The 72,089-nt window shown below is 34.7% G+C and overlaps 1 pseudogene; it reads right to left on the minus strand.

The window, feature by feature from the left end:
* Window positions 1–29,776: 29,776 nt before the first annotated feature.
* On the minus strand, window positions 29,777–41,658 carry LOC120138344 (annotated as a pseudogene).
* Window positions 41,659–72,089: the final 30,431 nt, after the last annotated feature.

A 72,089-nucleotide genomic window follows, 5' to 3' on the forward strand; every position in this document is an offset into this window, starting at 1 on the left:
GTATCCTAGAGACTCTAGCTTTAGCTTGCATGCCTTTTCTGATGCGGATTATGGAGGATGCAAATTAGATAGGAAAAGCACCTCCGGTACATGCCAATTCCTTGGAAATATGCTAATTTCTTGGTTTTCAAAGAAACAAAATTGTGTTGCATTATCTACCACTGAAGCCGAATATATTTCAGCTGGTAGTTGTTGTGCACAAGTTTTATGGATGAAACAACAAGGTTTTTATTATGGAATTGAAGTAGGTACCATTCCTATCAAGTGTGACAACACTAGTGCTATTTGTCTCACTAAAAATCCCATCCAACACTTTAGAACTAAGCACATTGAAATAAGACATCACTTCATTAGAGACCATGTCACTAAGGAATATATAGTTCTAGAATTTGTTGATACTTTGCAACAATTAGCGGACATCTTTACAAAACCTTTAGACAAGGAAAGATTTTGGACACTTAAGAGAGAATTAGGTTTGACCAACCTATCATCACTTAGTGTTTAAAATAATTTTAGCACTTTTAAGACTAAATGAAAAATGCTTAGAATAGTTTTTTTTTTTTTGCATTCATTGCTATTAGTTAGGGGGAGTTTATGTTACTTGATGAAAATTAATTTTATGTTCAAAATTTGTTTAAGGATTAATTTGATTGATTGAACATGATTAATTTTCAATATATGAGTTATCAATACAACTAGAGCCAATTAATTTAGCATTTTGAGTATTTTAAAATGGATTTTTGTCATTTTTGTGCTTAGTGCATCGATACACTTAACAGTGCATCGATGCATCCCTTTGAATGTGCATCGATTCATCATGTTGATGCACGCCTTGAATGTGCATCGATGCACATGGTCATGCATCGATGCATCCGTCGGGTTTTGGGTTTTTAAAAGTTTAATTTTCTCATTTATCTCAAACCCTAAAAACTATCGTCTCTAGCCATTCATCCCTCTCACTCTAAAAATCTCCATTCTTGCTCAAAATCAATGATTTTTCGTCGGAATCTTCAAGTTTTTCAACTTTCAAACCTGCTTATATCATTAAATCATGCAAAACAACTCCTCATCCCTCTCAATCCAAATTTTCAAGGTAATATTTCAAAAAAAACTCTATTTTATTGATTTTTGATTTTAGAACTAGTTTTGATTAGTTCTAGGATGAAAATTATATCGGGCATTGATTGTTAGTTGGTTCTAAACTAGATTTTACTACCAATTTCGTCAAAAACAAACAAAATTTCAAGATTTTTCCTTGAATTTCGAAATTAAAAAAATATTTGATTTCGAAAATTAGTAATATTTTTAATTTAATTGTGTTGTTTTCATGAAAACTATATTATGATATTATTAAAACGTTTTCAAAACATGCCCATTAGGATATGGTTTAGAGAACCTTGAATTATTGAGGACTCATTTAAGTTTTGGGATTGATTATGCATACATGTGTTTCAAATTGTAGGTGATATTCCTTATTTCGATTTCCTTTAATCATGTCAAATCCTAAACGACCTAGGTCATCTTCGAGTCGGTCAAAACAAAACCGTCCTCCCGTTCCTCAACCTCCTAATCTCATTCCTCCTCCACCTTCATCTCTATTAGGATTTTGTTTTAACATGCCTGAGCGTCGTAGAGACGAATTGTAATCTAGGTACAGAAACTCTTTCCAAACTTATAGAATCCGTGAAGAGCGTATTCCTTCGCTTCAAGCTATGGTTGACATTGATTTTGAATACCTTCCGATTCTTAAAGCTTGGAAGTTTGATAAATTGTTTAAGCTTATACCTATCGTCTATCAACAATTGGTCTGTATTTTCTATTCCAATGCGGTGTATATTCAAAATGAAACTCAATGTGGAACTATAGCCATTAGATCCTATCTTTTAGGCCAATATATTAATATTGACCCCAAGACTATAGCTTTTCGATTTGGGTTAGATGATAATGGTGTATATAATGAAAGTGAAAATGTGGAATATCCCTATGTTCCAAACTCAAGTGTTAGTACTCTACGATCTCATCACGATCGTTTTCTCCATTTGATGATCTCTTGGTGGTTTAAGCCATCCGGAGGTAGGTACTCCACACTTCGTGCTAGGGATTTATGGTGGATGTATTATCTTAAAAATAAAATCAAAATAAATCTGCCCCACATTATATTCAGTCAACTAGTGGACGTCATAAACATTGTTCCTTCAAAACATGTTGAAACATTGATTTATGGATGTCTTCTTAGTAACCTCTTTATCAAACTTGGTCTAGACGTTTCTCTTGACAATCCTATCCCACTTCAAAATCAAATCAATCTCACATCCTTAAAGAAAGTGGATTGGAAACAAGACGAGGTTATCGGTCAATGGGATTTTAGACCTGGAAAGCAAACTCCAGGAGCTAGTTCCTCACGAGCTGCTCCTAGCTCCTCTCGTGCTCCTCCTCCTCCAGCTCCGACTGATGACGATGATCCTGAATTTCAAAAACTTATGCAAGACATCGATGATCACATACCTGATGACGAGCCTGCACCGGAACCAGCTCCACAAGAAGAACAAATGCCTTCATATTTTCGTTCGTTTTTGGAGACATTTGATTTATGGTATGCGTCCATGGATTCACGCTTCACATTCATTGAGTCCCAGCTCTCTACCTTGGGAGCTCGACAACAAGATATGAATGATCGTTTGGATGCACTCTCGCTTGAGATGAGAGCTCGTTACCCTCCTCCTCCTCCCGATCCTTCAATGGATGAATAGACTTATCTTTCATTGTTTTTGGGTTGAACTTGAATTGTTAAAACTTTTTGGATTATCTTTCTTTGATCGTTGGATGACTGTTTGATATTTTATATATTTTGGTTTATTACAACATATGCATCATTTATTAGTTGCAATATGACCAATTTACCATTTCACATTTTTATTATGAATATTGACTATGAAACTAATGGCTAACTCTCTTTTGATTGTGATCTTAGCAGCTTAAGCTATATATATATATATAGATATTTAATCAATTGGTTATCTTTTTCAAAACCTTGTTCAAATCAATTTTAAGTCTTTTTGATTTTACAAAAAGGGTGAGAAATGTTAAAGTGTTAAAATGTTTTAAAAGGATGTTAAGTGTTAAAATGTTTTAAAAGGGAGAAGTGTTATAGTAAGGGGGAGTAATTTTTCTAAATTGAAATTGATTTCAAATTTTTAAAAAATCTTAAATTAACACAAATGTTTTGTTATATCAAAAAGGGGGAGATTGTTGAAAACATTTTTGTATTTCGATATAACAAATTAGTTTAAATAAATTTTAAGATTTTTACAAATGATTTTCTAAATATATTCGATTCAATTAATCAAATATCAAATTATTACTCCAAGTCTTTTAAGATCAATTTCAAACCTTACTAAATGTGTAAAATTGTGTTTTATACTTAATGTATTTTTGAAACAATTTTCACAAAGTATTTTGAACCAAAATCAAGCCTAAAATCAATTTTTCAGAGTGATGCACCAATCCATGCATCGATGCACCATGAATCAAATTGAACATCGAATGCATTTAATGCATCGATGCACATACCATGCACCGATGCACTGAGGATTTTATGAAAACATCGAATGCATTTGATGTATCGATGCACCAGCCATGCATCGATGCACTCTGGCTATTTTGAAACATCGAATGCACTTGATGCATCGATGCACTCTTAGTGCACCGATGCACTAAGGGTCCAACGTTCAAAATATTTGAATTTTACACTGATGCACCGATGCACCATGGGTATGCATCGATGCATTGACACTCCCAGTTGTTTTAATTAATTGTTTTCACACTTAAACGGCTATATTGACTCCACTAATCATCCCCAACGTTCAGAAGTGATTCAAGGTGTATTTAAGCAAGCTTAGAAGCCATTGATCAAAAACAAGAAACATCAAGCAACTAGAATCAAGAGAGAATCAAAGAGAAAGCATCAAACTTCAAGTTTGAGCATTTCAAGCCTATTTTTCATTCAATATCATTTTGCTTTCAAGAACACTTATTGTGCTCAATTGTATTCATTCTTGAGTGTTCTTTTCTTTGTTCTAGAATTGTGCAAACAATCTACCTTGTGAGGATTTCCTTGTAAGTTTGCAAATTTGTATTGTTCTCTTTGGGATAGAGTGTTCTCAAGAATTTGGGGTATAATTCTTGAGGGTTTGTAAGGTTACTCTTTGTCCTCAAAAGAAAGACAAATTAGTGAATTTGTGGAAAACCCTTAGTGTGGATAGCTAAGGTAGTGGACGTAGACTTTGGTTGAGAAAATCGAACCACTCTAAATTACTGTGCAAATTTCTTTCAATTTTCTGCAAAAGTTTCCACTAAAATTTTAATTGCCAATTCACCCCCCTCTTGGCCATATTCGTCAATCGATTAACTCAACAAGTACAATATAGTTTATGAAACATCACTAAACTGTCTAATTTCTATCTGAAAATGGATTTACTTTCGATGTTTGAATATTAATTTATGACTTTATCGACTAAGAAAACAGTTTTATAAATTTAAATAGGAATGTTTTAAAAAAATAAGCATATATGTGAAGTGAGTGTCTGACAAGTTGATGTGGCATCTTTAACTCGAATTTCGATATGTATATGAGCTATGAGTGTTACAATAACCATAAACCAAATTCATAATTATGATATTTTTCTATTATCATTGACCCAAATAATTCGAACAAGGAAAAGTTTAAAAACCCTAACAAAAAATTCGAACAAAAGATAGATATGAATATCTAATTGCATCAACAAGAGAACCACAAAAAGGGGGTCAAACTATTGAAAGACTACCAAAAAAATCACAAATCAGAGTCGAGTGACGTGAGAAAACTATCCATAAACGCAAATCGCATATATAAATTTAATCCGAGAATCCAAAGCAGGAAGATCATAATGATAATAAATAAGTCATCTTGATCAGTCGTAATGATGTCAAATTCAATCATATGGAAAATGATAAATGAACACAACAGCCAAATTACCGAAAACATGTCAAAATATAGAGAAAAACATGTCATAAAAGTAAAGTTGTTAAAAAAATAAAGATGTGAGATAAGAAATTAAATAAAAAACAAGAAATATCGATGACGGTGACTAACATCAAGACTAATATCATTGTCCATCAAGTAGAGATAAAGATTAATATCATCACCTATCATCCAAAGAACAAAAGAGATAAGCAACATTTGAAGTTTTTTAAAACGAATACATATCAATTATGCATATCAATCTAACCCATGTATAATATTAATTTAATATTTCATAGCAAGTTAAAAGGATTAAATTGCAAACGAATAACGCTTGGTTGATGCCAGTTGCCCATTCTGGACAGGAAGCGAGTTTGGCGGTTACCGTGTCGGATATTTTAGCTCATTTTAGCGAATGTCATACTCAATCCCCACGATCTGGCCGACCGTTTGCTGCACCTTTTTTTAAAAAAATATATATATTATAACATTCCTCCTGTTTATTATATTCAATCCCACGTTCTGTTCTGTCATTTTAAAATGGGAAACTAAGAGTAGTCTAATCCTTACGCGTGCTTCGTTCTAAATCACCTCTTCAATGACTAAGTAGTCACCTCTCAATGATTGTTGTTGGACCCCTTATGTCATTTTAATTCCACCTTTTAACAGGTCCAATGTGTTTAAGGGTCATTTGCTTTATTTTAATCCATCAATTCATGAACTTGGCGACCTTATGAGTTGTATTTTGCCTGGTTTTGGCCCACAGTGGACTCTTGGATTAGTAACAGATTAATAATTGGGACGTAACAACTCAATAAACTAATCTAAGTCAATCCTTGCTAACATTCTCTTTAGGGTTTGTGGTATAAATCTCCCCCTAGCTTTTTGCTCTTCTCAAGAACACATCTTGAAAAGCTTTAATTTGCAAACATTCAAAATCACTCATTTTATCAATGGAGTCACTTGCAGCTTTTCCTGATGGAGAGTGGGACTCGTTTAACAAAGTGCTCCATTGAAGATCAGCTTGACTTCTCACACCAAATTCATCAGTTTTCGTTTCCTCAAGAGCATGATGAGGCCTTGAGCTTTATAAGTCCCTCGAGTTTTTTTTCCAAACCCTCAAGTCGATGAGAGTTTTATGCCTTATGCCAATACTCTCCACTCTAGTATTCACTATGATTCTCTTGATCCCTTCAACTTTACTGGCTCTAATCATATTGCTGCAACACCAGTCCCAGAATCGCATGGCGGAGGGGATAAAATCAACAGCATTTCAGCAGAGAACACGAAGAAACGACCGCCGGTTTCGAAATATGCAAGAGAAAAAAGAATGGCAATGGAGGAGAGTGTAACATGGTTGCAGTTCATGGACATGGTTCAGGCACGTGTAGTTCAGATGATGACAGTGTTTCTCAGGACAACGAAGGCTCTCAAGCTCTTAACTTGAATCGAAAGACAAGAGCCAGTAGAGGATCAGCAACTGATCCCCAGAGTCTTTATGCAACATTAAGAAAATATTTATGATCATGATTTATCATCTGCAGCAGATCCCCATTTATCTAAATACTGTCTGATATTGCAGAAAAGAAGAGAGAGGATCAATGAAAGATTGAGGATTTTGCAGAACCGTGTACCCTATGGAACAAAGGTAATTAACCAATATTATTCTTCCATAATGTTTATACAAATATGTGGGGTTGAAATTACTGATAATTCAGGCATTTATATTGATAACAATACAGGTTGATATCATCACAATGCTTGAAGAGGCTGTTCATTATGTGAAGTTTTTGCAGCTACAGATCAAGGTAACTGAGGCAAAATGGATTCAGTAAAATCTTGATTAAAATAAATGTATGATTTAAGTCGTAATTACTAATGTCATAACCATTTTTTTAAAACAATTAAATATTATTTTAAAAAATAATTATGAATTTATTTGAAAAACAGGGAATTTTGAAATTAATTTAAATTAAATTGAAAAGGAGTCGTCATCGACCTTTGGATTAGGTAGGTCGAATACCTAAAAACGTCTTTTAAAACAATTTTTAGAAAAATTGGTTTTTAAGACAAAATTCAGACTGCGTTTACCAAAAATTCATTTTTAAGGGTTCTAAGTTAGGAAGGGTAAGCACCCCCACAGCTCTCAAAATTGGTATTGTGTCACTTACACTTTGTCGTAATGGTGGAATTTATGAATCGAATATAAAGTTAAAATACGATCTATTTATTGAATTGCTCCGAATTATTTATTTTGTTAGGGAAAATTCTTTAACTCAAAAAGAAATCTCGAAATTAACATTCCTCCATCGGAAAAGCCATCTCGCTTATTTCTTATCTGTAAGAGAATATTCCCTCCTCATCGATAAAAAAAGGCGAAACGAATATCGACAATCACGCAAAATAACATAAATACCATTTAAAGAAATATGCATTTGCATTATTTGAATAAAAAAATTAGTAAAATAATCGAGATTTATTTCAAGTTCCCATTTTGCTAAACTGCCATATCGGATCACATCACTTCAACCAAGTGATGTTTTCCACGCTCATTCTACAAATCGAGTTCTTGAAAATATTCGAATGACGTATCTAATAAAATTTAGTTAATAAGTAGACATATTATAAACTAATATATACATACATGAATATGAAAAGTATAAAAAATTTAACATAATATACATACATGCTTACAACTATAATTACATATACAATATCAATAAAAAAAACAGAAACAGAACAGAGAGGACCTAGTGAGCAATAAACCCAAAACATTAAAGCACTAAAGATGGTGACAAAAAATTCATCAGGAAAATCTTATAGACTAAAGGTGTAAATTACCATTTTCGTGCAGTAAATAAAGGACTAAAAAGTAATGAAAGGAAAACATATAGGCAAGATTCAGTATTTAACCCACAATACAGAAACAGTGGCCAAAATGAAAGCTTTATAAATGCGGAGTACAATGTCTAAATTTACAAAATATTAAAAAAACACAGCCAAGTGACCAAGATACAATAGTTACAAATGTGAGGCATGAAATATAAAATGATTAAACTACAACAAATGATTATAACAGAAAGTTACAAAAACTCAAGACCCCATTAAATAATTTACTCATGCGCTAAACTTACAACCAGACCTCTATCCAAACAGCGCCATTTCTTGTTATATATAATAAATAAAGGCCAAAATAGGCCAACCTTTCATTTGTTTGGTTGAATAACAGAGGGAAGAGAGAGAGTTTCAAACTCTCTCAACTCCCTCATCGGGGAGGATAAAAGTATCCACCGCCGGTGGTGCCTCACGACAGCACACGATGGCCCATGGTGGCCTGAGGAAGAGAACCACCCCCAGAATGCTCCTCTCACCTCCCTCTACCCCGATCTAAAGCCCTCTTCCCCAAAAATCGAACAGAAAACCCTAGATCCAGAGAAGATATCTCTCAGCCACTCCAAATCTGACGATGTTTGAAATTTTCTGATAAATGAGGAGCACGATGAGAACCTCTTTTCTTCTCCTCTCTTATTTCAAAGTGGTTATTTTTGTTCGAATCTGAGTTCTTCTCTCTTTTTTCCCTAAACTATCTGGTTTCTCTGTAACCATCTCTCTATTTTTTCTTTGATGTCTTTTTTTCTCTGAATGCTTCTCTATCTGATTTTATCTTCTCTGTGTGTGATTGGTGATGGGTTTTGATTTGATGCGTGTGTCATAGCCCGATTTCATCGGGATTTCTTTGTGATTTTCTTTGATTTTTTCTGCCATTTTTAGACTGATTTGTTGTTTCTCTGACTGATTTGGTGACTTTCTATCATTGTTTGATGGATTAGCTCTGATCGGCTTTGATGGCTGAGGCGGCGAGGATGAAACTCAACTTGAGCGGCGGCTGGATGATATCCATTAAGGTAAAAACCTAATGGCCATTGTTATAGACCTTTGGATGGGTCTAGATCGTGTGGTTGAGGGGAGTTGCGGTGCTTGAAAATTTTGGGGAAACCCTAGCTGGGTTTTGGGTCAACTGTTTAGGCCTAGTGCTGGATCGGTTCGGGTCTGGTTGACTATTGGGCTTGGATGCTTGAACCGGGTGGGTTACTAGATTGGATATATGTTACTGGGTTGGGTTGATTCTTGTGGGGTTGTCACTTGTAATCTGGGCTTCTGTTGTTTGGGCTGCATTTCTGGGCCTACAAAATATGTAGTTAAAATAATTAATAATATTTTTTAGGCCCGGATAAAAATGTGTGTCTACAGTTTCCCCTCTTTGCACATTCTTGTGTTAATAAGAATAGGGCAAAGATAAAAAAAGACAACATGGTTTTGTTCAGTTCTCCTTTCGATTTTTAAATTTGATATGTTGGTTGTTGAGGACGTCATTGCTCATACGAGATGATGGGTTCTGGTCGTCTAAGGTGACATGGCTCCTACGTGATGAGAAGATCTGATATATGGATGGCACGGTTCCTACGCGATGAAGATGACTGTTTATCTAGGGGTGACACGACTCCTACGTGATGAGGAGATCTGGTCAGGGGATGACACGGTTCCTATGTGATGAGGACGGTTGGCCATCTTTAGGGATGATAACACAGTTCCTACGTGATGAGGATGGCTGGCCATCTTTAGGGATAATGTTTCAAGAAAAACCGTCTCAAGAGAGACAAAATTTGTTTCATGGGAAATAGACTCAAAGATGATGTTTTAAGAGAAACTGTCTCAAGAGAGACACAATTCATTTCAAGGGAAATGATATCAAAGATGATGTTTCAAGAGAGACAAAATTTGTTTCAAGAGAAACGATCTCAAAGATGATATTTCAAGAGAAATTATCTTAAGAGAGACAAAATTCGTTTCAAGGGAAACGATCTCAAAGATGATTTTATCAATTTTGTTTCCAATGAAACAACTTCAGAATTTGTATTTTAAAGAAAAAAATGTCTCTAGTGAGACGAAATTTGTTTTTAAGAGAAAATTGTCTCAAGCGAGACAAAATTTGTTTTTAAGAAAAATTGTCTCTAGCGAGACGACGCTTTGTTTCGAGAAAAACACCACAAATGTGATAAATAGTTTTCTTGTTACTGCACGTTGAGGAAACGCCTTCAGAAGATCTGATTGTTCACTTCATGATGTTGAATCTCCAAAGATGCCCTAATATTCATCATTTCTTGCTTCAACACTGATTATAAGCATGAGCTTTGTGTCTGAGAGCCATTTATCAACTACCAAGATCCACTCCAGAGAGATTGTCTTGTTTGAAAAACGTTTTTCTTCTTTTTTTTTATTTTCAAAAGATTGAAAAATATCAATTAAAAGAATGTTGAAGAATGTTTAATCAAAAATTTAAAAAATATTTCCCTTTTCTAGGTTTTTAAATTGAAGTAAATTATAAAACAAGAGTTCATTGGATATCAAAGAATTAATTACACTTTTAATCCTTCAAAGTAAATTATATCCATTTGAAAAGTGTTAAGATTAATGCTATCTTTGAGGTATGGTTAAGTAAGGAAAGTATAAAATGTTTCAGGTGGTCTTTGGTCTAAGTCCGACACTCTCGTTTCTTTGATGTTCACTGATCTGATGGAATAACTTCTATGCTTATATACTGGAAGTGTTCTCCGACTCCTAGCTCTCATGATCACACTCGGGTTATGTGATGCCTTATCAAGGGATTGATATCGTCTTCTATACAACAGATGCACAGTCTTTATATTCGAGCTACCTTTTCAGGTTTTTAACTTGAATCCTCCTTTAGTGTCAAGATGTTATTTAGAATTTCCATCTTGAACCCTCATTTGTTATTATTTTTTTCTATCATGCATTAAAGATTTTAGAAAACCTTTTGTAAATAAAAGATTAATTCTGATGGGCGGGATGAGATCTGAAGATAGTATCTTATGTTTAGAAATCCATGTATGATTATAAAGGACTTTTAAGGCACGTAGTGTAGGCTATGGTTCACGGTTGTGAAAGAAAATGATAAGTAAGCCCAAATAAGTGTTTAAGGGTTATTGAACCAAGGATCAATTCATTCTGACGCCTTCAATCTTGTCTTGTTCTATTTGAATATACTCGTATGCGTCCTTTATGATCTTCTAGTGAACTGATCTTCAAACCGATCATACTTGATCAATCTTATGTTTCAAGCTCGATGCATCATTTGACTTGAGGAACTCTTTGCATGTGCTTCTTGTCCTCTTTTTTTCTTTTTTTTTCTTTGCACTTTTTTCTTTGTTTTTCTTTTTCTTTGCTTTGCTTTTTTCTTTGCTTTAATATGATCTTTGCACTTTGCATTTGGTTCACCTTTCAATATCTTATCTGGATTGATGTCTTCACTCATGCGAGCAAATTTCCTCCACCTTTCCCCCCAGTGTGGAGGGTGATCCTTGGTTAGGGTTAAATCAAAAGAAAATATAATTTAGGCTCAAATGGGAACACAAGGGATATATATATTTTCTCTTTTTGTGAAGGGATAATGAAAGAAAGCCGTTCATCATTTCATACACAGAAGTCCTTGCAGAAGAGGTATCCCCAGGGGATAGATATTCATGATTAATTTTTTTCACATGAAAACAATGTAATTAATGCATGATAAAATTATTTTAAATTAATTTCCTTTTTTTTTCTTGCTTCTAGCGTGTCTAAATTGTTCAGGCTCATCTTCAGGAAGTTGAGTCGAGATACTCTATCTTGTGTCTTCTTGTAGGAAGGTTCATGTTCAAGTGAACATCTTGTACTCAATGTCTTTAGGTCTAATTGGTAGAAAATGTCACTTTTGCGTCTAAGAATACGATGTTGTGACTTTATTGGATCAACGAAAGGTAAGGGTATGATTTTTGTGTCTCAAAAAAGATAAAAGCAATATTTCAAAGTCTCAAAGAGAGAAAATGTCAAAATTTGGTTCTTTGGTAGTGACCATAATTAATTTCGGGTAAAGAATCGAGAGATTTTATTTTTGGTTCTATATGGTATAAAAAAGGTTTAATCTTGTCATATGTCAAAAATCTATAATTCTTGAAGAATTAAAAGAATCTGTAATTCGATATTCTAAGAACTACAAGATTAAAATTCGTTCAATTATTCAACCTTATAAGGTAGCATAAATTTGATCATTAAAGATTTAAAAATATTTAAGCAAATATTAAAGACAGAACAAAAATGAGTTCAAACAAAACAATGCTCTTAATGCAATTGCAAAAAAAATGCTTCTTGGTAGATGCAAAGATCTCTTTTAGATTAGAATGCCCCGTCATTCTTCGACTGTCCATGCCTCTGAATCAATCAGATCTTGGACCTTGCGCTTCAATGCCCCACAATTCTCAATAGTGTGAATAAAGTTGATCAATTAGAAACACTTCCTCAGAATCCCCACGAGATACGATCAAGTCATGTAAAAATGCTTAAATGAATGCCATGAAGAATGCAATGATGCAAATGCAGATGCAAAATGTTGATCCCAACAGTGAATATCATAGAATAATTTTCACAACAGATAAAAGCCTTCACATTACAATGTAGTTCATTTTACAGACATTCTTTCATTTAGATGTTGAGTCTGAAGTGTATCACTACTTCATCTCGGATTTTCGTTCTTGAAAATAATACCCTTAGGTGCTCTGTAAACTAACTCCTTTACTACTCTGGTGATGCTAAAGTCAATGTGTCGCTCCTTGATGGTTAGTGATGAAATGATCGTAAATAAGAATCTAATGTTAGATTACTCCTCAGATCAATGGATCATCATTTCAGTCTTGAATACTATACGATCTTCGAGCAAGTCTCATTCTTGTACTCTGAACTTCTTTTAGCCATCAATGCAGGTCTGTGTATGCGATTGCTTGATTGAAAACTTTCACCTCTTCTTGTGAAAATTTTCTCTCAAATATCCCCTTGCGGATCAACACTTTAGCATTATGTTATGACGATGCAATGCAATGCAAAAAGGTGAAAATGACACAAACAAAAGAGAAAAAATGAGTTAGTAAAAATAAGATAATCAATAGAGTTAAAAGATGCTATCTACAGATAAATATAACACCTACCCTACCCGAGCATGCTTTTATTAGATAGTAATCCTACCCAGTCATGCTTTCTACCCAAAAATGATTTATCAAGAAATTGTTCCTAACCGCATGGTATCTAGTTCACATGCTTTTATTCAACAAAATTTAAAGCAAAAAAAAGGTTCAAAAACGCTCCTCTTTTATGTACACTTATTTTGTGTACCTACTAACGGACAAAGGTTCGATATGACTATACCTAGGGTGATCGTTCTATGGTTCAATAAATGCATGGTTTCTTCTCTATAAGGAAAGGGTATTCAAATTGTCCTTGATGTATAAGCCCCCTTGGATTTCCAAACCCTCGATCCTCACCCATTACAGGTTTCGAACGGAACAAGTTCAATTCAAGGGGATTCATTGCCTTATACCCATACGAGGAATAAATCCCTATGAAGGTATAAGTTATGTATCTCATGGGTTATTTGTTAAAACTCATACGAAGAATAAATTCTTATGAGAGTAAAGCATTCACCCTGACTTATTTGGATCTAAGCTCGGGTTTAGAGCTTATGTCATGCACGTGATGTGTATGAGGAGGAACATACAAACCTTTGATTCAAAAGGAAACGTAAAAACTCTCAAAAACTTGGACAAAGCTGGAAAATAAATTAAATGTTAGAACGGAAAAATATAGAAATTAAAAAAATTCAATAAATAGATCATATGCTAACTATAGATTGCAACTCGTAATTTCCACCACAACGACAATGTGTAAGCGACCTATACCCTGACTCTCTAGAAAAAAAAATCCTCAGCGGAGTTGCGAAGCAGTCAAAACCATTTTTTTAAAAAAATAATTAAATATTTTTAAAAAAAATAATTAAATATTATTTAAAAAACAATTATGACTTTATTTGAAAATTGAGGATTTTGAAATTAATTTGAATTAAATTGAAAATGAGTCGCCATCGATATTTAGGTTAGGTAGGTCGAATACCTAAAAACGGCTTTTAAAATAATTTTAAGAGAAATCATTTTTTAAGACAAAATTAGTCTGCGTTTACAAAAAAACATTTTTAAGGGTTCAGGAGTCGATTAAGCGTGGGGAAGGGTAAGCACCCGCACAACGCCAAAAATTGGTACGGTGTCGCTTACACTTTGTCGTAATGGTGAAATTTATGAATCGAATATAAAGTTAAAAATATGATATATTTATTGAATTGCTCCAAATTATTTATTTTGTTAGGGAAAATTCTTTAACTCAAAAAGAAATCTCGAAATTAACAATCCTCTATCGAGAAAGCCATCTTGCTTATTTCTTATCTGTAAGAGAATATTCCCTCCTCATTGATAAAAAACACGAAACAAATATAAAACGAATATCAACAATTGCACAAAATAACATAAATTACCATTTAAAGAAAAATGCATTTGCATTATTTGAATAAAAAGATTAGTAAAATAATCGAGATTTATTTCAAGTTCCCATTTTGTTAAAATGTCATATCGGATCACATCACTTCGACCAAGTGATGTTTTCCACGCTCATTCCACAAATCGAGTTCTTGAAAATATTCGAATGGCATATCAAATAAAATTTAGTTAATAAGTAAACATATTATAAACTAATATATACATACATAAATATGTAAAGTACAAAAAATATAACATAATATGCATACATGCTTACAACTATAATTCTATATACAGTGTCAATAAAAAACAGAAACAGAACAGAGAGGACCTAGTGAGCAATAAACCCAAAACATTAAAGCACCAAAGATTGTGACTAAAAAATTCATCAGGAAAATCTTATGGACTAAAGGTGTAAATTACCATTTTCGTGCAGTAAATAAAGGACTAAAAAGTAATGAAATGTAAACATATAGGCAAGATTCAGTATTTAACCCATAATACAAAAACACTGGCCAAAATGAAAGCATTATAAACATAGAGTACAATATCTAAATTTACAAAATATTAACAATACACAGCCAAGTGACCAAGATACAAGAGTTACAAATGTGAGCCATGAAATATAAAACGATTAAACTATAGCAAATGGTTATAACCTAAAGTTACAAAAAACTCAATACCCCATTACATAATTTACCCGTGCGCTAAACTTACACCTAGACCCCTATCCAAACGACGTCGTTTCGTGTTTTATATATATATATAACAAACAAAGGCCAAAACAGGCCATCCTTTCATTTGTTTGGTTTGAATAACATAGGGAAGAGAGAGAGTTTCAAACTCTCTCAACTCCCTCATGGGGGAGGAGAAAAGTCTTCGCCGTCGGTGGCGCCTCACAGCGGCCAGAGAAATAGAACCACCCCCAAAATGCTCCTCTCACCTCCCTCAACCCTGATCTAAAGCCCCCTTCCCCAAAAACCATACATAAAACCCTATATCCAGAGAAGATACCTCTCGGCCACTTCAAATCCGATGACGTTTGAACTTTTCTAGAAAATGAGGAGTATGGTGAGAACCTCCTTTCTTCTCCTCTCTTGTTTTGAAGTGGTTGCTTTTGCTCGAATATGAGTTATTCTCTTTTTTTTTCCCTAAGCTCTCTGGTTTTTCTCTAACTCTCTCTCTGTTTTTCTCTGATGTCTTTTTTTCTCCGAATGCTTCTCTATCTGATTTTATCTTCTCTGCGTGTGATTGGTGATGGCTTTTAATTTGATGTGTGTGTCATAGCTCGATTTCATCGGGATTTCTTTGTGATTTGCTTTGATTTTTTCTGCCATTTTTAGATTGATTTGTTGTTTCTCTGACTGATTTGGTGACTTTCTGTCACTGTTTGATGGATTGTCTCTGATCGGCTCTGATGGTGCGACGGCGAGGATGAAACTCGGCTTGAGCGGCGATTGGATGATATCCATTAGGGTAAAGACCTAATGACCATTGATCTAGACCATTGGATGGGTCTAGATCGTGTGGCTGAGGGGAGCTGTTGCGCCTGGAAAATGAGGGGAAACCCTAGCTGGTTCTGGGTCAGCTGTTTGGGCCAGGTACTAGGCCGATTCGGGTCGGGTCGGGTCGACCATTGGGCTTGGATGCTTGAACCAGGTGGGTTACTGGATTGGATATCTGTTACTGGGCCAGGTTGGTTCTTGTGGGCTTGTCACTTGTAATCTGGGCTTCTGTTGTTTGGGCTCCATTTCCAGGCTCACAAAATGTGTAATTAAAATAATTAATAATTAATAATATTTTTTAGACCCAGACAAAAAAAAAGGGTGTCTACAACTAATATGAAACTTCATGCCCTTTTTTTGCTTGATTGATTGCAGCTTTTAAGATCTGATGATCTATGTATGTATTCTCCCATTGCTTACAATGGCGTCGATGTGGGTCTCAACAAGAAGATCTCCACACTTCTATGACCCTAGAAGAAAGGAGCTACCCTACACATAATTAATTATTGACAACAATTCAAAAAGAATAATATAGTAGCATTATATACAATTGCTGACTTGTAGGATTGAGAAATCTGAATGAAATTAAATCAAATTTCCAATCATGAGAGGCAAATGAATTATCATCCCATATGTTTCATTCTATTTGTCTATTTATGTTAAACATATCCAACGGAATGTCCAGTAGCACATGCTTACAGATGCGCCATAATCTCCAAGTTACTCGGGGTACGCTTCTGTGTATGTGCGCCAACCCCTCCCTGCACGTTTGTGCGTGTATTTGTGTATGTATATTGTGCGTGTATACGTGTGGTATATACATATGTGTTAAAATTATCAAAATGAGAAATAAATACTTTTTAAAAGGGTAAATTACATTATTTATCACTTTCGTTTATATTTTGTATATTTTTCATTGAATTTAAAAAAATATATATAATATTTGGTAATTTTTATTTTTATTTCATTAAGATGTGATCACTGATTATTAACTACCGTTAGACCTTTAATGGGTTACTGACGTGATACAATGAATTTGTAAAATTAAAAGGGTAAACTATTCAAATGGTCACTAAGATTTGAGTAAGTTTTCATTTCCCCACTAAAGTTTCAAAAGTAATAAATTGGTGACTAAAACATCAAATAGGTCCTTGAACATTGATTTTATATGTAATTTACCCCAAAATATTTATAATTATTCTATTTTCCAAAATTTCTATATATATTTTTAAAAATTTTAAAATAAAACTTATAAATTAACTTTTTTGGACATGAAACAACCTAATGTTTCGAATGATAAACAAAAAATAAAAAACTTTTGGAATAAATTAGATTATAAAACATTGTTCAAGGACCTATTTGATGTTTTAGTGACCAATTTGTTACTTTTGAAGCTTTAGTGGGGGAAAACAAAAACTTACTCAAAACATTAGTGATCATTTATGTAGTTTACCATTTTTAATTTTATAATTGTGCAACATCAGTAATCCATAAAGATCTAATGACAATTAACTCTCAGTGACAATGTCTTAATTAAATAAAAAAAATGACCAAATATTATGTTTTTAATTTAATAAGGAAAAGTGTACAAAACTTAAACGAAAATGATCCATCATGTAGCTTAAAGTTACATAATTATCTTATATAAATTTTTAAATTCATTATTTTATTTAAATTTAAATTTTTGGATATTTAGATATGTAGTTCGCAAATTTAATTAGATTTTTTTAATTAAATTCAAAAATTAATAAATTTTCTCCATAAGTACAAGATTCTATTAATTTAGTTAAATATTACAAACTGACGTTATTTTTTTTAAGTTTTAATAAAAAGTTATTTCAGTAAAAATAAAATATATAAGTTTTGTTAGCTTCATATATATCAATAGTATATACCTTAATTTTTAAAAATAATATGTATACTAATAAATTATACGCGCAGAAAAGAACTTGTTTTTAGTCCCTAATTAGTTTATATTAAGCTAAGTTGTAAGATAGTATGTACATCATTATACTAGTAAATTATACATGAATAAAGGAATCTATTTACATTTTATTAAATATTTATCTTCGTTTCTATATTACTTTATCTATTTTGGCTTGTAAACTCTTTTAAGATCATTATAGTTGTAAGATCAGGTTGAGATTCGGTGCGCTTAGGAGCGAAGTAAAAGACAACGATTGTCAAATTATATAAATTTATTAAGTGATTTTAGTAATCTAAAAGTATACTATTTTTCTATAATTTTAAATTTGAACAGTTATATATATATATTAGATACGTATATGTTATTGATGATTCAAAGTATGTCGTGGTGGGATGATGAGGTGTTGCAATGTGGATGCGAAGATTGGACAAGGTCGGTTACTGCCGTTATGCACAGTAGTGCATAGGATTTGCACCGCAGTGGCCTAACGCATGTCTAGAATTTTTATTGTATTTTGTTGTGTACAAAGGCTTTTGTGTCTTTTAAACCCTAGCTCATGGTTAACTATTATTTAAGTCTTATTTAGTGTAATATTTCAAACTTTATCTCAACTATCTAGAGGATTAAAAATGTCATAATAAGTTATCAAAATATCAATCAAAATTTAAAGTCGATTTAAAGTGTCAAAATTTTCAATAATAAATCAAATGTAGGAGCTGCTGTCAAGGTGAGGGCGGAACTTGGGTTATAATTCAAGGTTTAACGTTTGGGCATATGGGTGTCGCGACCGTCTTTCGGATAGGTCCAGAATTGGGTTTCGACTTAAATAAAATATGTTATAGTCACCGCCGATCATTTAAAAAACATTTAGGTGGATCGGACATCATCTTACATGATCTGCGTTTTACCAGAAATATGTGAATTTGGGAGTCGGTTATAGTCAATGAAGGATTATCACACTTGAACTGCCCTTTCGGTACCAATTAATTTGTTGGTTGTCTTTAATTGCGAAAATTAAAATTTAAAAAAAACGATTCAAATTACTTACCTCTAATTGGTTGGAATTTCTAAAAAAAATTAAAAATGTTAGACAATAAATAATACATAAATGTTAAATAAATCAAGGAAAAAATAAAAATAAAAAACATAAGAATAAAAAAATAAAAAATAGATGAAAATAAATCGAAGAGGGAAAAAATATTAAATGAAAAATTAAAAATGAAAAAATAAAAAAATAGAAAATAAATCAAAGGTAAAAAAAGTTAGTAAACAGAAAAATAATAATAATAAGTAAGAGTAAAAAAAGAAATAAAATAGTATTAATAAAATAAAATAAAAAATGTTAAACTTTGAGGAAAAAATGTTAAGAAAATAAATATTTGCAACGAACATAAATAAATAAAAAAGAGGATCAAATTGAATGGGATTGGAATTTATGGATTGAATCTAATACTAAAAGTGAACTGTAATAGGAAAGAAACAAAATTAGGGGGTTAATTCACAAAATATAAAAAGTATAAATAGGGACTAAATTGAATAAATTAAAATTTTGAAAGAAAAAATACAAACGGTGACCGAATAGAAATGTGATTCAAAAGAATAGGGACGGCGGAAAGAATTAGACTATTGGTTAATTACCACCTAGTCCCTCCCCTTTAAATATGCAAAAAAACAAAAAAATTAAGCCTTATTTCTAAAAAAAACCCATCCCCTTCTCTCAAATGCTTTCAACCTTCCCTTCTCCGACCACCGCCTGCCCCCTCTAGCGGCCGGAAAAATCCAAAATCACCCAAAACACTCTCCTTGACACCCCAAACACCGATCCAAAGCCCAAATCCCACAAAGATCCCCTAAACGGTGTAGATCTAAAGCGCAAGTTTTGGTATTTTTACCCTTTAAAATCGACGTCTCTTGAGTTCCGGCAACTTTTCGATTCTGGCTAGGCTCTTGCGTGTTCTCGGTGAACAAAACCGAGTAACCCTCGATTTTCTGTAATTTTTTAGTGACTGTTGCTTTGATTTTTGGTTTCTGTTGTTTTTCCTGTTGGTTCGATCGTGTTTTTTTATTTGCTTCGTTCTTGTTCTGTATTGATAGGCCCCGATGGGTTTGTTTCCGGTAACTTCAGGGTGGTTTACCCCCATTCCCGATTTGTTTGGGTTAGTTGTTGTTGAAGACTCGAGATGCTTCAGTCCTGGGGATCTCGGCCGATGGTTGTTTCGGTTGATGCGTGACTTTCACGCGCCGTTGGTTTCTCTTCGAGTGAAGCCTATTATTTTAGGGCTTGTGAAAACCCTATTTGAGACTTGATTTGAGCCGTCACTCTAGTAACAAATCTGATGGTTCTGATCTTTTAGCGGCACTGGACTTTAGTGGGAGCTAGGGTTTCCCTGATTTGGTTTGGGTTGCTTCTTGGGCCACAAACGGGCTCACTTACTAGGTCAGGCTTGTGAGCCTGTACACTAACCGGACCCTTCACTGTTGCCTTGGACATGGACCAAGGCCCGATTAGACCTAAAACGAGAGAAAGAAAAAAATAATAAATAATAAGTAATAAATAAATATTTTAAAATTTTAAAATTTAAAACTATATAATATATATGTTTTTAAAAATAATTTTCAAAACTATATAATATATATATTTTTAAAAATAATTATCAAAATTATATAATATATATTTTTAAAAAATAATTTTCAAAACTATATAATATATATGTTTTCAAAAATTGTTTTCAAAACTATAATATATATATATATATATATATATATATATATATATATATATTCAAAATATTTTTAAAAACCATATATTATATATATGTTTTCAATATGTTTTAAAAACCATATATTATATATATATATTCAAAAACTATATATATATATATATTTTCAAAATGTTTTCAAAAACTATATTATAGATATATATATATTTCGAAAACTGATTTTTTTTTTTTTAAAACTGTACGATATTATATATATATATATATATAAAAGGATCCAGACGAAAATGAGTGTTTACAGTTGCCCCTCTTTGTCCTTCTTCGTGTAACGAAAAATATGACAGATAAAATGATACAAATTTTCGTTCAGTATGAAGGGGTCCCTGAGTCTAGTATTCTCCTTTGTGGAGTTAAAATTGATTCTGATATTGCAATTAGTAATAACTCCCTACCAAATTGAATTGCGGATAACTTCCCTGTTGCGAAGTCGAGTCCGTCTTAAAATGATATGAAATTGAAGCCATAGTTCGTAATTTGAATCGAAATGTGGCTTCTCGTTGCCAAATTGTATTCAACTTCGGTCTTCTTCTTGGTTTAAAGACCTTGATTTGAAAATTTGACTGAAAAATGGTCCATTGACTCCACCATGTGGTTGATAAGCCATCAGGCTGAACGAAATCAAACTCAAAAGTTTTTGTTGACAGATAGCTTTTCTCAACTTAAGTTATGCTGCTGGAAGATGGTTTCTTGTCACTAAAGCACAGCTAACCCATGTCTTCTTCTTGACTTAAAGACCTCGGTTTAAACTTTAACCGGAAAGTAATTGATACGTCATCGACCTGAATAGAATCAAACTCGAAAGTTTTCATTGACAGATAACCCTTCTTGCCTTGATTTATGATGTACTAAGCTGAGAGATTGCCCCAGATCTTCTTCTTGACTTAAAGACCTCGGCTTCAACCAGAAAGTAGTTTCTCGATGCTACCATGTGGTTGATGTGTCATCGAGATGAATGGAATCGAACTCGACAGTTTTTGTTGACAGATAACTTTTCTCGATTTAAGTTATACTGTAAATTTGACATGCCCTTGAGCTGAATGGAATCGAACTCAAAGGTATTTGTTGACAGATAACTATTCTCGCCTTGAGTTATGATGTAAATTTGATATGTCCTTGAGCTGAATGTAATCGAACTCGAAGGTCTTGGTTGACAAATAGCCCTTCTCTCAATGAGCTATGCTGTAAATTTGATATGCCTTTGAGCTGAATGTAATCGAACCCGAAGGTCTTTGCTGACAGATAACCCTTCTCGCCTTGAGTTATGCTGTAAATTTGATATTCTTCTGAGCTGAATGTAATCGAACTCGAAGGTCTTGATTGACAGATAGTTCTTCTCGCCTTGAGCCATGCTGTAAATTTGATATGCCTTTGAGATGAATGTAATGAAACTCGCAGGTCTTGGTTGACAGATAACTCTTCTCGACTTGAGTTGTGATGTAAATTTGATATGCCTTTGAGTTGAATGTAATCAAACTCACATATCTTAGTTGACATATAACTCTTCTCGCCTTGACCTATGCTATAAATTTGATATGCCTTTGAGCTAAATGTAATCAAACTCACATGTCTTGGTTGACAGGTAGCCCTTCTTGCCTTGAGCTATGCTGTAAATTTCATGTGCCTTTGAGCTTAATGTAATCGAACTCGAAGGTCTTGGTTGACAGATAACCCTTATCGCCTTGAGTTAGGCTGTAAATTTGATATGCCTTTGAGCTGAATGTAATCGAACTCGCAGGTCTTGGTTGACAGATAGCCCTTCTCGCATTGAGCTATGTTGTAAATTTGATGTGCCTTTGAGCTGAATGTAATCGAACTCGAAGGTCTTTTGTTGGAAGATAACCCTTCTCGCCTTGAGTTATACTGCGAATAGTTCCTTCAAGTGAATTATGGCCCCCCTTCACGGGTCTAAGCCGGCCATAATTTTTTAGGTGGTTCCCCTTAGCGGGTCTGAACCAAATGATATGATTTTTGGATGACTCCCCTTCACGGGAAAGCCATGTAGTATATTTCTCAGGTGGTTACCCTTAGCGGGTCTGAACTAGGTGAGATGATCTTTGGATGACTCCCCTTCACAGGAAAGTCATGTGTGATGTTCATCGAGTGACTCCTATTTGTGAGAAAGATAAGTGAGGTAGTCTGTCAGTCAGATATCATCCGTCGTTGAGTTAAAATCTGGCTTCTAACTGTAAAATAGCCGCTCGTCATTGAGTTAAGCTGAATTGGATTCGTTCTGAATTGGCTCTCGAACCCGTCTGAAGTTGATTCTGAGATCTGTCGATCTTTCAATATATCAAGTTGGTTGAGGTATAGCTTCTTCCTTTTGAGTTAAGCAACCACCATTGATCTTTGAAGGTGCTTTTGAATCGAGTATCTTTCGTCTTAAAGTTGAAACTTGACTCTAAAAGCTGCAAAAATTATCTATGCAAAAAATGACAAATGTGGTGCTCTTAAATATGTCTAAGATTCATGCAACATGAATTAGTTTTGTTTTGTCTCCTGGATGGAGCCTCATTTTTTTCTGCTGGTCTAGTCCTTAAAATCGATCATGCCCCATTTTATTCTCGGGTTTCAGCTTCACATTTGAGACTTTCATGTTTAAAAATGTTTTTCTCCTTTCTCTTATTTTAGGAAAAAAAAGAATATAATAATTTTGTAAAACATTGCCCCTTAATTCAGGCTCACAATCGAATCAAATCATAAACATGAGTTCACAAAAAATCATAAGAATCAATAGCTCTTTCATGCTTTCAAAGTTATAGCTCTTTGACAAATATTCAAATTGATGGGTTGGCTTTAGGTTGACTTCCTATTTTCTAAGGTTTCGGCCACAAAAGAAAATGTCATTTTTTTTAACATCGTAACATGCCTCTTTTCCTTGGATTGGTATTTTAATCGGATGCGGACAAAATAACGCAACTAGCATAAAAAATTACTAGATCTTTTATTTCGGTTCTCTGAAACCTTCCATTTGTTCAAGCTTCGTAGGATCCTCTAACAAAGGCAGTGTATAAATATTGGTCTAAAAATGAAATTCCTGAGCGCTCGTGTGAAATTGACTAGAACAGGTGTTCCTTAACTCCATTAGTTCATATTTTACCGAAACTCCTTATTTAATTTGCCATTGTCTAGCTAGTTTGATCCATAAAGCCGGGGCGTTTAACCAATTGCTTTAGTGGGACAGCTCAACATCATTGTATAGATATTATAATCACCTATATCAGGCTAGCTGAATATTATCCATAAAGTCGGGGCGTTTAACCAATTGCTATAGAGAGACAACTTAAGCTTTATTGTATATTATAATCACTTTTATCAGGCTAGTTGAATCTTATCCATAAAGTCGGGGTGTTTAACTAATTACTTTAGAGGGACAGCTCAAGCTTTATTGTATATATATAATATTATAATTTGGGTATACATGTCCAATTTCTTAAGTTTGTCAAGAAGAACCTGTTATAGTCTAGGTCTTTAGAGTTCAATTTCCAAGCAGTTGGTCTGAATTAGATTCACCTACTCGACTATTCCATTTGTGAAGATAACCATCATCATTGAATGTCTTAAACAAAAGTATAGTAATGTCATATACAAAAGATGCTCCATGTTGTCCGCTCCTATGCATATCTAAATACCAAGCCTCTTGTTTATGGTGTTCGAGCGTATCTTTCTGAGGTAAAGCCAAAGTCCCTTGTTTTATTGATTGTCACTTTGTCAAAGATTTATAACTCTGAATCATTGATATTCAAAGAATTTCAAGTCTGTAAATTTGATTCAATGCTCAGCATAAATTCATTTAAATATCCTTATAAAAAGAAATATGTCAAAGTTCAAAAGCAAGTTACAAAAATAAATATGAGAGAGTTCAAAAAAAATTCCAAACAGGATGTTGCAAAATAGAATCAAGCCTCATTAGGATGCCCCACTATTTCTAGAATGTCGAGGATTAGGGCCTTCATATGTACTTGCTCGCCATTTTTAACCATTTCACTTGCCAGGGCTCCTTTTAATGTGCCCTCAGATGCACAAATTTATGATTCGAGAGTGTCCTTGCTTTCATCGTAAAATTCCAGCTCTTTTCTGTCCATCATTAGCTGGATCAGGGCTCTAAATTCGGCACATTCTTGTACATCATGTTCATCTTCATTGTGATAACAGCAATCACTGCCACCTTTGGAATCTGATGTGCTAGGATATGGTGCAAAAAACCACGCATTTATCATTTGCCTCCATACCCAAGCAAGAGATGACTTCACTTCAGAGACTCTGGTTTTGACCTTTTTACCCTACTCCTTGGTGATTGCATTTTCCTCGTTCTCTTGATGATTAGAGAGAGGGTTCTATGTGACTTTGGGTGATTCTGAATTGTTGAGATGAATCCAGCTCCTGTTGCGCATTCTTTGGATAATCCTCTTAAAGGCGAAGCAGTTTTCAATAGCATGCCCCGGAACACTTCCATGATATTCACAGTTTGCATTTTCGTCATTACACCTGGGGTATGGGGGTTTTAGAGGTTTCTCTGGATATGGTGACACCACATGTGAGTCAAACAGCTATTGGTAAAGTTCCTTATATGTCATGGGAATGGGATCGAAATGCTCATTTTCCTTTTTTTTCTTGGTTCTCTCGAATCTTGCCTAGAAGTACCTAACGGTACAGCTACAGTTGGTTTTGATTTGGAGATTGTAATGTCTTTGCTAGCGTTGAAAATGCTGATGATCTCTCGTTCTTTCTTCTTCAGGGGAGGTTTTCTACTCAACCTACCTCCTTGTTTAATGGTTGTTTCTACCATCTTTGCTTTAACTTCCTCACCAAATCTCAGAATACGGTGATAATCTGAATTATTTTGAAGGTTCATTACAAAGGTATGTGCTTTCGTGGCAGATGAATCCCCTTGACGTCCTGGTAAGATTCCAAGTAAAATTGCCAACTGTGGAGTAGGTGGTACATCTACCCCCTCAGATGCCCCTACCCCAGGGGCATTCATTCGATTCAGGTCGGACAATCTTGAAACAATTTGGTCAACCAATAAGTCTTGGTTCCTAGTGATGGAATCCAAGGTATTTTATTGATTTTGATATATTTTTTCTTCCAGTTCCTTCTGTAACCTAAGCATATTCTATTTAAGTCGAGCAATATTAGCTTCCATTTCCTTTTTGTTTGAACAGGTGTGTCCAATGCTCGAGGCAGTATGTCCAGTGTTTGCTCCCCTTTTTCTGAGACATCTCTTGTTAGTTAATGTGAATGAAATAAAAAAATGTGAAATATGCAAGAATTCATGATGCATGAAATGTTTGAGGCATTGATCCAAAAATGTGTCAGTTATTATAAATAATCCTTATTGGGCACAAAAGTGTTATTTCTTAAGAGACAAAAAACATCTTAAAGGTATATCCTTCTATACCCCAAACAGCTTCTGATAGGTTAATTCATCTTCCGCCTTCTTTTGTCATCAGTTGAATACCCTCTCGAACCGCTCCGATTTCTCTGGGTTACTTTTTGTACTTGTGTCAAGAAGTCTCGAATGGTTGCATCTCTGGTTTTCACTATCTGTTGAATATGTTCCCTAACAAAACACCATTGGAGGAACTATTCGAAGCATGTTTCTTGAATTCGTCAACAATGGCCTCCCGTTTCAGCTATCGCTTTGACATCTTGTTCTTGTTACCTTTGAAGGGACTCCCCAGGTCAGTAACCTTTTTCTCGTCTTGCCCCTGCAACTTTCCCGTTTTGGAAACTTTGATTTTTGATGTGTTTGGTGTAAACTCGATCTATCTTGAGTCTTTTTCGACCATAGTCGAACTTCTGAGTTTTTCATCTCTTATATTATAACCCCTTTGTCCATTAATACAAATTATTTACATTTAACGAACACGTTTTTGGTGGATCGACACCTCTTTTAAATGATGCAAATGATAAAAAATGAAAGAAAATAAAAATGAAAAGAGTTAGTGAGGTAAGGATCAAAATAATAATGAAAATAAAAGTCTTACCCCAAATACTTATTATTCCTACCCAAACATGATCTCTATCCCGCATGTTAATTTTAAATCAGTCCTAACCGCATAAATTTCTAGTTCACATGCTTTGAACAGAAAATAAAGCAGGAAATAATCTCAAAGCAGTCTAGAATTTGGAATGAGGTTTAGGGGTGGGCTCTAACTCCTTGTAGTCTTTCGGTGTAGGTTCTAAAGAAGGTTCTCAAGTTCTCCTGGCTAGTGCCCCCTTGGGCTTGCCAGACCCTTAGTCATAAGCCCATTATAAGCTTATGTTAACTAAGTTAAACTCGAGAGGATACATTCCCTTATGCCCATACAGAGAATAAATTCAGACGAATACATAAGGTATATGAATCCCGAAGGTTATTTGCTAGGCCCATACGGATAATAAATTCCCACGAAGGCGTCGCTATCACTCCCACTTAAAAGGGTTCGGAGCTAGAGTATAGAGCCTTAGATGGAAAAAGTTAAAGATATGAAATCATTGAAAAAAATGTCAGTACAACTATTAATTTGAAAAATAATCAAAGATAAATAATTGGAATCAAATAAATAAATTAAAATTTAAACTTATAATTTTCGCTCTAAAAGACAACCAGAAATTAATTTCGGTCTGACTCACTTACCTGCCCCAGTGAAGTCGCCAAGCTGTCGCGATCCTCTTTCACGTGGGCCTAGAATTGGGGTTCGACTCAAATAAAACATGTTAGAGTCGCCATCGATCATTTAAAAAACATTTAGGTGGATCGGACATCATCTTACATGATCTGCATTTTACCAGAAATATGTCAGATTCGGGAGTCGGTTACAGTCAAGGAAGGATTAGCACCCTTAAACTGCCCTTTCGGTACCAATTAACCTTCGGTTGTATTTAATTACAAAAATTTAAATTTAAATTTAAAAAAAGATTCAAATTACTTACCTCTGATTTGTTGGAATTTCTAAAAAAAATCGAAAATGTTAGACAATAAATAATACATAAATGTTAAATAAATCAAGGAAAAAATAAAAATAAAAAACATAAGAAAACAATAAATCAAAAAAAATAAAATAAAAAAGAGATGAAAATAAATCGAAGAGGGAAAAAGATAAATAAAAAATATTAAATAAATCAAAGGTCAAAAAAAGTTAGTAAAGAGAAAAAATAATAATAAGTAAGAGTAAAAAAAGAAATAATAAAATAATAATAAAAAATAAAAAAATAAAGGTTAAATTTTGAGAAAAAATGTTAAGAAAATAAATATTTACAACGAACATAAATAAAAAAAGAGGATCAAATTGAATGAGATTGGAATTTATGGATTGAAGCTAATACTAAAAGTGAACTGCAAGAGGAAAGAAACAAAATTAGGGGTTAATTCACAAAATATAAAAAGTATAAACATGGACTAAATTGAATAAATTGAAAATTCGGAAGTAAAATTACAAATAGTGACCGAATTGAAATGCGATTCAAAAGAATATGGACGGCGAAAAGACTTAGACTATTGGTTAATTACCACCTAGACCCTCCCCTGTAAATATGCGAAAAAAACAAAAAAATATCATTTGAGCCTTATTTCTAAAAAAAACATCCCCTTCTCTCAAATGCTCTCAACCTTCCCTTCTCCAGCCATCCACCACCGCCTCTGGTGGCCGGAAAAATCCAAAATCACCCAGAACACTCTCCTTGACACCCCGAACACCGATCCAAAGCCCAAATCCCACAAAGATCCCCTAAACGGCGTAGATCTAAAGTGCAAGTTTCGATTTTTTTACCCTTTAAAATTGGCGTCTCTTGAGTTCCAACGACTCTTTGGTTCTGTCTAGGCTCTTACGTGTTCTCGATGAAAAAAACTGAGTAACCCTCAATTTTCTGTAACTTTTTAGTGATTGTTGCGTTGATTTTGGTTTCTGTTGTTTTTCCTGTTGGTTTGATCGTGTTTTTTTTTTGTTTGTTTCATTCTTGTTCTGTATTTATAGGCCCTGATAGGGTTTGTTTTCGATAGCCTCGGGGTGGTTTACCCCCGTTCCCGATTTGTTCAGGTTGGTTGTTGCTGAAGACCCGGGATGGTTCAGTCCCGGGGATCTCGGTCGATTGGTGTTTCGATTGATGCGTGACTTTCACGTGCTTTTAGTTTATCTTCGAGCATCGCCTATTGTTTTAGGGTTTGTGAAAACCCTAATTGAGACTTGATCTGAGCCGTCACTTTGGTAACAGATCTGACGGTTCTGATCTCTTGGCGACACTGAACTTTGGTGGGAGCTAGGGTTTCCCTGATTTGGTTCGGGTTGCTTCTTGGGCCACAAACAGGCTCACTCGCTGGGTCAGACTTGTGAGCCCGTACACTAATCAGACCCTTCACTGTTGCCTTGGACATAGACTAGGACCCGATTAGACCTAAAACGAGAGAAAGAAAAAAAAAAGATAATAAGTAATAAATAAATAAATATAATAAAAAACAATTTTAAAACTATATAATATATATGTTTTTGAAAATAATTTTCAAAACTATATAATATAAATTTTTAAAAATAATTTTCAAAACTATATAATATATATTTTTAAAAAATAATTTTCAAAGCTATATAATATGTATGTTTTCAAAACTATAATATATATATATATTCAAAAATATTTTTAAAAACCATATATTATATATATGTTTTCAAAATGTTTTAAAAATCATATATTATATATATATATATATTCAAACACGTTTTCAAAAACTATATATATTTTCAAAATGTTTTCAAAAACTATATTATATATATATATATTTCAAAAACTGGTTTTTTTAAAAAAACTGTACGATATTATATATAAAAAAAAGGATCCGGATGAAAATGAGTGTCTACAATGGGTTATAATTTGGAGGAGCTTTTATCGACAACACATGTTATACAAATATAACCGTTTAAACTCAAGATCTTTATGAAGAACGGCAATCCTTTTTAGGCTAAACCAAAGCATAAACTTTTTGGCATGAGATATGCCTTCAAAATTTAATAAACACAAGATTAAAACGTAAAAACCCTTTAGGCTTTTAAAAGCTTGTGATTCATAAATCCAAATTATAAATGTCTGTACAAATCTCTTCAACTCGAAGTAAAGCTCTGGTAAAAGAACATATTTTTTGCATGTTCCGAAAGATTCAATATCTTGCGGTAGTCTAAGTAACCTCACCAAAATATTTGTTAGCCTTGTTAAACTTGACTGTATCAAATCGTCTATCATATCCAATGTTTGCTAATCTACTCCTGTATAATGAAGTGATTAAGCAGAAGGAATGACAAAAAATAAGGGTCAAAACCAACGTCAAGATGAAAACTCAGACAAACGTCAAAACTCACCTATTCGGTATTGCTCTGATCTCCTATTGATCCTACAGGAATCAGCTTCAAAGCAGCAGCAATCGGCATCCTCAAGAAACCGAGGCAGATGCTGACGAACCATTGCTGTAAAGTGAGAGGACAAGTGCTTGCAAATGTGCCGAGGAATTCCACAATTACGATTTGGAATATGACAGTGCAACTTAGCACAGCCATGAACACATGGTTGTTTAGTATGCCTTTGAGAACGTTAATCTTTTCCATCTCTCTAGAGCTAATTTCGTTGAAAACCTGAAGAAAATAGAGAACACAAATTGACTATACACTACAGCAAAAATGTTCTTTAACGGCATTTTTAGCGGCGTTTTAAGAGTAAACGTCACTAACTTTAAACATATAGCGGTGTTTGCATTCTAAACGCCACAAAATGGAAACCTTAACGGCATTTTTATACAAAACACCACGATGGAGTAGTACTTCAACGGCGTATTTATACACCGCCGCACCACGATGGAGTAGTACTTCAACGGCGTATTTATACACCGCCGCAGTAGTTTAATCCATAGTGGTGTTTTTTCAACAAACGTCGTGATAGAGTAGTACTTTAGCGGCGTTTTTACACAAACACCGCAGTAGGGTTCATCCATAATGGTGTTTTTTCAACAAACGCCGCGATAGAGTAATACTTTAGTGGCGTTTTTGTACAAACAGCGCAATAGTTCAATGCTTTAACGGCGTTTGGGTTTAAAATGCCGCAAATTTTTAAAATTTTTATCTCCCTAACCCTTCAGCCCGGTCTCAAGTTTATTTTCCCTAACATTTTCTGCTCCCAGCCGTTTGCAGAGACCCAACAAATTTGTTGTTGATTGGAGTCGTTCGACGCCGTCGTGGCCTTCACTGCCACGCCCATCACGATCTCGTCATTTTTCCGAGTATCAATGCCACCGTTTGACGCCGTCGTGGCCTCTCTATCACCGTCGAGATAATTTTTAAATTCCAAAATTTGAATGGCGTTCGTGTTTTCAAACATTAGTTGGATCTTTAAATTTAAATTTTTTTTTTGTTAAATTACCCTTTACGTCTTGATTCTGCGTTGAATGGCTTTTGTGACCATTTCTTGTTCGGCACTTCCCTTAATGACAGTGCTTTCATTCGTCCATTACTAAGAAACCCAAGAAAGTTTGCAGGTTTAGGTTACCAATTTAAAAATTCCAGCTTTTTGCTGAAATATGCTTCGACTCTGCCTAGAATTTTCTCCTAAGATTGCTTGATAAAATGGGAAAATGTGTATGGCTTTGCGTTGATGGTTGTCCTTTTTTTTCTTTTATATAATGTTGCTTGATAAAATGGGAAGGATGTGTATGGTTTTGTGTTGATGGTTGTCCTTGCTTTTTTCTTTTATATAATGTTGCTTAATACACTGCATGGCGGACATTGAGACACAATCTTAATTCGATCCTCGTTAAAAAAATAAAGAATTAGATTGCATAGAAGAAAGAGACCAAAATTTTCTTTTGCACTTTCTTAGTCAATTCAGTTACAGATCGGGGATACAGTAAGGTTTTGTTAATTTGTTTCGTTATGGGTTCAGATTAAAAACTTCTTTTGTTTTATTTTCCTTTTTCACCAAAACTTGTTATTGTTTTTAATGAAAATGAAATGAGTTGATTCTTCTGTAAGTTTACTATTTGATGAAAAAAAGTTGAAACATTGCTTGGAAAGGGGAAAAAAACTACTATCTTTTAGGAAGACTCATTATTTATAATAGTTACTCATTTGTTCATACTGTCTAGGCAAATTGATATACAACATACAATCTGATCAAGTTTTCTTCTCTTTGCTATTGTTCTATTTTGTTTTGGTTATCTATATGGATTGTAAAAAATAACCAGATCCTATTACTGGAACACACTATTTGCTATAAATTGGTTTGAAATAAAAAGGTTGTAATGACAAAGTGGAAATTTGTTGGTTGTTGGATTGAAAATTTTCATGTATTGTGAATTGCCACTTAAATGGCTCAGCAAATTGTTTTAGTTTGGCTTGATTTTGTTTCACGCAATATTTCATTTTTCATGTGTTCCTATTCTAGTACAATTTAGTGCTTGTTCTCATATATTCATTCATATTATTCATTTGTGTCTGGTTATTTTAGGTGTTGTTGAAGAAACAACTGCAGTTTTTGGTGTAGCAGTTGCTCTTTGTCAATTTTCTTTTCCTTTTAATCTGCACCTATTGTTATGTTTGTTGTTTGTGCAAGGTACACAAAATCTTACTGGATATGGATGACTTTGCCCTCTTCTTTACCAAGATATGTTTGCTCTCAAGATTATAATTTTTTCATTATTTAATATCAGGTGGCATTTCAAGCTTTGAAATTTGCTCCACCAATCCTTGATCTTGGTAAGAGCTAGTTCCAAGTTATAAAATGCTATGTGCTCCACTTGATACCTATCATGTGCTGAACAATCTTCTCTCGTATACTTCAGGCTGCTCAAAGCTTTGGGGATCCAAAAAGTGCAAAGATATTCTTTAAAGCTATGAAAGTTTCGTTTGAAAGCTTTGAACTTAATATTCTTTAAAGATATCATGTACGATGATTGATGATAAATTGTTTTCTTTAATAAATTACTTACCTTCATATTCTCTAGATTCGAAAAGAATGTTGCTTGAGAGAACTAGGCTTCTGGTTACTGCAAAATACAAATGCCATTACCAACCCTTTAAATAATGTCATCAGACCCAAGGTTTAAACTCATCAGTAAAATAATATTATATTAGCATTAATGGGAGTTTAAGGATTAAGATAGTGATGATCAACAATTTACGGGTTCAACGAAGAGCAACCCAATCAAACCTGTCTATGCCAACCTTTTGCAAATAGCGGCGTTTGTGGTAAAAGTACCACTACAAATCATAATATACAACGGCATTTTGTATTACAAACGCCACTAAAAACAATAGAATTAGTGACGTTTGTGACAAAAAACACCACTAAAAACAAGATTATTAGCAACGTTTGTAGACAAAAACGCCACTATAAATCACAACATATAGCAGCATTTGAAAGAACAAACGCCGCTATATAACTCGACCTTTTGCGACGTTTTAGGAAAACGAACGTCGCTAACTTTTGCGACGTTCGTTTTAGACGCGTGTCTTGCGGCACTCTTACTAACGCTAGTTGTGTTTTTAGCGGCGCTTAAAAACGATGCTATAGGACTAAAAAAGCCACTGAAAACCTGTTTTGATGTAGTTATATATAAACATTCAAAGTTCAAACATATAGAAATCAAATCAAAGATCAAAAATATTTTAACGTTACCTGGAAGAAACAAATGAGTTGAAAATAAGGGTGTTCAATATCAAATCGGAGTCCAAGCCATCGAGATGAAAAAAAGGCCTTTCCTCTTGTTTGAAGAACCCATATGATCACAAATTGATATCCAGACTGCCCTAAAATATTCCTCCATATTACATTACTGATGAAGTTTCCCTTCCTACCAACTGGAGATCTCTTCATCAAGTCATCATTAGGAGGCTCGGTAGCTAATGCAAGTGCCCCTAAAGTATCCATGATCATGTTGACCCATAGAAGTTGAACAGCTGTGAGTGGAGCACTTCCTGAGAAACATGAAATCATATCAAATCCGAAATTAACAGGGAATGGCAATATTGTTAAAATCATTTAAAAGAAGGTATAAGCCCGTATCAAAGTAACAACGATAGGGTCTCTTACCAGTCAAACAGGCTGAAGAAAAGTTTACAATTAGAGCAACCACGTTGACAGTCAGCTGAAACTGAACGAATTTTTGGATATTTATATAAACTGACGTCCCCATTTAGCCACTGTTACAATTGTGGAAAAATTATCGTCTTGGATTATGACATCTGCCTTTCTTTGGCCACCTGTAAATTGTGAATCCGTTTTAAGCAAATTACATGCAGTAACCGACAAACTTAGAACCCTGCTCATTTTTTATAAAGCTGCAGCATTGATCATAACCTACTTATGCTGGGTAATCTTGCAATACAAACCCTTCAAAGCAGCTTAAGATTGAGCATGTGCATTTCTATGATTCAAATGAAGCATGGATAAAAAAAAACGAGCAACAAGCAAAGAATTCATCATCCTAACATCTAGTCTAAATTCATATCATCTTCAATGAAATTAATCGATAGTACAAAATTTTCAGACTTAGCCACTAGTGAGATTTATGTTGGAAGTTTATATCTTTTCTGAAAGGAAAGTGAAGGAACATGTAAGATGTACCTCAGTCCCAGCAATGCCCATCGCAAGCCCAATATCAGCTTCATGAAGTGCAGGGGCATCATTTGTACCATCTCCAGTGACGGCAACTACTTCTCCAAATGTAGTCCGTAGGAGTTTGACAAGAGTATGCTTATCCATAGGTGAAGATCGAGCCATTACCTGCATCAATTTCATATATTTGGTGACAGTTCCTTTCAAATTATGACATCCGAATGACAAATCCCTAGATTGGTCCACTGCAATATAAGCTAACAGGCTAATCTTACTGTCACACAATGCTCCAAGTGCTGATTCAGTACTAGTACCATATTCACCTTACAGTTCAACTTAAATAGAAACTTTATATTAAAGAAATACAGATAATCCAACAGTTTTCCCTGAACAGTAATATTTTAATCTAGTGTCTAAACATAATCAATTTGAAATACAAGGTCAACGGTTCATATTAAAGCTTTATAAGAAAGTCATCATAGGTACTGTCTATCAAGTATGCAGAGCAACCTAACAACAGGACTTCCTGGGAAGCTGCTTAGTAGCACATAGCATTTTTAAAAGCAATCACTTTTAAGGATAAAATTTAAACTGAAGTCAACTAATACCTGGAGGCTATGAAAAAGCACAATAATCAATATTGTTTATAGAGTTAATGTAGAAAGAAAAATAAAGAAATGGACCTGTATTTTTTGAATAAGTTCATGCAATTCCTTTACAGATTTCTCCCGGAAATCGGGACCTTCAATTGCGATACCATGGTCGGTTAAAATTCCAATTTCCCTTTCAATAGCCGTAGCAGTGTGAATGTTGTCTCCAGTGACCATTAGAACAGTAATACCAGCTGACTTACATATTGCAACAGATTCCTTAACACCAGGGCGTACAGAATCTTTGATGCCAACAATGCCTATACAAGTGTATCCCTGAAGGGGAAGGGGGATGTCAACAGAAAAATCAGTTCCCATATCCATGTAAGCAAGGCATAAAGTTCGAAGAGCTTCACTAGCAAATTACTCAATTGTATTCTTTAGATGATTGGTGGATGGTTCAGTCAGGGGAACAACGTCCCCATTTGATCTTATTAATTTGTCACATGCAGCTTAGATTATTTCAGAAGCACCCTTGCAATGGGAAGCCTCCTTCAGGAAGCTCTATAACGACAGCCATTCTCTTTTTTGCAGAGTTGAAAGGCTCAACTTTCACAACTTTTGATGCTCTTCGTTCTGCTTGGAAATCCCCACCAAGCAATAACCCAAATTCTAAAAGGGCAGTTTCTGTTGGTGTTCCGAGTATCTCAATTTTCTTGTCTTTGTTATTAACAACTACTCCTCCAGTGTTAATTAAATATTGACTCAAGTAAAATTTTCACAACATATTCAGGAACTAAAGATCTAAAATGATTACTCTCGTTGGGGTTGCTCACTTCCTTGATTTCTTCACAAATGCAAGTTTTCATAACAGTCATGTGGTTACTAGTCAATGTACCAGTTTTATCACTGCAAATACTTGTAGAGGATCCCATTGTCTCACAAGCAGCCAGATGGCTAACGAATGCCTTGTCATTCATCATCTTCTTCATGGAAAAAGCAAGGCTTAATGTAACAGCCAAAGGCAGTACCTCAGGAACGGCAACAACAACAATTGTAACAGCAATAGCAAAAAATTCCAACATTTCCATTGCATCATCTCCAGACCAAGTCCAATGTGTGCCATCTTTTAGTTTGCGGCTAAATAATCCTTGTACCAGAACAGCAAATGTCACAACAGAAAAATACAGATCTATTTTCCCAATAATTGTGGCAACTCCATTCAGTTTGACCTGCAATGGGGTTTCATCATCTCCACGTTCACTAAGAGTGGCAATCAGTTTCCCCCCATTGAGTTCTCATCCCAACAGTAGTCACAAGCATCTTACACAATCTATCCTGCACCTTGGTTCCAGAGAGGAGAAAAGGGTTTATTGCATTTACATTAACTGGTTCACCCTCACCAGTTAAACTGGATTCATTTATCAAAACTGAAAACCCCGAAATAAAGAGTCCATCAGCTGGGATCTGATCTCCAATGGCAGGATGAACAATATCACCAGGAACTAGATCAAATATTGATATTTTCTGCCTCAGCCCATCTCTGGTAACCTGAACCGTTATTTTCTTCTTCTCCTTGTCCAAATCCCTGAACTGTAGAGATTGTCTGTAATCACTTGTGGTAGTGACAAACACAACGAGCAGAATGCTCAAAACAATTCCTAGACCATCATAGGAACCCTTCGGCCATCCTTCCACTGTAATCCCAACAGAAAGAGACGAGCACAAACAGCTAGTATCATAAGGGTTGTATCTTGAAGGGCTTCCCGCACGAAAACCCAGAATCCTCGTTGAGGGGTTTCGGTAAACTTATTAATTCCATAAATGCGTTTCCTTTCTTTTATCAAATGCTCAGAACTAGGAATACCGTCAACAACTGAAGTAGAGAGCTTGGCTGCTATATCCTCAATGTTGGGAAATAAAACGAAAAACTAATAATTTCTCTATAACCAGATTAGTGAGAATGCGAAATAAAAGCGGAAAAATAATACCTGAAATTGATAACGGAGTTCAGCCAATTATGCATACGTCTCCGGACTGATGCAGATCTTTACTAAAGAGAAAATTTACAGGTGTTTACAAAAAACACTTAAGAGAGAGCTAGAATGATTTGGGGATGATTTTGAAACTAAATAGGTTAGGGTATTTATAATTGAAACTTAAGGACTAATCTTATAAATACCCTAAAGTGTGCAGGGACTAAAATATAATCAACCTTTACTAAAAAATCAACATAATCATGCCCCTTTTTAACTTCACAATTTCGGTGCCTAACTTCCATAATGTGGTGCCTAACTTTGATTTTTTGCTTGACTTTCAACTTCAACAATCTCCCACTTGAAGACTGATTTTAATCTGTCTTAATACCTCGATCAATGCAGCAACTTTTCTAGTCTTGTTACTCTAGCATGCCAACTGAAGCTGAACACAACTTCAGTTTGTCCGTAGTAACCGTCTTTGTTAACATGTATGCCGGATTTTGAGCTCCACTAATCTTTTCCAGTTTCAAAATCCCATCTTCCAGAAGAGACTGGATAAATTGATATCGCAATTGTATGTGCTTCGTCCTAGAATGAAAAGACAGATTATTTGCTAGATGGTTAGCACTTTGACTATCGCAATACAAGACATTGTTTTCTTGTTTCTTGCCTAACTCTTCCAAGAAATTTTGGAGTCAGACCATCTCCTTGTTGGCTTCCGTAACAGCGACATATTCTGCTTCAGTTATGGAGAGAGCAACTATCTTCTGTAGTTGAGAAACCCAACTCACTGCAGTACTTCCTAGAGTATAGACATACCCTGTAGTGCTCCTTCTGATGTCAACATTTCCGGCTAAGTCAATATCTACATACCCTGTCAGTATCGTATCTCCACCTTTGAAACAAAGTGCTTGTTTGTGGTACCCCGCAGATATCTGAGGATCCATTTAGCTGCTTCCCAGTGTACCTTGCCCGGATTGTTCATGTACCTGCTAACAGCTCTCATTGCTTGAGCAATATCTGGTTTGGTATAAACCATAGCATACTCAAAATTGCGTCAGCCCCTCTTATTACATGAAGTCTGACAATCCTCGCATTGAACCCTTATCATTGGAGTTCTTTGCACCACCATGCATCGGTACTTTCTCACGGCAAAGTTCACGGCAAAGTCCTATGGCCCTTCTTGCCTCCTTCCTTTTAACACGAAGGTTTGAGCTCACTTTCCATCTTGCAAATAGATAGTTTCTCTATGGTTGCATTGTCCCTCAACGTCTTGGCTTCCATCGACTCTTGTCTATTATTCTTTGAAGGATTGTTCCTCACTTTAACATCCTCGGCAAGCCCTTGTTTCGACCCTTCTCTTATGATAGTATCTGAAGTCATGTTCTCTACACGAATATGCTCAGCAAATTCCTTGGACATGGACAACTCCTCCTGCACTTGGCCTCTACTCGCCTTGGCAGAAACAAACTGTACTGAGCCAAGTCTCAACGCCTCCTCGATCCTGGGTTCGTCCTCTTCTTTGGACAACTCGATCCTGGGCTCATCCATCACCTTGGATGACTTGGCTCCCCTCGGGTAATCTTGCAACACTGCTGACATCTTAAGTCTGTGCCCCATCATTTGCTCAACTCTTACCATCGGCTTAGCATCTTTGACACTTGAAATTGTGTCAAGTCTACACACATCTTCACCAGATTCACCATCTGGTTCATCATTGAGTGGACTTTCTCTGCCACTCGAGAACAACATTCCTCATCCTCTGACTTGCCTTCATCACGGAATCTCTTGCTGCTACCCTCGGCTTTCGGCTTTGCTTTGGAAGTCTTGTTCTTCTTTACTCCAAATTCTTTGATGGACTCGGCGGTTGTCAAGGCTTTAGACAGCTCCTTGACTTCCCTTCGCTCCAACACTTCTTCGCCCATGGCTTCAATCCGAACATGAAGGTGACGAACCCATCTTCTTCAGTCAAACTTGGGACTTTGAGCATGAGTCTTCTAAATTGGCTCACATACTCCTTAAGTGTCCCTTTATGCCTGAGACTCCTCAACTTGGGTCACGTCTCCATCCTGGCATACTGTAAGCGGACTTGCTCACTTTGCACCCTCGGCTTGACGGCTTTATCTCTTGATATCTCACAGTGTCCTTTCCCGTGCTCGACTGCTTTGACACATGCAATCTCGTCACGCCTCGATCTTGGATTGACTACTTGAGAACTTGTAGTCGCACCATCCTTGGCCCTTAATTCGGCTACTTTGGAACACGTAGTCTCACCAAGTCTATCCCCTGACTTGATTGCTTGAACACTCGCAATCGCATCGGGCTTTCTTTTGGGTTTGGCTGCCTTAACATCAACAACCTTGTCTTGTCTTGTTCTTTGCTTGGCTGCATTGACCCCCTCAATCGAACCAAGTCTTTTCCCTGGCTTGGCTGCTTTAACACTTGCAACAGCGCCAATTCCCGCTACTTCTCCTTCTCCCATCCTCTTCATGATGGTTATAAGGCGACGCTTCTCGGGACATCCTCTAATCAAATGAGGACCATCACAGAAATAGCACTTCAATTTTTCCTTGCTTCCATTCTTCTTCACACCGGACTTAGCCTTATCATTCTTTCCCGAAGGCTTTCCTTGGCTATTAACAGTCGATGACTCACATTAGTCATTCGAAGAGCTTCCTCTACCATCTCCCTGCTGCACCTTTTCCCGGTCTCCCTCATTATTGTCACTATCTTTGGGCATGGGCGTAGACGACACATCGCTACTTGGCTTGACACTTGCAAGCTCAGTCAGCTTTCCGGCTACAGCTATGACCTCCGAAAGTCTCTGGCATCACCTTGCTCTCTCCCGAGCATTGCCCCTGGTCTAAGTCCTTCCAAGAAGGTCTTGAGCGCACCATCCAACTTCTCAATTTTCACATTCCCTTCGTCTGCAGCCATCACTCCCACTCGAATCTGACTTCGTTTGGATCGTTTCTGACAATTTCTACGAACTACCGTGTATTAGAACACCTACGTCGACAAACTCATATTGCCGACCAAATTTCACAATTCACATAATTCACTATTCACGAAATTCACTATTCACATGAATAGTAACCTCACAGAAAAATTGGCAAAATTCACAACTAAAAGCTCATGATACCAGTTGTTGGGAAATAAAACAAAAAACGAGTAATTTCCATATAACCAGATTAGTGAGAATGCGAAATAAAAGAGGAAAAATAATACCTAAAATTAATAATAGAGTTCAGTCAATTATGCTTACGTCTCCGGACTGCTGCAAATCTTTTATTAAAGAGAAAATTTACAGGTGTTTACAAAAAACACTTAAGAGAGAGCTAGAATGATTTGGGAATGATTTTGAAGCTAAATGGGTTAGGGTATTTAGAGTTGAAGCTTAAGGACTAATCTTATAAATACCCTAAAGTGTGGAGGGAATAAAATGTAATTAACCCTTACTAAAAAATCAACATAATCATGCCCTTTTTAACTTCACAATTTCGGCGCCTAACTTCCATAATGTGGTGCCTAACTTTGATTTTTTGCTTGACTTTCAACTTCAACACTCAACCCCACCATGAATTTTCAACTTCTACAAATCATGCCATTCGACAATAGATCCCAACTCGTCAGCACAATTCTGAAAACCAGCTGCTTTAACTTCTTCAGGTGCTTCATATTCAATAGACAAGTTTAAACCTATTGGGAAATTAAAGGAATCAACATATAATGGAAACATCTCTTGCCAAGCATCCGAATGAGATGTTCTTACCATGGATAAATTGAAGAGCAGCTTGTGAAACCAAAACTCCAACCCTAATTTTTTCCTATAACACAGAGAAAAAAAAAACAACAAAAGAATTAACATAAAAAATTATGCACAAACAGATCATGTATTTCATCCTTATAGTTCATGAAAATTTCTAGTACGAGTAACTCTTTTATCTCATAAAACCATTTCATTTAAGGTAAATCTCTACTTTCAATAGTGCAAGGCTTAAGTACCATCAGAATAAAGTCAACCAAGTATACTTTCAGTAACAAATATAGCAACAATTTTAAACCATAAAACACTAATTAGACAATCGAATTTCCGTCAGAAAAACTTCAGAACACAGAGATATAAACATCGTATTCTAGCTGAAAACCACAATGCCGTTGATTTACAAAGCCGGACTTCAAATAAACGCACGCGTATATCGAGCTCTCAACAAGAAATTTGAAACATTGAAAAAAGTTGATTAGGCACTTATAGATCCGCTGATCTAAACCTTATTAGATTCAACTTCAAACTTCTTAATCTTAGGCGAGTTGAAAGTTACTAATTTTATCTCACACAAAAAGATTAAAAATTGTAAGATCAAATCAGATGCTTATATCATGTTCATTAGATGTGAAAAATAAAGAAATCAGATACTTCTAACCCATAAAAAATTAAAATAAGTTTTTTCGGTTGAGAAATAGTTCAATTTCATTTAACTCTACTAAACTTCCTAAAGAACCAAACAAACAAACTATCAATGAAAAACATGGAAAACCCAAAAACAAAAGTATTAAAACCTGATTGGAGCGACGAATAGCTTCAGCTTCAAAACGTTTGGAGAGATTAGCCGTAAAACGAAACCTACGCTTACAATTCTTGACGATCGAACGAAGTTTCCTCCATCTTTCCAAAGCTTCTTCCGACGAATTCTTCGGCTTCACATTTCCAAAGTTTTCGTTCAAGTAACTCTCCATTTTCTTATCGAAGAAAATACAACAGTTTATTTAAGAGACCCCAAGCTTTTCAACTACTTCTGCAAGGGTGAAAGTTGTCAATGTTGCAAGAGAAGCCCAGGCAACAGAGAAAATAAAATTAGATTCTTCCATCGAATCTAAAGATAATTTTGGATTTTTGTTTAGGGTATGTTTAATTAACGGAACGTGAGATTATTGTGTTTGGTTAAAGGAATAAAAGATTATTAAAATGTATATTTGATCAAATTGTCTTTATTATATATTTGTTTTTTTAACAAGTTGAAAAATATTTATATATTTTCTTTAAAAAATTTAAATTCATAAAATTATATAATTTTATTTACAAAATTAAAAATGTAAAAAAAGTTTAATGAAATAGTAAAATTTTATTTTAATTTCTGAACTTCATATAAAATTTTAATTATAGATATTTTTGTAAATCTAAAATAGTTTAAGGATAAATTTGTAATTTAACATTCGTAGATTTTTTATTATTCAATGACAGAAGAATGATATTTTTGAAAAAAAATTAAGGGCATTTTAGTCCAAAATACTGGTAATCCAACAATATCTAAGGGAAGGGGTAATGACATTCCCGGTAATATACCCCAAAAAATCTATTATTAATAATAAAATATTACTGGAAATGATATTCTTAGCCAACCAAACGGGAGAATGTAGATTTCATTCCTATAAGAATCTCACGTTCCCAAAAAATCTACTATTAATAATAAAATACCTAGGTGTTTGGTTCTTCAGAAAATTAAAAGAGAATAAAAAAGACCGTGTTGGGAAATAAACCCGAGTACAAGTAATTTTCCTATAACAAGATTACTGAGAATGCGAAATAAAAGCGTAAAAATAATACCCAAAATTGATAACGGAGTTCAGCCAATTGTGCCTACGTCTCCGGACTGCTACAGATCTTTTACTAAAGAGAAAATTTACAGGTGTTTACAAAACACTCACTACTCACTATAAAACTCTCTAGTATTGGGAGAAAGAAATGATTTGGGATTTTTGGGATGATTTTGAAGCTAAATGGGATATGGTATTTATAGTTGAAGCTTGAAGACTAATCGTATAAATATCCTAAAGTTCAATGACTCAATTTGGTGATTATCCCTTCAAAATTTCAACAATAAACATGCCAAACTTTGACAAAACAATAGCAGCCGGCTGCTGCCATAATTCCTTGACTTTAACAATCTCCCACTTGAAGACTGATTTTAATTTGTCTTCACACATTGATCAATGCAGTAGCATTTCTGGTCTTGTTATTCTAGCATGCCAACTGAAGCTGAACACAACTTCAGTTTATTCGTAGTCACCGTCTTTGTCAACATGTCTGCCAGATTTTGAGCACCACTGATCTTTTCAAGTTTCAAAATCCAATCTTCCAGAAGAGACCGGATAAAATGATATCTCAATTGTATGTGCTTCGTTCTAGAATGAAAAGACGGATTCTTTACTAGATGTATAGGACTTTGACTGTCACAATACAAGACATTGTTTTCTTGTTTCTTGCCTAACTCTTCCAAGAAACTTTGGAGCCAAACCATCTCCTTGTTGGCTTCTATAACAGCGACATATTCTGCTTCAGTTGTGGAGAGAGCAACTATCTTCTGTAGTTGAGACACCCAACTCACCGCAGTACTTCCTAGAGTATAGACATACCCTGTAGTTCTCCTTCTAATGTCAACATTTCCGGCTAAGTCAGCATCTACATAGCCTGTCAGTATCGTATCTCCACCTTTGAAACAAAGTGCTTTGTTTGTGGTACCTCGCAGATATCTGAGGATCCATTTGACTGCTTCCCAGTGTACCTTGCCCGGATTATTCATGTACCTGCTAACAACTCCCATTGCTTGAGCAATATCTGGTCTGGTACAAACCATGGCATACATCAGACTTCCAATTGTTGAGGCATACGGCACCTTCACCATGTGTGCACGTCCTTTCTCCGTCTTTGGTGATTGTTCTTTAGAGAGTCTGAAATGAACACCTAAAGGTGTACTTACTGGTTTAGCATCTTGCATGTTGAACATGGAGAGTACTTTCTTGATGTACTCAGCCTATGATAATATCAAAGTCCCCGACTTTGTGTCTTTCTTGATCCTCATCCCAAGAATCTGCTTTGCAGCGCCCAGATCCTTCATAGCAAACTGCTTCGACAATTTTTGCTTCAAGTTTATAATCGCTTGCGTGTCTGAGCCTGCAACGAGCATGTCATCAACATACAACAATAAAATAATAAAGCTATTGTAGAACCTCTTGATGTAGCAAAAATGATATGCTTGGCATCTGGTAAAACCATTGCTACCCATGAAGCTATCGAACTTCTTGTACCACTGTCTAGGAGCTTCTTTTAAACCATACAAGCTCTTTTTCAACCTGTGTTGGGATTTTTGGAAGCTCGAAACGACAACCGGAACGATTTGCAAAGAGGGGTCGGAACGGTTTTGTGTTTAGGGAGTAAGGAGATTGAAAGATAGAGAATTGCACAGCGATTTATAGTGGTTCGACTTTCTCAAACAAAGTCTACGTCCACTACCTTAGCTCCTCACCAAGGATTTTCCAACAAATTCACTAATTTGTTCTTTCTTTTGAGGATAAAGAGTAACCTTACAAACTCTATAGTTTTTCCGGGCTAAACTAGAACCTTTCCCTAGCTTTTACACGGGATAAGCTAGAACCTTTCCCCTTTACAAAAGGATAAAATAAGTAAACAAGAAAACCTCTCTAAGGTAGGTGTTTACAAGATTGAGCTCACAAGAACAAAATATATACAAGAGAAAGATGAAATAAGAATGAAAAATTCTTCTCTTGTGTTTGATTGCTTGGATAGTTGTTCTCTTACTTCTTCAAGTGTCATCAGCTTGTATTTATAGCTTGGAATGAGTTTGAAGTCGTATATAGCCGTTGGGGATGATTTTTATACTCAAAATGGTTGCCCAGAATAGAGGGAATCGGTACCCCTTCATAGGGAATCGATACCCCTTCATAATATTCAAATATTATGACCGTTGGGCTGTTGAACAGGGGGGGAATCGGTACCCCTTGGGGGGGAATCGGTACCCCCTGAACATTCTGTTTTTTTCGGAGGCAAAAACCTGCAGGGGGTATCTGTACCCGGGGTATCTGTACCCCCTGGGGGGAATCTATACCCCCTGGGCAATCTTAAAACCCCTTCAAATATTTTTGGCTCAAATCCGAATTTTAATTGATTTTGAATTATTTTTGAAACCTTTTAAAAACTTTGAATAAATTCAATTAAGTCCAAAAACATTTTTTAAATTCAATTCAAGTCCAAAAACCATTTTTCCTTAAATTGTTATATCGAAACATAGTTCAACAATCTCCCCCTTTTTGATATAACAAAACATTTGAAAAATTGTTTTTGACAAAACTCCCCCTTAGTAAAACGTTTAATGAAAAAGATACTAGTTGTTGGAAAACATATGAAAATGTTAAGCTCCCCATTTTCTCCTTTTTCATTAAGAAATTGAATTTTTCAAACCATAACCTCTCCCCTTTTTTGTTATATCAAAAATAATTCAATAAACAAAAATAATTCAAAATAACTTTGGAGAGTAAGTAGTAAATTTGACATTTTAAAAATCATTTGAAAAATCAAAACTCCCCCTGAATAAATGCATTCCAAATAAAATTAAGCTTTTAAGTTCATGACACTTAAACAAAATATTGAATTTCTACAAATAATAACAAACATGTTAGAGGCACATGAAATTCAATATATCCAAGTCTAAAATACTTTATGCAATACCAATTGTTGAAATTTGATATTAATATCAATTGTTAAAATTAAGTGCATATGCATAAAGTTTTCCAAAAATGTTATGCATTTAAAAATTTTGATATCAATTGTTAGAGAGATATCATTTTCATTTAAACCACATGCATAAACATTCAAATTTAGGTCAAAATTTTTTAAAATTTGTAAAATCAAAGTATTTGAAAAATTGATATCAATTGTTAGAGAGATATCAATTGCATTACAACCAATTTTGACCAAAATTTTATTATGATGAACTAAAAATTTTGAAAAATTATTAAGACATTAAAATGTTCATCATAATTTCTTTTTAACATACATGAGATTAAAAATAATACATAATTACTTAAAATCAAAACTCATGCATGCTTAAAATTAAATTAGCAACCAAATAACCAAAATTAAAAGCATTAAGCTTAGAGGTTACCCATTCCTTTTTCATGTGTGGCTAGAGCATCTTGAATATCATCATCTTCATCACCATTGCTCACACACACCTACAAGAGACATTCATTTCGATTTTGGTATCCAAATTGCTTTGGATCCTTGGACGTTAGTTTCAATGCCCCTTGTTCCTTTCGGAACCCATACTTGTCTAATTTTAAAATGTTTTCCTTTCTTCAAAGGACAAGTATGTTCCAAATGACCATGAAAATGGCAATGTGAGCATTTTTCCATTTTTACACATAATAGGTTATTTTTAGAAATTAATTCTTTTTCTTTTGTTAAGCCTTCAAGCTTAACTTCTAACTCAAAATTTTTCTTTTCTAAATCATTTATTTTGATTTTTGAAAGCTCTAAATCATTTTTCAAAATTTGATTTTGATTTTCAAAATTTGATTTTGATTTTCAAAATCAACTTTTGCTTTCAAAATCAAATTATCTTTAATTTTGAGTTTTGAAATTAATTTCGTATATTTGGAATTCATGGTCTCAAATCCCAAATACAACCTATTATAAGCATCTTGTAACTCATCAAAAGTAAATGAATTAAATTCATTTGAGTTAGAAGATACCTCAACTTCTTCATGAGTGGCCATGAGGCATAGGTTGACTACTTCATCTTCATCATCGTCTTCATCAACCTCATCACTTGAATCTTGATAGCTTTCATTGATGCCTACGTCCTCATTCTTCTTCTTCTTCTTCTTGTTTTTCTTCTCTTCCCTTTCTTCATCTTCCTTCACCATCATCTCATGAGTGAGAAGGGAACCAATTAGCTCGTCGAGAGTGAGAGACTTTAGGTTTCTTGCTTCGATAATGACCGTCTTCTTTGATTGCCACTCCTTTGGAAGAGAGTAAATCATCTTCCTCACAAGCTTCTCATTTGGGATTACTTCTCCATATCCCTTGAGACCGTTGACAATCATAGAAAATCTATCCGTCATAGCTTTGATGTCTTCATCGGGTTTCATCTTGAAGTTCTCGTAGCTATGGTTGAGAAGACTTTTCTTTAATTCCCTCACTTCGTCGGTTCCTTCATGAGTGACTTGGAGCTTATCCCAAATTTCTTTGGCACTGGAACAAGATGAGACTCTTCCATATTCATTTGGGCCTAAAGCACAAAATAGAATATGTATAGCCTTAGAATTAAGCTGAAAATTTTTCTGCTCTTCTCTACTCCAATCGTTGTACTTGCCGGGTAGAAAGAAGTAACCGTCCATGATTGAGTACCAAGCTCCTAGATTGTATGATTGAATGAAGTATATCATCTTATTCTTCCAATGTGAATAATTTGCTCCATTGAAGAAAGGTGGCTTGTTGACCGGTTGTGAATCCATAATAGGATATTCTTCAAGATAATAAGCACCGGAGGTGGAAGCCATCTTCTCGGTCGTGTCGGGAATTGGTAGAGCTTCTTCGAGGATCGTCTCAAGGTGGTTAAACCTTCTTAATGAGTTAGGCTCTGATGCCAATTGTTGGGATTTTTGGAAGCTCGAAACGACAACCGGAACGATTTGCAAAGAGGGGTCGGAACGGTTTTGTGTTTAGGGAGTAAGGAGATTGAAAGATAGAGAATTGCACAGCGATTTATAGTGGTTCGACTTTCTCAAACAAAGTCTACGTCCACTACCTTAGCTCCTCACCTAGGATTTTCTAACAAATTCACTAATTTGTTCTTTCTTTTGAGGATAAAGAGTAACCTTACAAACTCCCTAGTTTTTCCGGGCTAAACTAGAACCTTTCCCTAGCTTTTACACGGGATAAGCTAGAACCTTTCCCCTTTACAAAAGGATAAAATAAGTAAACAAGAAAACCTCTCTAAGGTAGGTGTTTACAAGATTGAGCTCACAAGAACAAAATATATACAAGAGAAAGATGAAATAAGAATGAAAAATTCTTCTCTTGTGTTTGATTGCTTGGATAGTTGTTCTCTTACTTCTTCAAGTGTCCTTAGCTTGTATTTATAGCTTGGAATGAGTTTGAAGTCGTATATAGCTGTTGGGGATGTTTTGGAGCCGTTTGGGGATGATTTTTATACTCAAAATGGTTGCCCAGAATATAGGGAATCGATACCCCTTCATAATATTCAAATATTATGACCGTTGGGCTGTTGAACAGGGGGGGAATCGGTACCCCCTGGGGGGAATCGGTACCCCCTGGACATTCTGTTTTTCTCGGAGGCAAAAACCTGCAGGGGAGTATCTGTACCCGGGGTATCTGTACCCCCTGGGGGGGAATCTATACCCCCCGGGCAATCTTGAAACCCCTTAAAATATTTTTGGCTCAAATCCGAATTTTAATTGATTTTGAATTATTTTTGAAACCTTTTAAAAACTTTGAATAAATTCAATTAAGTCCAAAAACATTTTTTAAATTCAATTCAAGTCCAAAAACCATTTTGCCTTAAATTGTTATATCGAAACATAGTTCAACAACCTGCATACCAGGTTTTTCTTGCCTGCCTCAATGAAGCCTTCTGGCTGCCTCATATAGATTTCTTCCTCCAAATCACCATGAAGGAAAGCTATCTTCACATCTAATTGCTCAAGATGTAAATTCTCTGCAACTACAATTTTAACACCAGTCTAATTGTAGATAGTTTCACGACTGGAGAGAAAATTTCATTGTAGTCAATACCTTCTTTTTGCTAAAAGCCTTTGAAAACCAATCTTACTTTGTAGCGTTTTCTCCCATCGTGCTCTTCTTTGATCCTGTAAATCCACTTGTTATGGAGTGCTTTCTTGCCTGATGGTAATTCACCTAGTTCACACGTTTGATTTGACATAAGCGACTCCATCCCATCTTTCATGGAAGACTCCCACTTGATTGAATCCTCCACCTGCATTGCTTCATCATAGCACTATGGTTCACCATTGTCAGTCAGCAACAAGTAGTGCAAAGAAGGCGAATAACGTTGGGTTGGTTTAGGAATTCTGGAGGAACGTCTCAGTTCTGGTGTGCCTGGTTCTTCTTGAACTACTTCAGGACTGATCTGAACATCATTTCCAGAAATCTCCTCAAACTCAGCAAATTCCTTTATTTCAGCTTTGCTATTGGAGCTACTTGATTCTATGGTTGCCCTGTCTTTGTACATCACATTCTCATTGAAAATGACTTCTCTGCTTCTGAGATGATCTTTCAATTTTCATAGTCCCAAAACCGGTAATCGAACTCATCGCTTTCATAACCAACAAAGACACATTTGTTGGACTTAGCATCAAGTTTACTTCTTTCAGCAGAGTCTATGTGTACATAAGAAATACAACCAAACACTCTTAAGTGTGAAAGGTTTATTTCTTTCTTGCTCCAAACTTCCTCTGGTATTCTGCCATCCAAAGGAATTGAGGGCCCACGGTTGATAAGGTAAGTTGTAGTGTTGATAGCTTCAGCCCATTAAAATTTGGGTAATCCGGTATGTATCCTCATGCTTCTGGCACGTTCATTCAGAGTTTTGTTTATACGCTCTGCTACGCCATTCTGCTGCGGTGTCATGGGAACTGTTGTCTCCATCTTGATCTCATTGTTTGCGCAGAAATCTCTGAATCTTCTATTTCTATACTCTCCTCCATTATCAGACCTCAATCGCTTTACTTTCAAACCAGTCTCATTTTCCACCATGACCTTCCATTTTCTGAAGGTATCAAAGACTTCTGATTTCTTCTTCAGAAAATAAACCCACACCTTCCTTGTAGAATCATCGATGAAGGTGACATAATATAGTGAGCCTGCAAGAGATGGAATTGGAGATGGTCCCCATACATCAGTATGAACCAACTCTAACTTTTCTGCCTTGGGTGTCTTTTCAATCTTTGCAAAACTGACTTTCTTTTGTTTGCCAAAGATGCAATCCTCGTATAGTCTGACATATACACTCTTTAGATCCGACAGCTTCCCTTTTGATAAAAGTGTCTTCATCCCTTTCTCGCTCATATGACCAAGCCTTTGGTGCCATAGGTTTGATTTTCCATCAGCATCTGCTGCAACAATGATATTCTCTAAATTTGAGGTTACATAGAGAGTACCAGTCTTCTTACCACGAGCAATGACGAGTGCTCCTTTGGTAATATTTCATTCACAGCCTGAAAAAGTTGTACTATAACCTTCTCCATCAAGCTGTCCTACAGAAATTAAATTTCTTTTGAGGCTAGGAATATGTCTCACTCCTGTCAGTTTCCAGGTGGTCTGGTTTGGCATCTTTAGTCGGATGTCTCATTTTTCGACGATCTTCGAGGGTTCATCTACATGAACCCTCCCAAAATCACCACTGACATAGTTCTCCATGATTTCTTGGCATGGGGTGGAGTGGAAAGATGCCCCTGAATCCAAGATTTATGATTCAATCGGACTGTTGACGCTTAGAATCATGGCATCACATGTCTCCTCTGTCACGTTGGCAGATTACTGTGCGTCGGTATTTTTCTTCAGTGCTCGGCAATCTCTTTTAAAGTGACCCTTCTTGCCATAGTTATAACAGGTAAAATATTTCTTCCTCGTTCTTGATTTTTCCCTTCTGGATTTGGAAATACCACGATTTGAATTTCTTTCTGAAGTTCTCCCTCTAGACTCTGTGTGTAAGGCTGAGGAGGTTGATGCTTTATCCGATTCTCTCCGTCAAATTTCTTCACTCAATACCATATCCCGAACATCGTCGAATTTTAATTTGTTGTTTCCCGACGAGCCGCTGACTGCTGTAACAGTAGCATTCCAACTGTCTGGTAGAGATGATAAGAGAATTAAAGCTCGAACTTCATCATCGAATTCAATTTCCACTGAACTCAACTGGGTTGTGATTGTGTTGAGTTCATTTAGGTGTTGAGCCACTGATGCCCCTTCCGCCATCCGCAAATTGAATAATCGCCTCATCAAATGAACTTTGTTTGAGGCCGATGGCTTCTCATACATAATGGAGAGAGCCGCCATAAGACCTGTCGTGGTCTTTTCCTTTGCTATGTTGAAAGCAACATTACGGGATAACGTCAATCGGATAACTTCGAGGGATTATCTGTCGAGAAGAGCCCAGTCTTCATTCTTCGTGCCCTCTGGTTGCTTTCCTGAGAGAGGTTGATATAGATTTTTCTGGTACAAAAAATCTTCAATCTGCATCTTCTAAAAGCCAAAGTCCGCACCATCAAACTTTTCAATTTTCACATTCCCTTCGTCTGCAGCCATCGCTTTCACTCGAATCTGGCTTCTTTGGACCATTTCTGACAATTTGTGCGAACCACCGTGTATTATAACACCTCCGTCGACAAACTTGTATCGCCGACAAAATTTTTACTATTCACAAAATTACTATTCATATGAATAGTAATGAATAGCAACCTCGGAAAAAATTGACAAAATTCACAACCAAAAGCTTTAATACCAGTTGTTGGGAAATAAACCCGAGTACAAATAATTTCCCTATAACCAGAATAGTGATAATGCGAAATAAAAGCGGAAAAATAATACCCGAAATTGATAACGGAGTTCAGCCAATTGTTCTTACGTCTTCGGACTGCTGCAGATCTTTTACTAAAGAGAAAATTTACAGGTGTTTACAAAGCACTCACTACTCACTACTCACTAGAAAACTCTCTAGTATTGGGAGAAAGAAATGATTTATGATTTTTGGAATGATTTTGAAGCTAAATGGGATAGGATATTTGTAGTTGAAGCTTGAGAACTAATTGTATAAATACCCTAAAGTTCAATGACTCAATTTGGTGATTATCCCTTCAAAATTTCAACAATAAACATGCCAAACTTTGACAAAACAATAGCAGCAGGCTGCTGCCATAATTCCTTGACAGACCGGAGTTGACAGAGTTTTATTTCTAAGATAGACTTTTCTAATGTTTTAATTTTTTTTTCTTTGTCTTCAAATATCATTTTCTCTTTTCAATCAATTTATTGTCTTGATTGCTCCAACATTTTTCATTATTATAGTATTTGGTAACTCAATAGTTTTGGATCTTAAAAAATTGTATTCTTATTAGTAATAACATTTTAATTTTATCTACTTTTAACTTTTTTTTCATAAAAGTATGAAAAGAATAATGAAATTAAGGATCATACACTAATTTGAAAGAATATGCCTAATTCACATACTAAAAGTATATTTAAACCTTATTATTACCATTTTTCTTTGAGTAATCTACAACCATAGTCACTTGACTAATAATAAACTATATTTCGATCGTCAAATTATTAAGATTACATTTTAATTACTTAACCAATTGGATTTGATTATTTAAGTCCTAACATTTGTAAATTATATTAATTTGATATTGATTCTAAATTTTTGAAAAAAGTTATAAAAAATCAAAATATGTTTTTAAAAATTATATATATACTAAAATGTCAGACTTAGATTATAAGAAAAGGACAAAAACTACATTTTCTGGATTAAAATTCACAATGAACTTTATGCCACAACCTTTAAGGATACTTCCAATGGCTGTCATACTCGTCGAAAACTCTTTTTTCTTTTTTTTATTTAAAAAACTATTCAATTTTGTTTCACATTTCATTGCCTGATTTTTATATTTCTCAAATATACACCTTCTAATTTTATATTATAAAATGCAGAAGTAAACCGTGGTGTATGTGAAGTAATTATAAGATAGATACATGAGAAATTACTACTTCTTGACGTAAAAAGGGAAATATATATATATATATATATATATATATATATATATATATATAAGCTGTTTTTACTCGATTGTTATAGATGTACACCGGCCCAATCTGTATAACCGTCCGATCTCAGAAATGGTACCACATGTCAAATAATCAACCATCCAGACCCAAAATAACAGAATCATAATCAACACGACAATACATAACATAACAAGTAATAAATTATAACCAAAACGAAAAGAGGAAAAAAATCCAAGTCAAATGAACAAAGGGAGCTAGAAACAAGATAACCAGGCCTCAAGAACAAATGACAAAAAAGAAGCAAGAACTCACTTTCTTAAGCCGGAAGGGCGGGCAAAGAAGACGCCGTTGGCGGAGGCGGCGGTCAGCTGATGGCTCGGAGGCCGGAGCAGGAGATTGAAGGAGAAAGGGAAGAAGTGGTGGGGATGGAGAAGTAGTATTGTTTTTGTTAGAAAAAGAGCGCAGTTTGTTTTTTTTCTTCAGACGGATAAAATAAACCAAAACATCGAATGGGGGTGGTGGACTTGCTTAACTGCTTCAATTGAACGTAAACATAGGGTTCCAAAAATTTAGATTTGAAGAAGTAGATGCGGGTGTTTAATAATTTAGGAGGGGGTGGATTCAAAATATAAAAACAAATAGCTAGGTATGAGTGGGGCGCTATGTTTCCCCAAGTAACATGACAACAGCATACATAATAAAAACATCACATGGGAACCAGCATTAATATAGAGCACGGGGATTAAAAATAGTATGTCAGACAATAGTAGATTGATTTAATCTATCCCTTGGTTGCATTCATGTTGATTTAACAGAAACTAAGAGAGTTTAGAAGAATCTTAATATTCTGTTGATAATAAATTACAAATTTTATTTCTGAACTAATTTTCACCTACTGTAATTAATTAATTTGTATCTTCTCCTCGAGTTGGTGGTTTAAAAACATTTTTAACCTCCAAAAGTCAAATAGTTGTAGTATTGTGAACCGTATGCTTTTGTCATGGCACCTACTAGCTGTTTTATTGTCGAGATATGCTCAATTTGGATAAACTCCTTCTAGACTATTCTCCCCTAAAAGAAGCAAAACTTGGGCTACCTTTCCAACCTCTCGAGGCTTAATATATGTGATTTTGAATACAGAAGAGGAACTGACATTTTGCTTAAATGATATGAATTTGAATTGAAGATAAGTGTAAGCCGAAGAACAAAAAGAAAACGTCAGAAACTTGATTTGGGCTAAAAGAACAAAGTTGGTCCAGTGACAGGATTATATATATATATTGGCTTAAGGGTCACCATTGCTCTTGTAGTAGACTCAATTTATTACTTTCCCTCCTATCCTATTTTCGCATCAATTCATCTATTAAAGTTTTTTAATTACATCATTTTATACCTTACTCCTAACTTAAAACCCTAAATTATAAACCCAAACTATAACCTCATACCCTCTAAACCATAAACTTTGAACTCTAACTTAGGGTTTGTAATTTAGGATTTTAAATTAAGGGTAGGGTATAAAATAATACAATTGAGCAACTTCGATCGCTAAATTGATGTTAAAATATGATAGGGGCGAAAGTGATAAACTGAGTCTACTACAAATTGGGTCTATTATAGGGGCAAAATTTACCCTTTTAGCTTTTTTTTTTTAAGATCCCAAATTCAAGCAACTTCATCTTGTAGGATGTGCATGTGCTGTTAATAAACTCAGAATAATTATTAACTTATAAATTAATAAAAATATATTTAAAAAAATTAGAAGCCTTGTCTAGCTCCCATTTCTGGATTACTCTATTACACTCAATACCCCCAGTGAATTGGGTTCAATATTCATGCATGGGCTGATAGGGAAAATAATTATTCAGCCCATTTACTTACCCTAAGCTTGCCGTTTCGAGAAGCCCACTCTTGTCTACATTTATACAATCTGTTACTGATTTTTGTCAATATTCATGGACAGTGTAGTTGTGTTCAAAAATACCCGATCTAGTTGATTTGACCCATACTTGCTAAACTTTTTAAAAATATCAGGCATCTATTTTGAAAGTATCCGATTTTTTGAGTCGGATACCCAACCCGTTAATTTTTTTGGATTTTCGGGTTAAGCCCGAGTCACAAAATGTTACTTAACCGCATACCTGCTGACTCTTTACCCAGTTTTTATATATACATATATACATACATAAATATATACATACATATATATATATATATATTATTTTATATTAAATGTTTATTTATAATTTTCAAATTATTCCACTCTAACATTCTAAATTTTTAATTTCTTAAATTTTACTACCATAATATTCTAAATTTTTAATTTCTTAAATTATTTCACATTAACATTCTAAATTATTTTTTAAAATATTTATTTTAACTTCGAAACACTTGAAGTTTAATTATATATATATATTTTTTTATTTAATAAATTTTCAATTATGTAATTTGATTTTTTTTTTAAATTTTATGTGTTAATTATATATTATATAACTTTAAATTTTAAATTTTAAAATTATATATATATATATATATATATTTTAAAATAATATAATTTAAAGAAAAAATAATAAAAAACTATAAACCGGGTACTCATGATCCCAAAATATGGGTACCCGTAAATCATGGGCTAGAACACAGACATATTTTAGTACCGAAAATTCCCAGTAGCCGGTATTTGAACACCCCACTGGACACCTGTTGTCGCTGACTACGAGAAAAAGCTGTAAATGATGGCTAAATTACATAACTGACACCGTTTGCTTTTAATTTTACCTTTCTGACACTGTTTGATCAATATTTTCAGAAGTAGCACCCTTTCTGCTGAGTTGGTAAAGGCGCGTCCCCGAGGACGCGCTTTACCCGTGTTTTCGCTGAGTTGGATGCCACGTGTGGAAGGCGCGTCCCCGGGGACGCGCCTTTGCCATATCAGCAGACACGTGTGAAAAGCGCATCCCCGGGGACGCGCCTTCCATTAAATGTCATAAATGCCCCCATCCGTTTTTCCTAACTACCCCTCCTCCTCTCCTATATAAACCCCCTCAACCCTCCCTCATTCTTCACACCAAAATCATCTTCTCCTCTCTTATATAACTCAAATTCTCCAACTATTTGAGTTTTAAATTTGTTATTAGTGGTAAGAAATTTATTTTTATATTAGTATTTTTTTAAATAGTTATTATTTTTTATATTAATATATTTATGTAAATATTATTTTTTTATTAAAATAATATTTATAATTATTATTTATTTAGAATTATTAATTTTTTTTTGCTAATTATATTGTTTTGTCTACAGTTATAATGGAAAACGAAATGCTGTTGCGATTGGATATTGATCATATCTCCAGACATTTTAGCGATATGGTAATATTTTTTATAATTAATGTTAATATTTAAATTTATTTTATTTTAAAGTTATTATGAATTTATATTAATTTTTATTTTTTATAATATATATTATTTAGGATGCTGATCGTATTTTAGAAACTTTTATTAAAAATCCACGTATACCGACACCGGAACGTATTTTGCCATATTTGGCTTCTGCTGGGTTCGGGTATATTGCAACAATTATAGGCGGTTGCAAACTCGAACCTGTCCTAATTTCTGCACTGATTGAGAGGTGGAGGCCCGAGACACACACTTTTCACCTTCCATGTGGAGAGGCAACAATTACATTGGAGGATGTCTCTATGCATCTGGGGCTTCCCGTCGACGGAAATATGATGTGTGGTATGGCGGATGGTGATTGGCAATCAATGTGCATTGATTATCTTGGAGCTGCTCCGCCAGAGTTTAATGGAGGTAGAATAGCTTTATCTTGGTTGAAAGCTAATTTTGAGGTTTTAAATGAAAATGCTTCAGAGGATCAAGCAAAGGCATGTGCTCGGGCATATATTCTACGAATAATTGGAGGAATATTGATGCCCGACAAATCTCGCAACCAGGTGCATTGTATGTGGTTGCGGCATCTGATCGATTTTGATGAAGCTGGAAGATATAGTTGGGGTGCTGCAGTTTTGGCATTTCTCTTTAGAGAAATGTGTCGGGCGACAAATTATAAGAAAACTGCTATCGGTGGATGTCTTTAGAGAAATGTGTCGGGCGACGAATTATTAATATTTTAATTTAAAATGTTAGATATAATTAGAATATTTTATTTATTTGAATTGTATATTTATATTTCAGTTTCAGTGGATACCTTATGCGAGCGATGAAGTGAAAGCTTGCATCCCACCCCACCTTAGTGGGTCATTAGAGGTATGGATATCGGTTATACCTATTATATGTTATGCTATTATTGAGTGGCATCCAGTTGATCGCGTGCTCCGTCAGTATGGTTGTACGCAATATATTCCTGGAGCTCCTAGGAATTTAGACGACGTGCATAACATAGATAGACGGGGAAAGAAAGATGTTAACTGGGTGGTGAGACACAAAGATTGGATTGCGCTTTGGGAGAACCGATATACACTGTTGGCCCCTCGACAATATTACGCTGAAACTGGTCATATGGTTACGGATAACTATATGGACTGGTTTATTGAAAATGGGAAGCCGTTTCTACTTTCGGCGGAAGCACGAGGGGTTAACATTCCTAGGCGCCGAGAAAGACGTCAACAGTCTCAATATCATCGTCCCCCGACGCGTGGACGGAGAGAAGGCGCTACTGGTTCTGCATCAGTTCCACCACAACATCCTTATTCGTCGATGCCGTAGGGGTACATGCCCAGCCCTCCACTTCATATGCCAAGCCCACCAGTTTATATGCCATCTCCGCAGGGTTACATTCCGAGCCCGCAGGGTTACATTCCTAGCCCGCCAGGTTACATGCCTAGCCCGCCAGGTTACATGCCTAGCCCGCAGGGTTTTATACCATATGGAGGTGCATATACGACTATGTTTAATGATCCAGCATATGGTTCATATGCATCTTATTTGGCTGGTGGTGCTTCTCCGCAGACACCTCAATCTCCATCTGGATCACATACATCGATGCCTGAATTTCCAGATCTTCCTGATGTTGGCAACTATGGACTTCAATCATCAGTCAATGACGGTAATTTACATATTGGAATGGAGTTCGCATCGAAGGAGGAAGCAATGATGGCAATAAAGAGTTACAATATTCGTAACTCAGTTCAGTCCCGAGTTGATCGATCTAACACGGAGAAATATGTCTGCTACTGCGTCCAACGTCACAACGGATGTCAATGGATGGTCCGTGTATCAAAGAGGAAGAGGAAGAACAACTTATGGGAACTAACCAGATACAACGGTCCTCATACATGTTGTGCAACAGGTATAAACCAGGATCATCCCAACTTGGACTCCAACATTATTTGTCAAGCAATCATGCCCATTGTGAAGCAAAGATCTCATATAGCTGTTGCAGTGTTGATTTCTGCTATACAGTCACAATATGGGTACACTGTCTCATATAAAAAAACGTGGTTGGCAAAACAGAATGCCATTTGCAAACTTCATGGCGAATGGGATTCCTCTTACAACGAGCTGCCCAGTTGGTTTCATGTTGTGCAAAGACTTAATCCCGGGATAATTTGTTGAGTTCGAAACTCAACATCATTACGTTAATGATCGAATGGTTCGCGATCGCTGCCAATTTTACCGAGTCTTTTGGACTTACCTTCAGTGTATTAATGCAGTCAAGTACTGTAAACCAATTGTCCAAATTGATGGTACTTTCTTGTATGGGAAATACAAGCAAGTTTTATTATTGGCTGTGGTCCAAGATGGAAACCGCAATATTCTTCCTGTTGCGTTTGCCCTTGTTCAAGGAGAAGACACTGAGTCTTGGGCTTTTTTTCCTTAAAAATTTACGTTTACATGTTGTCACCAGGGAACGACTATGCATTATTTCAGACCGAGGAGCCGGGATAAAAGCAGCAATGGACTCTTTGGGTACAATGTATAGACCTCCACATGTTCAACATCGTTATTGTGTCCGTCATATTGCTGCAAACTATTACGGAAAATACAAGAAGAACGATGAACGTCAGTTAGTCGTGCGGATGGGTATGTTACTTTTTCCCAATTTTTCTATCAATTTCTTATTACTTATTTATACTTCATATTAACTATTACATATTCCTAATGGCTTAGGTTACGAACTCTTACCTCAAAGGTTTGAGTCGATGCTACAAGAGCTGTTTGGCAAAAATAAGAAGGGGTGCGAGTACATTATGGACATCAGCAAAGAAATGTGGACAAATGCATATGACGGGGGGTATCGCTATGGTCATATGACAACAAACTTGGCTGAAGCAATAAATTCAACCTTAAAGGGGGCGCGTCATTTACCAATCACGGCGTTGGTTAAAACGACTTATTTTCGTTTGGGTCAACTCTTTGCAAAGCTCGGTGGACAAGCTCTTACTTGGATGCAAAACGGACATATTTACCACCCAAGACTAGTAGTTGATTTACAGAAAAAAGTGGCTGCATCAAATGGGATGTTAGTTACAAATTTTTCTCGCACCCGTGAATTGTTTCGTGTAACCGAAATGCCACGTCCGCTGCAAGGGATTGAAGCTAACTCTTTCAGAGTTAATCTGCAAGAGAGGTGGTGCGATTGTGGTTTCTTTCAAGCACTCAAATATCCATGCTCTCATGTCATTGCTGCTTGCTCACATTCGCATTTGGACTACAAAAATTATGTTGATCCCGTATACAAACTTTCACAAGTATTCAAGGTATATGAATTTGAGTTTCCGCCCATAGGAAACGAAAGAGACCCAAATGAGATTCAAACTTGGCTTACAATTGTACCAGATCCATTGCTATTGAGGGACTCAGGTCGTCCAAAATCTACTAGAATACATTGTGATATGGATATTCGGGAGAAGTCAACAGAACAAAAACGATGTGGGCATTGTAGAAACATCGGGCACAATAGAAAAAAATGTCCAGCACTGTTATCATCATATAACCGTTAACTCTTATGTAATTAATATTGTATTTAAATGAATGTTTTGTGTTCTAATAATTTAATGTTATTGCATTTATATAATTTGTCAATGTATGTACACCTAAATAATTTTTTTTAACTTTTAAATACATAAATATATTTAATATATTTATTTAATATAATAATTAATTATTAGTTATAATTTTTTTAAAATATAATAATAATTCCACCTTCTAAGTAGAGAAAAATATTAAATTAAACAAATTAAAAGTTATTAAAAAATTTATGTATACGATGACACATTTCATGTTCTGATTGGAGGATTAAATTTATTAAATTAAATTTTCAATAAGACTAATTTTATAAAATATGTAAGTCTTGAAGATTAAATATGTAATTATACTAATTTATTAACTTATGCATCAATATTTTCGTTAAATATTGATATGAGATGACTAGATTGATAACATTTAAATAATTAACTGATAAAATTAATAGATCGATAATAAAAAATAATCGAAACTTGATAATTCTTACATTATAATCGAAACATTTTACATAATATATTATTAATTTATAATAATAATAAAAATAAACTATTTATTATAAAACAAAATACGTGTCTGCTGAGTTGGCAAAGGCGCGTCCCCGGGGACGCGCCTTCCACACGTGGCATCCAACTCAGCGAAAAACACGGGTAAAGCGCGTCCCCGGGGACTTGCCTTTGCCAACTCAACAGAAAGGGTGCTACTTCTGGAAATATTGGTCAAACGGTGTCAGAAAGGTAAAATTAAAAGCAAATGTCAGTTATGTAATTTAGCCGAAAATGATGGTATGAGAAATAAAAAAATAAACAAATTGTCTTCACCGAAATACTTCCAAGCCTTTAGGAAACTCTATAGTGGTTCTCCCAAGGCTGATTTAACGTGGGAAAACGTATTATTATAAAGGGGTATATTTAATGAACTGAAATTTATATAAGTTTATGCATTGTTAATAAATTTTAGGATAAATTATTTATTTAGTATCCACACTATCATTTTTATTATGTTTTGATCATTTAACTATTATTTTTTTCAAAATTATACATAACATTACGTTTTGATTTCATTTTGGTCATCCGTCATTAAAAAAGTAACATAACTGTTTACATGACATTTTTAAAATTTTTCAATGATGATTTGATATTATCTTACGGTGATACATCAATATTATCATTAAATTTTTAATAATAGATGATCAAAATAAAACTAAAATGTAACGTTCGATATGATTTTAAAAGAAAAAAATAGTTGAGTAACCAAAATATAATAAAAGTGATATTTAAAATACTAGACGTGTAAGTAACACTAAAATTTATAATATTATCCGTTAATAAATATAGTTAGGCATTAAATATTTGCAGTTGGCTTTAATCATCTATAATAAGGAATCAATCGACACATGGACTATTTTTAATTTATTAATTTAAATATTAAACGATTTTTTAATTTATAATATAAGATAATCAAAATTTGTTCCGAAATTTCTATTTTTCACCCGATCCAGAAAGATTCTTATCAACAGTAATATTTTTATGACAAGATTTTCAGAATGTCATTCTCATTATTCTTTAGGATTTGTTAATTCATGTCATTTTAGAATAATATTCTCTTGAAATAATTCATGTTCTTTATATTGATTTGTATACTGTATATTTTTATCTAGATAGCTAATTAGTTGAGATGTAAATTTATTAAATTTTTTATTTCACTTTAATTAAAAATTTATAGTGTTACATATATTTAAAGAGTACTTTAATATTTAATGTATTTTTATTAATATAATTTTTAAACATATTATCTAAATATTTAGCTCACGATGTGAACTTGATGGGATAATATAAATTTGATTTAAGTTTAAGCTTTATTTTTTATACAAGAATTTGATTTATAAGTTTATGATAATAAAATTATCATAAGTTATTTAAATTTAATTCGATGATGAACATGTTAAAACTCGAAATTTTAGAATTATCTTACTTTTGTATTCTCTAGCAACTAAAAAATATAGTTATTGGCACTTAAAGTTATATTATATACCATAAAAAAGTAAATATAAGATATTTATTTATGCAAATTTTTAAACATTCTTTTTAAGTTAAAACATTGTTTAATATACTAATTATATTAATAATATACTAAATATATTTTTTTTGTAAAATTTTGCAAAAATAATTATATAATTATTTCTGTAAATATTTTAAATTTAATATTATAAGTTATTAAAATAAAATATATTATAAGAAAAGTTTTGTAAAATTTACTTTGAGATAATCTCATATTCATCATGTCAAATATTATTATAATATTGAATTATTTTCAGATAATAATATAATATTTGTGATCATTTATCAAATAATAATATATTCTAAAAATTTGATCTTCAAAAATCATCTTACATTTCGTGTTCGGAATATACACTATTAATGATATATTAAATATAAATCCTAATAAAAATCTGATAGTGGAGCCAATATGAAGTGGCAGAAAGCAGCAAAGACTTTTAAGAAATATGTGACTTAAATGTAATTACAAGTCAGTGGGAGCGACAAGGCGTGACATATCTTAATCGCGTGCCGAAAAAGTTTGAAAAACTTACATCTTTTATTAAATCATTATTACTTCTACACTAGTAGTAGTAGACATTTTATCTTTGGTAACAGTAGTAGTAAATACTTGGCATCACAGGAAGATTAAAGAGGTGATTATGTTTTTTGCGGATTTAAAAATATTTTTTAAAATAAATAAATATATATATATATATATTAATAATATAAAATTTTTAAATAGAATGAGTAAAAATAAAATTTTAGAATGGACAACATCAATAAAATAAATAATTAATAAAAAAAATTTAAATTTTAAGATAGATACTTGTTCATCATCACCAATCTCTGGCTCTGTGACTGATGTCTTCTTCTTAACAATTATCCTCTACTAAGCAATGATAAAAAAAATTGAAATTTAAAACTTTCAACTCTCCTCTCTCTTTCTGTCAACAAGGGAATCCAGTGTTTATCCATTTAAAAAGATCTGTATTTGTGGACCATGTATGTAAACTTCGTTGAATTCTAAAACTATCTTACACAAGTTATTCAATTCCAGAACAAGGAAAGTTATACACACTTGATAAGAATAAGCTTAAAGTTTGTAAGAGAAGCACTAATTCTGATTCTCCCACATGTGGATTACACTAATTTCCCTTTTGTTATGTGGCCTTGATATTGGATAACAGTACCTTTCTTAACTATTCAGCATTTTAAGTTTTTTTCAAGTATTAGATGGTGAGGTGACATTCACCTGCAGAATATGCCAATACCATATAGTGATTAGACAACACTATTCTGTTAAACGTCCAAAAAAAAAATTATTTCCTGCTAAATACCCTAGTTTTGTTTTGGTTGGCTTTTTAAGGTTTCATGAAAATGCCTACCTAAATACATGTTATTTGCCCATATCTAGGGCAGTAAATAAAATAAAATAAAACAAATCACGAGTTACTTGAAATTAATTTGATCAAAGTTTGGTCAAATTTTGAATTGAATGAAATCAAACTAGATTTTTTAACGAGTCGAAGTAATCTACTTGATACTCGGCTCAAAAGCTCACGAGCAAATCGAAAAAAAAATAATATATTAATTTTTAAAATTTTTATATTAAATTATTGATAATATTAACATTTATATGCTATTTTTAGAAAAAAAGATACAATATAAAAGCTTTCATGTACTTAAGTTTTATGTTTGAGCTCGAGTTTAGGCTTTAATCGAACTAAGTTTGAGGATATTTTGAGTTTAATTTTTTTCTAGCTCAAGTTGAACTTCAACTTTTTATTTTGAGTCGAACTTAAAAATTTGAAGCTCGTGACCTTTCGAGTTGAGTCAAACTTCAATTTTTTATTTCGAGTTTTAGTCGAATTTGACAGTTTTAGCTCATGAGTTTTCGAGTCGAGACGAATTCAATTTTACACTTATCCAATCGAATAGAACTAGTAATACTCAAGCTCGACTCGACTCATTTACAGCCCTATCCATATATGTGATTCAAAATGTTGAGAATTTTTGAATAGATATTATTTTATACCCATCTCAGTTTATATAAAAATAAATGAATTTAATAGCATAGTAGTGGGGCTAAAACTGGAATTTGACCCCCAAAAATAAGCTTTTATTGCCTCTACAATCTTATCCATTATTGACCTAGACAAGTCTTGTATGGGTAGCAAAGAGAAGAAGAATCAAAAAGCATGGATAAGATAATTAGCCCTGTGAGCTGACTCATCAAGTAGATAGAGGACGCCAAGAAAATGTACCCTCCACCAAAGGGCAAAGAAAGTAACTCAGCCACACCAAAATATCGTAGACATCCTCTTTCACTTTCTCTCCATGTCTTTTTTTTTCTTCATAATATGCTTGGTGTTGGGCACAAAGAGGGTCCCAATATGCAAACTTCGAGTTTTGTGTCCTTACATGCTTTTATGTGTGTTTTTTTAGGGAAATCAGAGATGCCTACCACAAGGCTGAGCTTCGCTTCCCTAATATGACAAACAAAGACGTACAGGTTCATGCTGTTTTGATGCTAACTTGTCTCCAGATTTCCTGGGTCCATCAATATATAATGTTTGAAAAGAGGGTAATGCTTAGCCTTGTCAATTACAAGGCTAAGCTTCGCTTCCCTAATATGACAAACAAAGACGTACAGGTTCGCGCTGTTTAAATGCTTAACTTGTCTCCACATTTCCTCAGTCCATCAATATATAATGCTTGAAAAGAGGATAATGCTTAGCATTGTCAATTACAATCAACATAATAGGTTACTTCATCGTTTAAGTTAACCGTTAGTAAGTTAGGATGGTTAGCTTTCTGTTAATCTTGGCAGTTAGATTGTAATATCTGTACATAAGCAGCAACCTTGTAATTTTTTTTGATAAATGAAAATTTGAGTTCATTCTTCATTTCTTCCTTGAATCTTATATGGTATTAGTTGTTTTCTTGTAATCTTTCTTCACACTTTCTTGTTTCATCGTGGTTACACCATTGAATGACATGTTCGATAATAGGAGTAATCCCTATTATTTGCATCAATCCGATAATCCTGGTGTTGTTTATTGCTCTCTAATGACAATTTTCATAGTTGGAAAAGATTGATGATGCTTGCTCTCTCTACCAAGAACAAGCTCGGCTATATTGATGGTTTGATTGCAACCTCTAATTCGTCTATGGTAGACCAGTTTCATGTTTGTACACAGGCCATCAACTTGGTGATCTCTTGGATCCTGAAATTTGTTTCTAAAGACATCGTTGTGAACTTGTTTTTTCACACCTCGACGGCAGAAATGTGGAAAGATTTGATCAATCATTTTTAATAATCGAATGGACCTTGATTGTTTCAATTAAAGAAACGTCTGTGTGAGCTTGTGCAATATCAATTATCAGTAAGTACCTACTATTCGCAACTAAAGATAATTTGGAACAAATTATTTTCTCTCAAACAATTGTGCAGTTACCTTCATTGTACTTGTGGGGTGTATAACATATGATTACTGAACAACAGCATGAGCAAATCATTCAATTTTTAATTGGATTGAATGAGTCTTTTGCTCATGTACGGGGGTAGATTCTTTTGATGGGTCCTCTACCTTCGATTTCTAAAGTCTTTTCCTTGATTCTTCAAGAAGAAAATCAAAGAAGTGTTTAGCTTTACATCATGTTTTAGAACCTACTTTTGCTGTCAAGACTCAATCTCGTACACATAAAAATAGACCTTTATGCAGTCACTGTAACATTCTTGGTCACACAAGGGATAAATGTTATATATTGCATTGTTTTCCACCGGGATATAACTTCAAGAATGGATCTTCTACTGTTCGTGGTAAGGGATCTCACGTGGCTCATACTAATTCTGTCATTTTCATCAAGAATCTTCGAGTTCTACGATTGGTGAAGTGTTCACTCGTCAGCAATGTCAGGAGTTAATTACGATGCTTACTTCTCAACTCTAATATGTTTCTTTTTTGGATGCTCCCTCCACATCCATTAATACTGCGATGCAAGGTAATATTCTGTCGCATATGGAAGATTTATCTGTTGCAAAAACTGATTGTTGGATTTTTTATTCTAGACCTTCACGGTATGTGTGTTATTCAAGATATCTCTTTGAATCCTTGGTTCCTATAGTGGGTTATTGAGTTACTTTACCTGACAAGTCCACTATTAGTAAAGTTTGTAGGAACAATCATATTTTCTCCTGATTTTGTTATGCATGGTGTATTATTTGTACCCGATTTTCAGTTCAATCTTCAGTCAGTCAGTGCTTTGTTACTTAATTATGACTTTACTGTGTTCTTTTACAAAATGAATTTTTGATACAAGACCTTCATCGAGTGATTGGGAGGGTGAGCTGTTTCAAGGCCTCTATTTGCTGCAAATGCATTCTTTTGGATCTAATTCCTTTTTTAATAATGTTTTTAGTGATTTGTTTACTGTTTGACATAACAAGTTAGGCCATCCTAGCTTTCATGTTATGCATCTTCCTAAGGACATTTTGTCTCTTAAAGTTGTTAATAAGAAAGATTCCTGTCAAGTTTGCCCGTTGGCTAAACAACAACGATTGTCCTTTCATATTTCTTGTTCACACACTAAGCAACCTTTTGAATCAATACATTGTGAGAAATGGGGATCTTACAAGCATAAGAATGATTCAAATAAGACTTCATTTCTGACATTAGCTGGTGATTTTTCGAGATCTACTTGGGTGTATTTACTGCAATACAAATGTGATGTTCATTCAATCATACCTGCGTTTATTGCCATGGAAAAAAGACAATTTGGCTTTGATATCAAGAGGTTCAGGTCTGATAATGCTCCCGAGTTGAAGTTCACTGAGTTGTTCACTAGTTTAGGAATAATTCATTGATTTTCTTGCGTGGAAACGCCTCAACAAAATTCTATAATTTTTTGAAAACACCAACACTTGTTATCTGTAGCTCGAGCCTTGTATTTTCAATCCAAGGTGCCAATAAGATTTTGGGGTGATTGCTTTCTCACTGTAACGTTTTTGATTAATTGACTTCCATCGCCTGTCCTAAGCAACAAGTCCCCTTATGAATTATTGTACGGTCAATTACCAGATTATGATCGTTTGAAGGTTTTTGGAAGTCTTTGTTTCATTTCCACATTGAAATCAAAACAAGATAAATTTTCTGCTCTTTCTTTAGCAACAGTTTTTCTTGGGTATCCTTCTGGTGTCAGGATTTTGAGTGTTTGTGCCATAGAGTCAAAAAATTATGGTTTCTCGAAACGTGGCATTTCATGAGAATATTTTCCCCTTTCATAATATTCAACTATCTGATCATTCTGTTGATGTCTTCAAGGATTTTGGTTTACCTAATGCTGTGTCTGAATTGGTGGATCACTCGTCTGTTTTGGAACCTCAGAATGGACAGAATGTTTCGTTGTTGATTCAACACAATTGTCACGAGATTGCTATGGATGACCATGTTAATGATGAGATGGGTAATATTGATTATATCGTTCTTGGCATGGTTCAATAGTCTGTTGAAAACACATTATCCGACAGCTTGTTCGACGGTCTTCTCATGTTGTTCAGCGACCATCGTATCTTCAACCTTATTTTGCAATAGTGCATTGTTTCTTATCGTATTGAATATTTCTTGTCTTCCTCGAGACTTTCATCTGAATATTGTGGGTTTGTCGCCAATGTTTGTTATGAGTTTGAACTGTCATTTTATCATCAAGTTATTCAATCATCAACTTGGAAGAATACCATGGATGATGAGCTTTGAGGCTTTGAGCCATGGAATCTCTTGATACTTGGTCCATTGTTTCTTTAACTAAAGAAAGAGTGCTATCGACTATAAATGATGTATTGGATCAAACATAAAGCTGATGGTTCGGTTGATCGATACAAAGCCTGGCTGGTGGCGAAGGGCTTTACACAAGTTGTACTGGATTAATTACATCGATGCGTCTTCATCTGTTGCAAAAATGACTTCATTTAGGTTTTTCTTGCTCTTACAGCAGTCCGAGGATGGCATTCATTGCAACTGGATGCAAACAATGCATTTTTAAATGGGGTGTTAGATGAAGAAGTTTACGTGAAATTATCCTTGGTTACAAGTCTGATCTCAAAGGTAAACATGGTTTATAAGCTTCATAAGTCGAGCTATGGGCTTAAAAAACATCCATGCAATGGTTCTATGTTTTCTTAAGTGTTGTTCTTAAACTTGGCTTTCATTATTTATTTTCTAAGGGTTCTACTGACACATTTGTGGCTTTCTTAGTTTATGTAGATGATATTGTCATAGTTGGTGTTAATTTGCAATTACTATATGAAACTCAAAATCTTTTGAAGCAGTATTTAAAGCTTAAGAAGTTGGGGCCTTTACGCTACTTTATTGGTTTTGAGGTAGCTCATAATGCTTCAGAAATCTCCCTATCTCAAAGAAAGTATGCTTTACAGTTACTCGAGGACACATGATGTTTAGGTATTAAACCGGTTGAAAGTCCCATGGTTCATTCCTTGAAGTTGAGTGCAGATGTAATGCTCGAAATATTGAATTAAGGACTTTATTGAAAGAATTTAAAATTTGAAGATTTATTTGATTAATTGATAAAATATGAGAATGATTTGGAATAGTGGTTGAAATTAAATTGTAATAATAGAGGGTTTAAAGGATATTTTGGTCATTGGATTAAGATGAATTTAAAATCCATTGTTTTAGGGTGTTTAAATAAGGGAAATGGGAAAGTAGATATAAAAAAAGCTCTTTCCTTTTCTTCTTCTTTCACGTGGATAAAGCCTCCTCCATAGCTCCAAAGATCGAAACCAAGCTCCCGAGTCAAGTAAAACAAAAGGCAAAGGCCAAGTTCCGGAGTAATCAACTTTATATATTGGATACCAAAGTGAGGCAAGCCATGTAAAAGCAAAGATTAACTGAGTAAGGAGTGCTTCTGTAGTCGTGTTGATCATCAACTAAGGTGGACTCATCATTGACACGAAGATAATCTAGTTTATTTTGGAAAATCTTAGTTGGCATATAATCACAATATCAAAATGCTTTTAACTTAAATTAAGTAGAACTTATAATATATTTACAATCAATGTTTTGTTTTATATTAAAATGTTATGTTTTCAAAAAAAAAATATTTTTCGTGATTTTCAAATGAAGAACTATTTTAAAAGTAATGTGACATCTATATCTAGTGTACGGAAAGGTATACGGGAGATGAGTGTTACATTTATTGGTATCAGAGCTACAGATTTAGCCAATTCTCGGCCGACACTAGTTTTAATTTCAAAGTAGAAAAGGGGATTACATGCCATAAAGATAATCAATGTTACTGGTATGGTGTCATTTTAGCGAAATTGATGACACTCTTTACTAATTGAAATGTTATTATTATGCATGTTTTTATAGATGTCAGAATCTTCGAATTCGCGAAGAGCTGGGGGACAAGAGATGCAAGAATGAATTAATAGTTAGAGCTATGAGACAAATAGTGAACAACCTATCCCCTCTGAAAATGCTAGTGCACCTACACCTTAAGGGATTCCGGTGCCTGAGTTTGGAACTTTCATGCAAGCCCTTGATGCAATACTGACTCAATTTCAACCTCCCCTGCTCCTCCAGTACCAAGAATGTTAATCCCAAAAGAGCTAAAGAGCTTGGGAGCTCTAGAGTTTCAGGGAGAAGAGATGAAGGGTCTCATGGAGTCTGACTTGTGGTTAAATGATGTTATATTAATGCTCAATAGTCTTCAATGCACAGATCCGAAAAAGTTGGGAGGAGTTGTATCTTTACATAGAGGATCAGTTCGAGTATGGTGGTCAAATACTACGATGTTTGCACCACCAGACCAAGTGACCTGGTAATTTTTCCTAGAGGAATTCAAGAACAAGTACATGGGTGAACAATTCAAAAGGGAAATGTTGCTAAAGTTCCTTAATCTGAAGCAAGGTGATCGAGCTGTACATGAATTTGAGGCTGAGTACAACAAGTTGAGCCATTTTACCACTGAAGTTGTTCCAAATGACAAGGCAAGTAGTGATTAGTTCATAGAGGGTTTGAGGCCAAAGTTGAAATAGATGCTATTGGCCTTGAACTTGCCGAGTCTATAAGAAGTCATAAACATAGCTAAATCTATTGAAAGAGCTCAGGAAGAGACGTTAGCTGCAGAGCAGAGTGTTCAGACAGGGAAAAGAGTGGGAATGCCTTCCACTCCCCATCATGTTAAAAGAGGCAAAGGCTCGAGTTCCAGATATACAGATAGAGATAGTGTTGCAACAGCTTCACATAAAATAGACAATCTCAGTCTTTTGCTGCTAGCTCAGGTAGAGCAGCAAGGGAGAGAATTCCATGTCAAACATGTGGCAAATTACATAGTGGAGCATGCAGACTTCTTAGTGGAGCTTGTTTCCAATGTGGCGAGGCTGGTCACTTCGCTCAAAAATATCCTAAGAAATTTGGGGACAATTTGGTGCAATCTGAAAGATCAGTGGCAGCCTCAAATAGAAGTAGAGGAAGGGGTAGATCCAGGGGACAAACGGATTCAATGCAGAGACAAGAGACTCGGGGAGTCACTAGAATTTACAATATTAAAACTAATGAGGATCGGGATGGCCCTGAAATTATAATATGTATTTTCCATCTTCTTAATGAGCTTGTATTGGTTTTAGTTGATCCTGGTTCTAAACACTCATATATTAGTACTAAATTGGTTAAAATTATCCCTTTAGAACCAATTATAAGTAAGATGATAGAGGTAAACCCCATGGGTCACAGTGTAAGAGTCCCTAGAATATGTAGAAAATGCCCTATAAAGATTCAAAAGATTATATTTCTGGAAAACTTGATGGAGATGCCCTTCGATGAATTTAAAATTATTTTGGGCATGGATTGGTTTTCTTCACATTATAGATAAGTTGATTGTCGTAAGAAACACTTGTTTTTAAATGATGTCGAAGGTTCAGAAATCGTAGTGATTAGTGAAAGAATGAAATCACCATTAAAGGTGATATCAACCATGATTGTCAGAAAAATGATGTCGAAGAGATGTATAACTTTTCTAGCCAATGTGATAGATATTCGATTTCCAGAAGTTAAAGTAACTGATATTCCCATGGTTAGAGAATTTTTGGACGTTTTTCGTGAGGAGTTACCGGGATTGCCTCCAGATCGTGAGGTAGAGTTCAGGATTGAGATTTACTCGGGTACCAAACCTGTTTCGATGGCTCTATAAAGAGTGGCTCTGACTAAATTGAGAGAATTAAAAGTCCAACTGCAACAAATACTCGATAAGGGATTTATAAGACCTAGTGTTTCTCCTTGGGGAGAACCTGTACTGTTTGTGAAAAAGAAGGACATGTCTATGCGATTATGTATCAATTACCGTCAGTTAAATAAAGTCATCATAAAGAACAAGTACCCTCTTCCGAGGATTGATGATTTGTTCGATCAATTGAAAGGAGCAGCGGTATTTTCTAAGAAAGATCTACGATCGGGGTACCATCAATTAAAGATTAAAGAGGATGATATCTCAAAGATAGCTTTTCGGACTCGGTATAGGCACTATGAATTTGTAGTGATGCCATTTGGTTTGACTAATGCGTCAGCGACATTTATGGACTTGATGAACCAAGTATTCTAACCGTATCTGGATCAATTTATGGTGATATTTATAGATGATATCTTGGTATATTCCAAGTCAAGAGAAGAACATGATGCTCATCTTCAAGTAGTTCTTCAGACACTCCGCGAGAAGAAGTTGTATGCCAAATTGTCAAAGTGTGAATTTTGGTTAGCCAAAGTTGCTTTCCTGGGTCATATAGTATCTACAGAAGGCATAAGAGTAGATCCAAGAAAGATCCAAGCTATAGTGGATTGGCAACCTCCAAATAATGTTTTTGAGGTTCAGAGTTTCTTGGGATTTGTTGGTTATTATAGACAGTTTGTGAAGAACTTCTTAATGTTAGCTTTATTGCTAAATAAATTATTACGAAAGGATATGGCATTTGTATGGACAGAGAAATGTCAAGAAAGCTTTGAAAGGTCAAGAGGATAGTAACAGAGGCTCCTATACTTGTACAACCTGAGTCGGGAAAAGACTATGTTGTGTTTAGTAATGCATCCCAAAATGGACTGGCGTGTGTGCTGATGCAAGATGGAAAAGTTGTGGCTTATGCTTCAAGATAGTTGAAGAATCATGAGAAAAATTATCCGAAGCACGATTTAGAATTAGTAGCAATTGTGTTTGCACTGAAAATCTGGCGTCATTATCTGTATGGTGAGCGGTGCCATATTTGTACAAATCACAAGAGTTTAAAGTATTTATTGACTCATAAAGAATTGATTTGAGGTAAAGAAGATGGATTGAGCTTCTAAAGGATTATGATCTAATTATAGATTATCATCTGGGAAAGGCGAATGTGGTAGCAGATGCATTAAGCCGAAAGATTTTTGCCTCTTTACGGACCTTGGATGCGCATATGTCATTAACGGATGATGGTGCCTTAATTGTTGAGCTTAAGTTAAAGCTGATGTTTTTGGATTGGAATAAAGAGTTACAAAATCAAGATGAGAAATGCTTAGCGAGGATAGCACAAGTCGAAAAGAATGAGACCAAAGACTTCAAAATAAAAGTGGATGGATGTCTATACTATAGGGGAAGACTTTGCATTCCCGACGATGATGATTTGAGGAAGGATATTCTTTGCGAGGCACA

Source organism: Hibiscus syriacus, unplaced genomic scaffold (assembly GCF_006381635.1).
Source record: "Hibiscus syriacus cultivar Baekdansim isolate YM2019G1 unplaced genomic scaffold, ASM638163v2 tig00110683_pilon, whole genome shotgun sequence".
Taxonomy (NCBI): Eukaryota; Viridiplantae; Streptophyta; class Magnoliopsida; order Malvales; family Malvaceae; genus Hibiscus; species Hibiscus syriacus.